General features: G+C 46.8%; 1 long non-coding RNA gene across 1 annotated transcript; it reads right to left on the minus strand.

The window, feature by feature from the left end:
• Positions 1–34,791: 34,791 nt before the first annotated feature.
• On the minus strand, positions 34,792–49,902 carry LOC106039848 (uncharacterized). Its single transcript, XR_001209520.3, has 3 exons — positions 49,859–49,902; positions 39,205–39,305; positions 34,792–38,736 (listed from the first exon to the last, which is right to left on the minus strand). It is a non-coding gene; the product is annotated as an uncharacterized lncRNA (long non-coding RNA).
• Between the last annotated feature and the right edge of the window lie 22,187 nt (positions 49,903–72,089).

The raw sequence follows: 72,089 nt of genomic DNA on the forward strand, positions 1-72,089 counted from the left end.
TTAATAGCGTTTGTGTGCATCGCTGTGTTAACATCACATTACCAGGGCTCAATCTACACAACTTCTGCTAAAAACATCTAATGCCATGCGACAAGCTGCACATGAGAAGCAGATCAAAGAGGTGAAGAGGGCAGGGAGAGCAAGGACAAGGAAGAAAGACTTAAGGGGGAGGGAGGCTGTAACCAAACTGATCTGCATCTTGTTCCCCCTGTCCTCCGAAGCGAGGACCTTTCCCTGACTGCAGGTGCCGCAGCTCCAGCCCACTTGGGCCGCATCCACCAGCACAGTGCCGGTGCACCCCAGTCTAGGTTTACTGAATCTATTTGGAAATTCCACAATATTCAGGTTCCTCTGACCATTTTACTCCTCTTAATTACCATTTGATCACCTAGGAGTAAAGTCCTGCTTGCAGAAATTTGACTTAAGAATAACAACACAGTAACAACCCTGTTTCTGCATCTCCATTGTGTCGTGCTGAAATTGCCCATATGCTGCCTATCTATTGCAATGGCGTTATACAGCACAGGATTCTCTTTGCGATGTATCTGTGCACTATATACCTCTGTTACTATCTTGGAAGTACTTACATGACACATCATTATTTTGCCTTACCCGGTCGCCACAGTGGGAAGGCAATGGTGATGACTGCATTATATATTTTATCATAAAAACAAAAGCAACTACTACAAAAGATTCTTAATAAAAACATATTCCTCTCGCTGGTGCAGAGCGTGAGTTAAACACTGTGTAACATAAAGCAATTTGTAGCACATGCACATGCTATCATGCAAACGTCCCCAAAGTGCCCCATGAAAAAGTCAATAACATCAATAAAATCAACAACAAATAAAAAGCAGCCTGGCTCAGCTGCAAGCTATATTCTAAGGAAAACATTTCAGCTGCCTTTTAACCAGGCTTAGTGAACGAAACAACCTCACCAGTGGGGCGGGGGAGGACAAGCACTCCCTGCCGTGAGAAGCACACTACAGGGGAAATTAATAAATAAGCACGTAGAAAGGAGTATCACCCTGTGCCTACACTCACAACCAATACCAGTCGCAAGCCACTAGCAACGCACCACCTCCCCAGGGCTTGCTGTTGTTTGGTGTGTAGCATCACAGCCACCTCCAGGGTCCCCGCACCAGCCCGGGTGTCTGCAGTAGCACACCTGGAGGCTACGGCGACACCAGCACCAAGAGCTGTCCCTGAGGTGTGCTGCTTTTTGCTGGGTCTAAAAGCCCTACTAAACCTCTTACACCTTGATGCGAGCCCTGGGGGTGGCCTGGCTCCAGCAAGCCCCCGAACCCACACACACACACGAGCACCATGAGCTCTTTTTGGGAGGAAGAGCAGGCACGGGGACAGCCTTCGAGCCACTGGTGGCACCGTGCTAGCAAGGCGCGATCTGGGGAGGCTGAGACCTGCGCTTCATTGCCTGGGACTTGGAGCAGCGTTTGGCTTTGGTGCAGGATACTGAGGAGGACATGGGGCTGCGAGAAGAGCAGGGCCCTTGGCTTGCGGAGAGCAGCAGAGCCTCCCTGCAGAGGCCAGCCAACAGCCCTCCTCTGGCCTCTGCCCAGGGAGGGCCACCCTGACCTACAGTGGTTCAGTGCCAGGGTGAACGTGTCCTGCCCTGCCCTCCCCACCTGTCAGAACCCAAGCACACCGTGTTATTTTTCTTCTTTTATTATGTATCCATTCATCCATCCCTGTGATTCAAATTCGTCCTCCTTTATGAAGAATTAACTTGTTTCAGCTGATTTATGAAGACTGGCAGGCACCTGTGCTGAAGCAACGCTCTAATACGTTCATCATGAAGTCCTGTAGTTATTCCTAAAAGAGCTCATGTTAATGCTTCACATTAAAATTCATATTTTATTTCTACATAACTAAATGTCTCTCTGCAATCTTTAAAATCTGCCCTTCAGAACCTGTATATACATATATATGCATTTTTTTTTTTTGGTCAAAGATTGAAGCTACAAAGGTGACAGTTTCATATAAACAAGCGATGGCATTGGCAGGCGCTAACAGGTCGTGCATCTGCCATGTGTTATATGCTTCTGGTTTGACTGACAGCTAGGACTTGTCTTGTCAAATTACATCTTCAGTCAAATGTGACTAACTTTTGTTAATGCAGGTAACAAAATGATTTTGCTCAAAAATACAACCTTTTCTAATCCAACTTTTACTGACAGTAGCCAGATTTCACTGAAAAAAACGCAGAGGTTTTAGTTTTGCATTCTTCTAAAAGACTTTTCAATTTGCTCCTGGTGAATTGAATGCTAGTCTACAAGTGAGCTGAAGGAGCAGCTTCAAGGGAGCCTTTCATGTGAACCAACTCAGGGAGGAAGTAATCGTCATGAAAGCAAAGCTATAGGGGGTAAAGTCTTGAATGGTTTGGTGGGAATATTTTTCCTCTTTCAATCCAGGCATATTTCATTCCCCTAAGTCCTTGGTAGAAATGAATCCACTGGAACCCATTGAATTTGGCACAAATTCCGTGCAAAACTTAATTGGCCTGAGTTCACACAAATTGGCTCAATAGAGCAGCCCAGCACCACGTCTCCCCGCTCCCCTGCCTGCTCGTGCATTTTCTTGACGCGTTTCCCTTTGAATACCAAATGTACACGTGACTGGTAGCCAGATTGTGCTTTTGCTCTGGTTAGGGCTGCAGTAGGTGTCTGAAGCCCTGCCCGGGAGAAGAAAGCTTCTCCGTGAGCTCAGAGCAAAGCCACTCGGGCATCCTGGCCAGCTGGCTGCCCCGGGACCTCATGTCTGCCAGGGACCTCTGCTGGCCACGAGCAGCCCTTCTCACCATCCTCTTCGTGTTCCCGCACACACATTTTAAGGCCACACTGAACAACAATCCATGCAAATACCAGGAAGGCAGCATACATGCTTTTCTGGCAAGGCATCAGCCCTTGCATTGTGCTCTCTCCATCCTCCTGCACAATCCCATTTTCTGTTTGGCCAGCAGCACGGTATCAGACTCACTTCAAATGCCCTCTTCCCCTTGTTACTCCCTGGGCTCTCTTTCACATTTTGTAGCTGCAAAGTTCACCTGTTGCACCACCCTGACTCCTTCACAGTCTAGCACCTAGCTGCAGAAGGCTCTATCAGCCTCTGCTGGGTGACTGCAATAGCTGAGCTGGTCCTTAACCTCCGGGGCTCGTCTTCTTCCCTGACTTGATTTCTCCTCCCCTTCCCCTCTACCTTCTTTTCTGATTTGATGCCTTCTTTCTTGACCTGAGTCTTTTGACAGCAACAGATAGAAATCTTAACCTCACCTCCTGCTTCACTGCATGGCTCCTTTCACACGGAAGCAAGATAGGGACAGATAAGGGGATGGGAGCGGGCACTAGTGAAGGAGGACAACGTGCCACAGGGACCTGCTGGCTGCTGCCTGCAGACCCTCTCCTCGCGGGGCCGGTGGTGCTGCACCAGGGGTGCTCCCCCAGTAGGGGCTGGAGCCCTCGCGCTGCCCCCTGCCCCTCTGCCAACTGGGGCCAGCGCAAGGTGCGCAGGCAGCACAGGAACCCGGCTGGCATGGGACTTTGTGCAGTGGCACATGCTGGAAGCGGGCAGGCACTGGTCTCGTCTCCACCACACAAACCTATCGTGTTCTGCATCTCACAGACACGGCAACATCCTAGGAGGTGGCAGAGAATAAGGGGATGTCAGAGTAGAAGCACCCAGACATTGACAAGCCAGGACCAGAGGCTTGATGCTGGATTACAGCCGGACCTCTAAACTGAATCTGACACCGCAGAGCAAGAGGAAGGATTATTAGCTGGACCAGTGGCCTCATGCAGCATACGGGTGGTAGGCTGGTGACTTGGTCTGGTGGAAAAGGGGAAGGGGGGCAGGCGAGATGGAGTGATTATTGGATCCAGAGCGACAGCCCTCTTTCTGCCATTAAAACCCAGGCTATTTGGAACCATAACGAAGTCACGCAGGCTGTCACCAAGCCCCGTGAGAGGAATCACTCAGTGCAAATCCTCCACTGGCACGGCGCATGCATGAGGCGCGCTCCCAGCCGAGGAAGCAGAGCTATAGCACAGGGACCTGAGCATGGGCTGCAGGCAGGGGAGGGAGGAGCAGAGTGGCTCCACAGCTCCCTACGAAGCCCCAGGTGAGCAGCAGGGGCCGGCAGCATCGGGGCAGGAGCTGGTGGCATCTCCTCAGGGGCTCCTGCAGCACGCACGGGTTGGCCGGGGCCCCACGGGAAACTGTCAGCGGAAACAAAGCACCGCTAGCTCCTAACCGAATTCCAGAGTGCTGTTGTTGATCATAATTGACCACTTAAAGCCTTAGCTACAGTACTAATTTGAAAGGACTGTAATCAGTTGTGTTTCTCGCTCTCAGATGCAGAGAAAGAAAGAAAAGAAAAGGAGTGGGAAAGTTAATCAGATTTTTTGGCCTACCACTGTGTCCCCGCAGCAGAAAAAAAATTATCCTTTTCTTGTTATTTATGAGGAGCAGATTGCTTCATTGGAAACACTCAAGGCATGAAGGCAGATAGCCTGCACTCTGAAGGTGGCCCATCCTAAGCAAGGCAGACACGAGGCTGTGCTGCACACACAGCCAGGACAAGAAGGGCGCCAGCACCGCTCCCAGCTCACACGGGGGGCGCAGCGCTCGCAGGGGCGGCTCTCACTGGAGTGGTGTCCTTAATGACGGCCACCACACAGGTCGCACAGGGCCGAGCGGATGTCTTCATCACACTCCCGTGCCTGGATTTGGTCCAAAGCAGACTGAAGTCCATGGAAATCTTTCCATCGACTCCACTGGGCTTTGAGCCAAACAGCACTGTACTGAGCGCCTAGGACACAAGGCAGAAAGACAGAGCGGCCCCGTGCCAACGCACAAGAGATTTCTCTCGGCATTCAGGAGGGCACTGACACAGCCGTTGACAGGGTCCCCATGGCAGAGGAAGCTCTCGAGACGTTCCCGTGGAAGTGCCAAGGCCAGCTCAGCCGTGCCGGGACGGCTGCCAGCCCACGCGCCGTACCGGCACCATCCCTCCGCTCACAGGGAGGCGATGCCCAGCTCCGTGCCTCGGGATCGGGGCAGGATGGGATGGGATGGAAAGGGATGGGACACACATCCCAGTGCCAGCCCTGCCACCTTGCAGGGCACTAGGAGCACCCACAACGACGGGCAAGGTGAGTGGCAGGAGAAGGGAAAGCAGCGAGCACCAGCGATGCTGGCAGCTGCAGGACGTCAGTGCTGCGCAGGGCTCATCCCTGCATTTGTTTATTTTCACAGGATAGGACAGAAAATGACAGCTAATAAACTGCCTGCCAGTGACCTCCTTCTCCCCTGTCCTTTGAAGCTAAACTAACTGTTGGCTTTGAATACCTTCTATTTGCTACGTGGAGCAAAGCTTATGTACTTCTCGGCTGCCATAAATTATAGAGCATTAGTAAAAAGAAAAAAAGAAAGATAATGCAACATGCCCTCCCAACTAACTTTGCTAATTAAACCACCTCTGAATCCTTCCCAAATATTCCTATGTTACGACAATGAGAATAGCACGTTCCAGTAAAACTATTAAATTTATATTGTGCAGATAAAATTCAAATGAGATAATTATTACTTTGTAATAGTGGTTGAGCCAGTGTTGCACAAAGCACGAACAATACTTTATTCATAGCCTAGGGATGGACTTCTCAAAAAAAAAAAAAAAAAGAAAATCTCAAACCATCTAACCTCCTCCCCCAGTCCCTGTGAAAGTACTAATAAAAGACAACCAAACTATTTTTTTTTGAGACTTTTAATTGCTTCAGTAAATATCTGAAAGGATCTGCTTTTTAGAGGGCCAGTCTTTCCTACTTGTACAAGTATCTCCTGCTTGTTAGAGACATTTCTCAGACGTGTGCCCAAATCTCCCTGGTTATTCACAGCTTGATCGGTGAGCAGCCTTTGTTCTGAGCCAAATCTGTGCTCTGCAGAAACTCTCTTCCTTAAAGATTCAAAAACTTTTAAAATGCTGCAATGCATTTCCATTGTATCTACTCAACACACCCAGGCTTTCAAGCCTGTTTCCTATACTGCAGGAGAATTTATTTCCTTTGTCATATTTCTTTTTTTAAAGACTGAAGACAACGGTTTCCAGTAAGCAGAGAAGTTGTCCCTGGGTAGAATTCTGCTCTTTATCCCACTTCTGAGGAGGGAATTGATAACATGCTTATCCATCAAGGATTTGAAAGTGACTCCACCTTCCTCTAGAGCGGAATAAAAATGTCACTTGCTGGCACTTAGCTAGTATCCTCCATTTACTTTCTATTACCCTTATGACAAAGAGAGTGATCCTTTAAGGCATCCTAAAGGAAGAGGAATCCCTCTGAGCCTAGGTCATTTCTCCTTCTGCCATGCTCACGCCAAGATACCTACAACACAGATCAAATACATCTCCACTGTATTTTTCCACTAGGTTATAGTGAGCAGCAGCAAATCTTCAGACTGTGACATTACAGAACATAAAACAGGAATTGATTGTCATGACAAGAATAATATTCATTGTGCAGGTTTGTGTGCTCTTGCAATTAAGTTATGAAACACAATGAGTGTCATGAGAATTAGGTGGACTTTGTAGGATCTGCTCTTTTTGCAGAGCATTTTTATTGTCTTTAGCTGAAATAACCTTTTTGGAAACTGGAATAAGCATCCTCTCCTTCAACCCTCCAGTCACGGCTGTCCTATGCTAAACACCGATTTTCCCAATACTCCTCATCCTTCCTGCAACTTGAAATGAATCTGACTGCATATTTCTGCGGGGATAGCAAGAAAAAGAGATACTAAAGTCAGAGAGTTCTGTGTCTGGGAGGTCAAACAGGTCCAGCTTTTAGGAGTCCTTAAAAGAGGCTTAAAGACTGAGCATCCTAGGCAGTTTAAACTCGAGACACCAACAACTGGGAAAAAAAAAAAAAAGGCTTCGTGCTTGTCTTATAAATACTTAAACAGAATAAGAAAGTCCGCGTGTCAAGGAGCAGGCTGCCTGAAGAGACCAGTGGTGGGTTAGACATGAGTAGCTGTCCCCACAGAAAAGGAATTCAGCCGTGGGTGATGCCACCTCCACAAAGTGGCACAGCCAGCCTTGAGCAGCCACACGCTCAGCACCAACACCCTGGTCTCAGCACTGCAACACCATCAGTCCGTGGCTGTCTCTGGCTGCTGCCTTCTCACTTTCTGCTTTGAGACATGGTTACTAGCTCTAAGTAAAAAGGTCTCTGAAGGGAAAGCCTCCTGCATCTCCACAACCCTCTCCATACCCATTAGCCGTGATGAAGGCCAGCACTGGCATCTCAGAGCAAACCTGATTTCTCACTACCATTCTTGGGACAATAACTGATGTCACAGCACTGTAGCTATTTGCATTATACAGAAGCAGAGAGAGCTTTTTTCACTGGTTTCTTGCAGACTCTGGGTGGGGTATTTGGGAAGACTCTCAGGTTTACAGGAAGAATATGCTTTTGTGCCACACACACTAACAAAAACGCATCATGAAACCTGCAATTAATTATAGCGTTAGTTTTGTACAATGGCTCTCACGTTCGAAACGTGAAAGGTAATCATCTTACTTACCAGTACCAAGGCTAAAAATAGAGGAGCCTAGTACACCGGCACCCACCCGCCACTGGTACTGCTCCATCTTCTAGCAGTCATTAAGGGAAACCAAGATCACGGAGCCCTTTGATCCTCACTCCTCCTCTGCTCTGGGGTAATTGCTATGCTCATCACAGAGAAAGGCATGCCAGGAAGGATAACATAAACCTCACAAAGCAACCGCACCAACCTGGTGGTTAGCATCAAAGAGGTATAATCACAGGTTTCATCGGTTATCTGCAAGTGACACCCACCAGTGCCACGGTAATTCTTGTGGGATGCTCATTCAAGGCTCAGATCAGAATCCCCAGCTCCACGACTGCTGTAAATCAGAATTAGGGTCCTCCTCAGTGCTGGTGCGGTCTCGGAGGGAGGGCAGCTTCAGCTGGCAAACAAAGACTCCAGAGCAGTGAGCACTGGTGATTTACTCAGTGCTGGACAGAGGGCAATGCTTTATAGCATCCCTTCGGGAAGACGCCATCCCATGCAGAGAAAGCCTCAGCTAAGCAGAATACAGCCCATCCGCATTGCCCCTTGAGATGACCTATTCCCCTAAAAAACAGATAAGCGCAGTACAGCATATTTATATGATCCTGGGGGAAGTGGTCCCAGAGTGCATTGCTCCCTGCTAAATGGTGCTTTCATATCATCCCCCCGAGATAAATGGTGCCATACAGATTAATTCCTATCTAAGCACAGTACTGCACATTCATCTTATCCCCTGAGATACATCATCTGCAAAGTAGAAAGTCCCAGGTAAGCCAGCTACAGCATTTTCACACTATCCCCCTAGGATGTACAAACCCATAAAGGGACTTTCCTAGTTCCTTTCTTATAAAAATACCCTGCAGAAGCCAGCTGAAATGGTCCAGGAGATTAACACTTGGGCTGGTATAACACCGTGGGCTGCTGTCCCTGCATGCTTAGGAAGATTTGTGAGCAAAGAGAAGAGAAGAAAAAACACCAAACAAAAAACGCAAGATGCCCTTTGCAATGAAACGGAGCCCACTAGAAAGCAGGGACAAGACAGGCTGGCTGCAGAAACCATGCTTTAACTGTGGGCACAGGGTTCAGCTGCATTCCAGACTTCACTCCCATCAGGGCTGCAGTAACAAGTACTGGGCCATAAATATTTTGGTTCACCTTGGGCACTACGAGTCTTTGTTCCCCATGCCAAAACTTGGCGTCGCAAAGCCCGTAGTTAAGTGGTGCTGGAGACAACAGAATTGGCCCCAAACAGATCGTATGCTGGAACATGTTCCGGGCATGCCGTAGGAGATTTATTTCACTGTCTTTCGCTGCTGTTGTTTGTAGGCATGGAGGGGGGTTACTGAGAACAGGAGGGCTGCTTTCAAGGGGCCTTTTTGCTATTTTGATTTGTCAGCTGGCTGAGTTAATCCATTATTTGTGGATTATTTTTTACTGACAGGTGGTCATCATTTGCAACTGTAAGACTAATTAACTGTAAGACCCCTGGAGCTTTTTGTCTGGCTGTACTTTTAATCATTATTCCATCTAAACAAACAACAAACAAACAATTTTCCTTAAATAAGACAGGATGAGAGTTTTCACCCAAAACACAAATGAAAGGCTAAGCTGAAGATACCTTTTTACAAGGACAAGATGTTTAGATAACTTTGTATACATTCCAATGCATGTATGCATTTATATATGCACATATATTTACAGTAGCCTCGCTGCCTCAGATCCCAGGTGATGCCAGAAGCATCTGAAAATTGTAAGCGATGCCATAAAGCAGACATTCCAAAGGAAAAAAAAAAAATCTGTTCTTGCGCAACTTTTGCCTCCAGGTCTAGATCTTGCAAGGCCTGAATGCATGATAAATGCGGCTACAGAAAGACATCTCTTCAGCTTCTGTATTTACAGGTAAAGATGCTTTGGTGAGGAATCAGACGAAACTCTGGATGTTTAATGTTATTTGGCCTTTCTATTTTAATGGTGCCAAGAGGCCCTAGATACAGCTCAAAGCCCAGTGCTACCCAACCAAAGCTGGCATTTTACCATTTCAGAGGGTCATCCCCCCCAAGACTCCTCGGACAGAGCAGCAACCTGGGCCGGGCAGTGGGATGGCGACCCCTGAGCCTCGCCCCCAGCAGCACGGGTTCTCCAGCCGCAAGCCCTGCCTGTAGTTCTTGCGGCAGGCGTCTGGGGACAGTGCGCGACATGTAAATAACTGCACGAGGTGTAGGAGCTGCAGCACGTGCCACCAAGGTCATGGTCTAATATCGGGTAATTTCCTGTTGCAGACAAGCCCAGAGAGGGGATTATTTCACAGGAGGAGACCCTGCCTTGGCTCTTGACTGGAGGCTGCCGGGGTGCCCTTTCTTCTGAAACGTCTTGGCTTCCTCCGTGTCCCAGCTTTGTTTAAAGGCACAGCCTGCCTGGCTTTTACAGGAGTGTCTGCTTCATGTCTTGCATCATCAAATTTCCCCCAAACATAAAAGTTAAAAAAAAAAAAAAAAAAAAAGAGAGAATATAGATACATTACCACAGGATGAGAGCTCACCCTAAAAAAATTATATGTAACTATAAAGGGATTTAACTCTGGGCTTGAATGAATAATTTCATGGCTCCGTTTTTATTCTCCAGCAATCCCTTTCTTGCCTCCCTCTCACCGAGGCTCCTTGTAGGAGGGGGGGGCAACTGGAGGAAAACAAGATCTTTCAGTTTAGATCTTTCTGGGTAATGTTCACACAAATGTAATCGTTAGCGAACAGTGTCGAAGATGCAGAACTACAGAACATAACATTTCTGAATATCAAACAGGAAATGGAGGGGAGTTTCAGAGATCAGACTCCACTCTGATCTGGCTTGGATCTCTCCATTTCAAAATCTTAATTGAAATGCTACTTGAAAGCCTCCTGCTCTTTTCCTAATATAAGGATGGGAGATAAACCTGTGTGCTTGCCCAGAATGCCAGAACAAATGACAACAAAATGAAAGTGCTGTTTCGCTCAAAATAAAATTGTCTTACTAAAGAAACCAGCCTTGATTCCCCTACTCCTACTGCCTGCACTCTGCCCCTCCAGGGGGCAGAAGGGTGTAGGAAAATCCTCTACCAAACCCCACACAGGAGGCTCGCTCACATTTCTGTCAAGTGCCAAAGAGGCGTCAGCTCCAGAAACATCGACTCAGAGCAGAAGTGCTTCTGCTCCTCTAATTGGTGCCTCTCAGGTTTGGAAAGACGGAGGGGGAGATGACATGAAGAGAGACACGTGAGAGTCTAGGGTGCAGACCCCTGCTGTCCTGCACTGCTCGCGACACCTCGGTGCTCGCTGCTTCCCTACGTGGCTCCTGTGCTTTGTCCCCTTCCCTCTTCCTCCCTTCAGTGCTTTTAAAAATAGTTTAAACAAGAGAAACCAAACACAGAGAAAGAGAGGGTTTCCAGGATCTGCGAGTCTCTAGCAAATGTAAACACAGAGCATATATATTTAATAAGGAGTAATCCCATATCACACTGCTCAGCCTCACAGCAAACAGATGTAGCAATTTGCCAAGCCCCTCTGAATGCTGCTTGCTCTGCTCTCCTCTGATCTGTCACTCAGTTCATTTCAAGAGACCAGAAGAGATTGAAGATAAGTATTGATTTTGGAGAGAATAAAGCTTCCAGGCCTCATTTTCAATGGGCATCTGGGACTTGCACCACAGCCAGGGCCTGCGCTGGCCAGGGGTGCCCGTGACAGCAGCAGGGACCCCGCAGCGCCTGCAGGGGCTGCAGCAGGGGCACCCCCAGCACCTACACCCGTGTGCTGGGCATCTCCCTGCACCTGGCCCTGCTTCCCCTGCCACAGCGATCTTCATTGGATGACGGGAGGGAAAAACAACAAAATAATAAAACCAAACCAAAACAACCAACCGAATAATAAAATAAAAAAAATACCAGAAACTGATTAGCTGGTAATTACATTTTGCTACATCTGCTACTTGATACCATTTGTTTTATTATTTCTATTTTGAAAATCAGAATACATTGAATTTTTGCTGTCTGGTGCTGCCGAACTGTCTTGAAAAATCTAACAGTCTCCTGCTCATCAATGGCTGGCAAAGCAAGACACCAGAAGATGCTGAGGCTCATAACCTTAATGAACCCTAAACAGGGTTTCTCTTTCCAAATCTGGATACTTAAAAGGTATTCAGTGATTCTCAAAAATCACTTCACAGCTTTCTTGCCCTCCAAGTTGCCTAATGCTAAAATACTGCAGTCTTTACCATGCTGTAGAGCTGATTTTTTGCTTGCAAGGAAATGGAAAACCTCTGAGAATTTTCCCTTTACAATAAGCAATGACCAAAGATCACGGCCCCTTCCTAGAGTCCCTTGCCATACATGCAGTATGGCTGACCAGAAGGTAACGGGAGGAAAAACACCGATGCCTCTGCCACCATGGAAAAGCTTTCATCATGCCCAGAGCTGGTGTGGCAAGGAGCCTGGAGAGTTTATGGTTGGTGCTACTGTGAGCTGAAAAGTAAGCAAGGTATCAAAGACTGCTCTGGAGCAAAGCGTCCATTCCACTTATTTATTTATTTAGGGTGCAGCAGACAAACTGTTTGTTCATTTAGGTACAACAAAGTTTAAAAACAAATGAGGTGTTAAAAGGAGTGAACTAAAAAGTAGAGCTTTCATCTGAAGGCTGCAGTGTGGCTTTGATAGGACTCAGAGAAAAGCTCTTTTCTCAGGGGGATAATAATTATTTTTTTTGCTTTGACAAGTCCAGTCAGTTGAATCTTCACAGGCTTTCATTCCTCCCCTCCCCTATCTCCTCAGATTTCTACTTCAAAAAAAAAAAAAAAAAAGGAAGGAAAAAAAGGAAAAAAGGGGAAGAAGTTCCAAATAGCATCATTTTGTTGATCAAAACCCTGTACTAAATGATGGCCCAGATGAAGAAAATGGATTTGAGCTTTTCATTATCACTAGATGAAAACAACACCTAACTCAGCCTTCACAAGCAGAGAATGACTACAATGGGCTTCAAAACCCAGGCAGCGCAGTGGCCTACGGAGGAGCACCACACGCCACCAGCCGACCACAGGGGACAGGGAGCCCCCACCTCTGTCAGCGAGCACAGGACAACCAAAATCATTCTGCGGGACGCATCCCTGCAGACTGCTGGACACAACCTCTGGCTCAGGGGCTGGAAGAGGCTAGGATGCTGCTGGCATCCCACAAGCAAATCCCTAGCAAATCCTTCTGGGCTGCTCCCCAGGCTCCCAGTCCTCAAGAAACAAAAATCCATCAGCTGGCTTCCACCAGCAGTGCTGAGGAAGAAGAGCTTCAGTGGCTGATCCGGCACCCTTGTACTTGGCTGGTGCTCACGGAGCCACCCGGGTCAGGCTCCTGATGCACCCAGCTTTGCAAATCCACCAGGACTTCAGGTTGCTTTGCAAGTATTCAGTCGTGATTTGCGGCAGTCCTGCAGGTGCTGTCCTCTGCTTTCCATTTGAGTCAGTCTAAGGGGTCTTTCCCATGAGCATGAGGGATCTCTTTTGCAAACTCTGTGCAGCAGGTGCCTTCCCCCAGCCCACCCTCACGCTCAATCCGTACCTGCCTAGCTGCACATCTCGCAGGCACCTGGCATGGGCTGCTATCCCCCCCGAGCCCACCTCTCTTATTTTTAACCATTCTTCTCCATCACTACTTTTCATAAATCTTATTACTTCAAAAAACCCACAATTTTCCCCCATCCAAGCTAGATTTGCCTTCCCCCATGCCCAAGTAGCTATATTTTATAAGAAAAGGAGCTATATGCACATCTCTGGCCTTCTGCATAGTTAGAGAAAACCGTATTATCTAGCTCTGGGCACAGGCATTTAGAAGAAAATGGTTTTCTTTCATCTGTCCAAGTAAATCTCTTCCCAACACTTGTAAGTCTGATTGCTACCGATTTCCGCTGCAGAAACGTACCCATTTGGAGGGGAAGGCATTAGTAACTAAAAGATGCTCATAACATGTAAAATGAAGCCCTCTTCGTTACTTTTTTCTCCATTCCACCTGGGGCTGTGTATCTTTCAGTGTTTCGCTATCTATTCCTTGAGAAAAGCAGACGGGCCCCCCTGTGAGCTCCGTGCTGCCCAGCCCGTGCCAGGCAGGGAGATGTTCCTGCTGGAAGGGCTGAGCCCCCGGGCTGGCAGCAGGTAACCTCGCCGTGCCGTGCACGTCACTGGGCTGGGACCTGCCTGGAGCCAGCCCGCAAGGACGGTGCTCCAGTGGCCAGGGCCCTGGGCTTTGCAGAACTTCACCCAACACCAGGATTTCACAATCTTATCTCAGACGTCATACCGTGGCATCTCACGATACTTCAAGTTCAGTCGCAGCCCCACTTATTTATTTTAAATCTGGAAAGTATGCAAAAAATAGCTTCTGTCATTCGGTACTCTAGTATTCTTCCTCAGGTGAAAATCTGACTAATACATTAAGGTGTTTGCTTCTCCTCAGATAGGTTCTCTCTTCTACCTAAAACCACCTGGCAGAAGACACCACCCGTCACTGGAAGCAAAGCAGCAGCAGCTAGGGCATTATCTTGGATAGTCTGGTTGTTTAACCAAGCCCTTTTTCTTGGGCTCTTCCCATGCTCCCAGGCAGCATGGGAACACCAATTTTTCCCCGCAGTCTCAGCACTGAGCACCTTTGATCATTCCCCAGCACACCCAGCAGCCCCCCAGCTGCCTCACTGGGGTGGGGGCCGGCCCATGCTCAGCAGCACCGACGGCAACGCTCAAAACCCTGGAGTTCAAGGACAGCCTCACCTACCAGCGGGGTCTCTGGAGGGACTGAGAAGCCTGTCATGGCGATATTGAAAAGAATCCTGCAAAGGTCTGCCGGGAGCAGAGGTGGGTTTTCCAGCAAACAGCCCCTCCGTGCTCATTCACCTCCCTTGGCTGGGGCAGGTTTCTTTACCAACACCTGCCACACAGAAACCATCAGAAAGCGGCACAAGCAACCTGTTAGCAGAGCAGCGCAGCCTTTGTCTCCTCCACCTGCTGCACAGAGCCTACCTGCTCCGTGCGAGGAGCCGTGGCCGTGCCCGGTCTCCTGCCAATGTGCTGCTCTCGTGCCAAGCAGGGATGCGCTGCTCACCGGAGGCACCTCGGGCACCCCTGCCACGGGCAGGGTGGCAGTATCATTAATCCAATGCACGGCACGGGGCTCGAAGCATTTCCCCTGGTGCTATTCAGAGCTGTGGTCTTTCGGGGTGCATATGGGCATTAGGCTACAACAACAGCATTTCCAGCTCATCCCTATGTGCCGGAGTGTTGCCACACGTATGTTATGAAAAATTACCCGCTGTTTGGAGAGCTCGGCAATACAATAAGCTCCACATCAACATTAATGAACCCCTGTCTCTCCTGTGAGAGAAAGTTAATGTAATAACAATGTTATATTCAGCAAACAAATGCTTGAGACAATTTTTTTAAGCACCAGACAGTAAACAGGACCTAAAATATCCTCATGAATTACAAGAGTCTAAAATCCTCTACTGAGAAATTAATTTAATAGCAGTAAATACTGGAGCAATTTCCCCCATGTGAAATGCCACTGCAATGTTCAGTTAAAAGCTTTGTTTAAATGGCACATGGGCACTTGCAGAGGGATGTAAATATATTTCATCACATAATGATACTTTAGCTACACCGGAGAGTAAAACTTTCTTCCCTCCCGTACCAGCACCGGGGTGGGGGATGCCCCTTCCTCCGCAGAGGGGATGCACAACAAAAAGCCCTGCTGTTTGTGGCCGACCCATGGCACATCAGTAGCGATCGGAGATGTGACCTTGTTGTGTTTTCCATCAGCCACGCTGGCTGCAGATCCCTGGCTCGATTGTGGCCTCACACAAGCAATCACTCCGGCTACCAGTGCTATAATGGTCACTGGATGGGAGGCAAAGCATCCCTGTAAAGGAAACAAACCCTGACTCCGGTTGTCTGAACAGAAGCAGGACAATGATGCTGTGTTTTTATTACTTCATGTCCTATTTATGCCACGATTTCTTCCCTTCCGTTATTACAATTGCAGATGTGTCATAAAGCAGAGAGCAACAGAGAAATGAGAGGAAGTAAAAAATGTTTCAAAAACTAAGGAACTAATTGCAGGTTTACAGTTTTTTTAAAACTCGGTCTCTCTGGCTACAAAATGGACGTTGCTGTTCAGAAGCAACTTTCATCTGGCCATAGAAGAAGGGAAAAGCAGCGCTAGGATTGTTAATTTCAATTGATTTTTTGATAAGGTTTCATATCCTGAAGGGGCTTCATATCTGAGAAGTGACATCTGCTGAGATCACCGATCAGTGTCTGAATTCTCCTGAACGTAATTAGATCTGAGAGAGGATAGAGGAGTTGGTGTGGTGGCCTTTAGGGAGGAAATGGTCTTTGAAAAGAATTATGTTAATCAGACTAGCCTTCTCCCCGCATCTGTTCTGCTGTTATTCTGGGTAAAATTAATAGGTCTAAGGAAAGATCTGATCATAATGACAATCTGGTCTTCACAGCAGGAGATTTTATAAAGGAGTTGAACTGTGGCTCATTGAAAACACTTAAAGTAATTAGTTACAGGGCTACTCACTTTCTTTCCTTTTTAATAATAATAATGGTTATTAATGTTTACAAATTACAGCGACTCACTGGAAATGAAAGGATGGCTGGAACAGTTACCCAGGGAAAGCAGGCGCTTCCTCCCAGCTCTCAGTAACTCGGCATCCACGCTCCCTTGGAGACAGATTTTCTCTCACCCAGCTCAAGTAGCCACTGGAAACAACCTCTCCTCGCAAGACTACAGACATGTTGAGACCGAGCACTTGTAGATATAAATCACTTCATAATTATAAATCTAATTATTCAGATTTAAAAGAATAAAGGAGAACATGTTTGCCTGAAGCCTTTGAGTCCTTGAAATACACTGCCACAGAAAGGACTCTCAGTAGCTTGAAAGGAGTCCCCCAGAGGTGATCAGACAGCGAGGCACCTCCAATGCATTCTGTTTCCCCAAGCACCTGCTGCACCCCTGGCACAGGGCTCACAGCATCTGGTCCGCATCAGCCCTGGGGTCTGTGGGTTGCTTCTGAAGGCAACACGGAAGGTAACAATGCTGAGGTTACTGGGAGATCTCTGCCACCCGCACCTCCCCTGGAAACGTTTCAGGGATTTCAGGGTCTAAAGGTGGGGTCTGACCGCTGAGATGGGGCACTGGTGCAGTCAGCGCGCACCAGGGCACAGAGACAGCCGCCACATCTCGCAGAAAAGCAGAGCCTTGCCTGTAAAATGCCTAGGAAAGGCAAAGGGAGAACCACTCAATTTATAAATATGTAGAAGAAGCTCAAATCAACCTGAACTTTAGGAAAGAAGAGAAAAGATAATTAAAATATAAATAGACATGTTTGTTTCAAAGATTTATGGCAAGCGCTTGACTCAGTCTGAAGATTAATCAGGGAAGTATAATTATGTCTTTGCACAAAAAAAATTATTAAAACTCCTCCCCACCCCAAGCATTCACACAGAAGTGGAGATGGGAGGCAGGCGATGTTCCTGCAGTCACCAAATGGCACGTGAGGCTCGTTTCTGAGCTCTGGCTCCAATCCGGGCACCCCACGTGCCCACTTCTCCTGTACACAAAGACAACGACACCACACTGGCTGTGCCAGGAAGGGGGGGGATGGGTATGCTACTGAAGGAGGACCAGGGGTCCCCCATGAGGATCCTCCAATTGTCATATTAGCTTGGCGCTACGGCAAAAACACAAATAACTGACTTGTGCCTGAAAGCATTTCATCTGACCTTCCCCTCCTCTTGGGGTTCCTTGGTCTGCCTCTCTCGAATGAAGGAACCAGCTCCTCTTAGAGGGTTGCACAGTGCCAAGCACCTGCCTGGGGATCTGCAGTAGCTGTCGGGGGCAGCACACAGTAAATATTCATATCTTTTAAGGCTGCTAATATTCCCACCAAAGTGTGTAGCGGCAACAGAGTGCATGAAGGATGCTTGACTAAACGTTTAATTTAATTTTAATGAGACCTTTAAGGTATGTTAATTCATTTCCAAATAGTTGGGCAATACAAAAGTGACAATAGCTGCAGTTTGGAGCTGTTTTGCCCTAACCCGGAGAGAGGTGCTGGAGGAGGGCAGTCCTGCAGCTGCGGTGCACAGCGCAGGGGGCCCAGGCCGTCCTCCAGCCTCCCCCCAGTGCTGCACCAACCCCTCCATGCCGTCCTCTGCTTGCACATCTGGCTCCTCTCCCTGCTTTCTCCTCTGATCAGGGATATTTCCGAGCACCTGGCGGATGCTTCTGCTTCCCAGTGCTCTCAGTGGCTCATGGAGAAGCGGGGAGCAGCCGGGGTGTCACAGCACGTTTCCTCGCTCACAAGCCCCACGTCCCCAGCGACACCACTGTCACGTCAGGCAGAAGGCACCGAGAGCCCGGCGTGGCAACAGCAGCTGCACCGGCAGCGGTAACTGTCTCTCCAATGACAAGGGGGAAAAACTCATCTCGACTTGTTTTCACTGGGGACTCGGTGGAGAAAATCAGTAGAGAAGGGCTCGGGGGGCATTTGGAAGGCTGCACTGTGCTCGAGGGGCTGCGACTAACAGCTCACCGCTAAGTAATAAAATAACAGCAGCTTTTCCCAAAAGGAAGAAGGTAAAGCCCAGCAATGAAAACAGCAACCTCCTTGCACAAACACAGAAATCTTGGTTTGCTTTTAGATACTCCTCGCCAGCCCCGTGTTCCTGTACTTCACGCTGTGTCTAACAGGGATTCTCCTCTCCAGCACACAACCCCAGGGGCGCAGCGGAGCCTCCTGCTCTTCGTGCCACGGGGTGGAGCTGGGAGCAGGGACAGGACTGGGTGCAGGGACCACCACCCCTCGCCCTGCTGTGGCACAGGTACGTGGCACGGGCATTCGCTGATGTGCTGAGGAGGAATGCTTGGTCCTGCAGAGCTTTCAGTGCTGTGTATATAGTGTGTTTTGCCAGCACTTAAATCATCCCAGGAATGGGCAAAGACTTTCTGTTTCTTTTTAATTAACCTCTTTCTATTCCCAAGAGATAAAAATCCTTTTATCCTTGTATGTTTGACACCGTCCTAGTTTCACCGTTTGCTTAAAATTGTTTGGATGCATCCCAATAAAGGGAATATTATAGCTGAAGCTGGTAGCACTGCCTAATGTCAAAGCAGCTCATCCCTTCCCATTACAAAACCATTTTCAATCACTTACAATATTGCCAAACTAACTGTCTGAGCTGAAATGTTACACAGGAGGGCTAAGTTCAGCTTAAGAAAAGCACTCAAATTTGCAGAGTGCTAGATTTTGCAACATTTCTGTTGCACAGGGATATGGCAATATATGTTTATAGTACAGTGCATATATTTAAAATCATTTTTTTCCTCCTGTGTGTGCAGTCTGAAGCTTGAGACAGCAGCGCAGGGAGGATTTTAACCCAAACGCAGATCATTGCAGTTCAGTAGCACGGCTGTCTCTCTCGCTGTTTGTTTATACACCATTCTGCACTTGTAATGCCTCTGAACGCTGCTGCACCGTAAATAATGCCTGACGAGAAGTGCCTTGCCACAGTCAAACCACATGAAACGAAGGGAGATGAGCCAGCTCTTCACTATGCTTGCTTGCTATGAGCCCATCCTTTGCCCTTAGGTGGGGTTCTGAGGGCAAAGCCAGGGAGCAGTGACTGCTCTCAGCCCCCTCAGCCAGAAACTCAAGTGTCCTGCTCTTCCCCACTGCCAGATGCCACTCAAGCTATTTCGAGGAGGTTTGGTCCAGCCCTACAAGGGACAGGCCGTGTGATACTGCACGAGGCGATTTTTCCCCCACACCTCTGCACCATATCACCTATGGTAGCTGCAAAGCCCCGAGGATGACGTTTTCTCTTACCAAACCCGAGCCCAGTGTAGCAGCACAGAGATCTCACTTGGGACACTAGCTACCATAATACAAAATAATAAATAATCAACGGCGGCTAGGCACCTTTGCCATTAATTAAAAAAATACAATACCCTGAAATCGATACAACATCCAAACAACATTACTCCTGCCCTCCCACATACAGAGCAGCTGTCAGCAGACATCCTAAATCTGCTCTCCTCCCCAGACACCCCCGTGCTGCTGGGCCCCCTCAGCCCGGCCGGGAGGGCTGGAGCCTCCACATTTCATCTTCTCATGGCGTAATTCAGCCAGCAGAGCCTCGCGGCACTGTGGACTCGCATTAGAGTAACTTCGTAGGCAAGATGTTAACAGCGGGGGCAGGTGGGGTCAGGGAAGCGGAGTGGTTCACGCGTTGCCATGGCATTTGTTGGATTAGACACCGAACACGGAGCTGCAGGTAAATGAGCTGACCCTGGCGAGCCCCGCAGCACCCGCCCCGGCACAGGGATGCGCTGGGAAGCTCTTGTGGGCAGCCTCTGCGTGTCTGTCTGTCTGTCTGTCCTTCCCCTGCCTTAAACCTCCGCTCCTTGTGGTGCTGGGAGGTGAGGCATCAGCCTGCAGCAGTGCCCAGGCAGTGGCCCTGATTGCTCGCTTTGCTTCCTGCCCACACAGAACGGAGCCCCTGCCTTGGCCTCACCACCCCATTTCTACTGAATTCCCCGTGGGGTGGACGGTAGCACCCTCGCTACCCAGCCCCCCAGCCTGCTCTGTTCGAAGCTCACCGTGTGAAGCTTCTCCTCGCTCCTCCGCACACATCCACTGGGCCAGTCCCTTCCCTGTCCACACTGCTACGGCTAAAGGACGACCCTCACCATGCAACGCACCTGGTGTGGGTTCAGCTTGGGGCTCCTCTTTGGCCCTTGTCACCCAAAGCCCCATCATCTCCTCCGCATGCCCCCCCACACACACGGGGCAGCCAGCATACTGCCCGTGCTGACCCCCAGCCCCGACCCCACTCTCCGGACGCCGCTCGGGCGGACAGTCCGGCCCCGTTTGGAAAGCAGCCCTTTTGTCTGCTCTCCTCCCTTTTCTTGTAGCCTCTGCAGATTCTCCAAGGACATTTCAAGGCATAATTATAGTGCTAAATATTATTGCCAGAGCTTGCCTGACCGTCTCATAATCCTGTGGGTGCTGCTCAGTGAAGCTTCTCCGTAACCCCATTACAGCTCAAGGCTCTCAGGATGGCTGGGGCGGAGGGGGAGGAGGTGGGACAGAAATGTAGCACCACCGGCCTCACATCCCTCCCCAGGAAAGGATCAAGTGGCTGGCCCAAGGAAAGAGATTGATTTGTGTGGAACTTTGTGTGTCAAATCATGTGTGACGAGCACAAAGATTTGTTTGACATCTCTTTCCCAGCAAGGTCAAGTTGTGCTTTGTGGCTGCTGACTCAGGCAGCCGGGGTGCTGCCAGCCTCCCCCCTGCCTCCCGGGAGGGCAGACGCCAGCCTGACACGCTCACCACCACACCGAGGGGGATGTTGCTGACCACGGGGATGAAATCTCACTCCCTGACATCTCTGGCTGCCCAGTTCCATGCCAGCTGCATCCCACCATCTGCAGCAACAGCACGCAATGTGCCTGCTTCAGCCAATGCACTTCTATTTGCCAGACCAGTAAGTGTTTCCCCCACCTCCTCCTCCATCATTTATTCATGCAGCAGCATTTGCTCAGAGTTGGGAAAGTTTTCTGCATGGACCCCTCCAGAATAAAACACCAGAGAGCCATTTGCCAACTGGAGACATAAAAGGAGGAAATATGCAAGTAGCAAACGTTTTTACAGCCTCAGAGTTGCTCCCTCTGAGTGCTTCCCTTCACTGAGACATCTCCCAGCCATGGACTGAGCAGCACGCTTGCCCAAATGGGTTTCTTATTTACCTTTGGGTTCAAGGTCCCCATGGGAGTGCTCCATCACAAGGCAGTGTGGAATCATCTCACATGCCGGCTGGAAGAAGGGGCCCTGCTCTTAGTATTATTTACTTTTTATAGACAAAGCTGTGACCCTGGATTATTATTATTATTTTTTTTAAAGTTTATCCATCATGTACTTCTCACCTATCCTGCTAGTAATCAAGCCAAGAGGAGAACAGCCTGTTGGGACGGAGGCAGAATTTGTTCTGCAGCCTCAGTGCTGAAGATGAAGTGACAGGCTGGTGGTGGGAGATCCCAGCCTGTTCCTGCCCACAGAGGCCAGGAGGGGCTGCAGCCTGCAGAGCTTCTCTCCACAGCTGGGTGCCCGCTTGGCCTCGTGCCTGCAGCTGCTGGGTGCACACTGGCCCCAAAGGGTGCACGGCATGGGACTCAGCTGGGACTTCTCAGTGGCACCAAATGCCCCATCCTCTGGTGACTGCAAAGAGGACCTGGGGAGAAGCAAGCACTGAAGCCATCTCCCCTGTGCCCAGCAAGCCCTGGGGCATTTTCATAATTTTTCATAGCCTTTATGCTTTCTGCATTTCCCTATGCAGCGTTCACAGAGCAAGATCAATATGAGAAGATGCACGCACCCCCTCTGCAAAATTCAAGAGATGAGCAAACAGAAAGCAAGAAACACTGGATTCCTCCCCGTCCCTGGAATCAAAAAGAACATGCCATCATCGTGTACCAAGCTAAGCCAGAGAGTCTTAAGTACATCAAGTGTTTTATTTAGTGTATCTGGAGAGAGAACAACTAAAATAACTGAGTTCAGGGATAAGGCCAAGATTCCTGCGGATTCAGAGAGCTGAAACTATCAATACAAGAGCTCAGAGTGATTTTCATGAATCAGACTAGCAATGTCAGATCCTCTCCTCTCAGTTGGAAAGAGAGGACTGAGAAAGCTTTTTTCCTTTTTTTTTTTTTTTTTTTTTTTTTCCCCCCAAATGACTCTCCATCTCCGAAAGAGCCTGCATTGCCCCCAGGCTCGCAGCTGTCATGCTGAGCCCACTCCGCCTGGTGCAGGCAGGATGGCGGGGGGCACCGGCTGCCCTCCCCACTGCAGCCCCCATTGCTGTGGGGCCAAGGAATGCCTGTGGTCAAACATCTGTGCACAATGACCAGCCTGCATGCTGAACCCAGGTGCATACCTAGAAGAATGGCAATTTCCACCCAGTCTCAGATCCATGCATGGCCATGGACACAGGATGGCGAGCAGAGGTGCACGCACACCCCCACGTCTTGCCAGCAGTCAACCGTGTGCTTGTGGTTACACTGCTTGTGGCTGAGAAAAGGCATAACCTCGTTTTAGCACAGCATTAAGTTTCAGACGTACTAATCTGTCATTGTCTTTTCTTCTTTGATCTCTGAGCAAACCTCAGAGCCATTATGTCTTTGCAAGGAAAGGAACAGAAACACTCTAGGCTACCGAGGTAGATTTTTGCTATGTTGAGCTTTTCCTTCTCCGTAAGGATGTTGGAAAACAAAGTTAGATATAAAATACCCTAAATTATTTGAAGAATAAAAAGGCCTCCATGCATGCCAGGCAGGCATTAAGGGTGTGGGGGGAAGAGCCAGCTAAAAAGCTACTGCTGAGCATATTAAAGAATGGCATTATCAAGTGGAACAGACAAGACTTGTATATAATTCGTAAGTAGTGTTTGCTGCTTCTCCAAACAACTCATAGATCACTAGGACAAGAGCTCCTAGGAGGAGCAAAGAGAAAAGAGAGAGGAACGCGTGATAGCATCAGAAGGGACGTGCCTGGTGCTGAGAAACAGAAAAAGACTTATCAAAGCCTGGGATCTAGATGCAGCTCGGTGATGCTTGCTGACTTCTGGAATAAGTGTGCAGACCCCGAGGACCAGTGTGGCAGGAGGAAGCACCAGTCCTGCAGGGCAGTGGCAGCTCAGCAGGGACCACCAGATCTTTCCCCCGGCTCCGCAGGACACAGCTGGTGGTGGAGAGCTGGGACGAGGCTTTTGCATGCTTGTCTTGGACATAAACAAACAAATCTCAGTTGAAGCATTGTTTCAGCAGTTTCTATCCCCCTAAACACGGTTGTAGGTTCCAGTTCAGGAATGGGGTTGCAACAGCCAGCAAGCCAGACTGATGAAGATGCACTTATGTGAAGCATAAAAGGGATTAAAATTCATTAATACCCTACAAATTAAGCACTAACGATAGCAACGGAGTTTAAATGAGAACCTGAGATATGAATTGCCACATTCGCCCAGGACTTTTAGCTTTCTCCCACCTAGCAGCATTGTTGTCACTGTTCCAAGCCAGCACTTTTTAATATGCGATGACAGCAGCAGCGCTGACCCCAGACAATGAATAGGGCCTAATAGTTAAGCATTAATCTGCCAAAAGAATGACCTTCAACCACTAAAGAAGAGATGTTTTTAAAAACTCATAAGTGTGAGGAAGGTTCATTTGCTTTCTCATTTAGCATATTAAAAGGGTATTATTGCTACAAACAAGAAATCTAAATGAGCCCCCAGTTGAAGCTTTGGATAACACTTCAGATTAAAGGTGCAGGGCAATGATTAACATGCAGTGTATAAACCATTTATCGTTCATAAACAAGGCAAGACACATTTTCTCTTATCACAAGTGATGGAAGGTCCATAGCGAAGCTGCACATAGACAAAGGAGTAATACGAAGAGGTGGACAGCACGGGGGAAAACGCACGGATCTGGCGGGCTTTGGTGGCCACCAGCCCAGCAGAACGCAGATCTCAGCAGGAGGTGGTGGATCTCCGCACGGCCTCTCCCATGCAGAAACCCCAGGGAGAGCAGAGCGCTCCGAGAGCAGCTCCAAGGTCAGCTGCCTCCCTGCAGGGCTGCAGTACGGCAGACCACTGCTCCACCACCGTCAGGTTGGCTGTTTTTTGCTGAACAGCTTTATTTATATAGTTGGTTCTCAGTGACTGAGTGCACCAACAGCTCATTTTAATTAATTAGACTGCAGGAGGCAGGTTGTAGTGTGAGAGTTCGAGCCCAGATACTGCACACTGTCTGCAAGAATGGAGGGACACAGTCCAGCTTCCTTGAGAACTTCCAGGTACAGGAGGAGCACCCTGCCAGCGTGGCTGGGACCAGCCCCGGACACCGGGACAAGCCGGAGTCCTCAGCTGCCGCTTCCCCAAAACCCTGGCCGAGGCACAAGACCTGAAAGCTCTTACCAGACAGGCAGGGGTGCTATGGGCTGCCCCAAGGGAACCTCCTGTCCCACCTGAACAGGGTCCAACCCCTCAGCTGCTAGTCACCGGCCCTGGAGCCGGCAGAGAGCAGGGACGACCAGCCACACCGTTTGCTCCGACGTGGCAGGAGCTGCCCTGGTCCCACTGCCCCAGCCCCACGGCAGGGATCCGCAGTGAGCGGCTCCCGAGGGAGCTGCTCGCAGCCACTGCAGCTCAGAGCACACTGGAGGCCTGATCCGCATATGCCAGCAGCCCTGAAAGGCTGCCTTGCTCCTTCTACCTTTATCGGGGTTTTCTCTTCTCCTTGTGAATTTGCAAAACCCTCTTAGCCAGAAAGCCCGAGTTGTGTGACTTTCATATCTCACCTTCTAAATAGATTTGTCAGCCATGCTGTAGCTATGACAGCTCCCGACTCCTGCTCCCTGGATTTTGGAAAACATAAAAACAGCTAAGGGCAAAAACTCACAAGTCAACTTAGAGCTGTGAATCCCTCCCCCACGCTATTTTTGTGACAGAGAAGGGAGAAAAGGAGATGGAAAAGGTCTTGCTAATACAACCTAGGAGAGAAACGAGATCGTTATTATTTGTGGGTTTTAGATTAATGTTTTCAGACTTCTTGTGCTTCCTTAAGTACATCTGATTAAAGGTTACCACACAGAGAGAGGCAAGGTCCTCTCAGAGATGGCTGTCCCCATCCTGAACGATGCAGACCTGCGCTGCCCTGAAACGCACTGGCTCCATTCCTTCCTTCCCCATTTGAATGCAAGGATGCTATGGGAAGTGGAGCTTTGGAAAGCTCCTACGACTGAGAAATCAGTCACTTTAATTACCGTCTTACACTGTATTTATCTCAATGAAAGGTCCCTTGCTCCTTTGTCACTGACTGGCAGGGTTAGCAAAAAGAACTGGGGATGATCTATATGTTTATTTATTTCCACAGCCCCACCACAGGAAACAGAGCCTCCCCCGAGCTTTTGCTATGGCTCACAAGGTTACAAATTCTGCTCATCCCTGACAGATGGAGGATGCAAGGAGTGAAAGCAAAGCAAAAGGGCTCTCTGGTTCCCACTCTCCAAGATGGTACAGGTTTCCTGCCTGGCCTTTAGCTCAGTATTCCTGGGTCACAGGCAAGATGCAAAGAGATGGCTGGAGGGAAATCCCCTTTCTTGTATTAAAACTGGACTTAACTGAACAGAAAAGATGCAAAACAATCCCCTTGTTCCTAATCCAGCCCACTAAATCTCTCTGAAGTTATTTTCTTCCGTTCTGTATTTTCCAGCTGGAAAGAGAGGTATCATTTAGCTCCAGTCCATGTGAATTTGCCATGTCACTGCCCTATTTTTGTCACCACTTAGGTGGCGTCTGGTGTGGGGCTCATGAAAGAGGGCGGAAGATGATGCACAGCCCTTCACCTGGGGGCTTGACTGTACTCGCTGCACCCAGCCACCTCTGCTACGGCCACCTCATTTGGAGCCAGCTCTACTGGTTGTCACTGGGGTTGACCCCCACGGTCCCAGGCTCTGCTCTGCTGGGGCAGGCATCCTCTTCCTCCCAGGGTGCTCACACCATCGATTCAGACACTACCTGGCAATGCCACAGCTGGTCTGGTTTCAGACCAGTTGCACAAGAAGAGCAAGAGCCCCTGAAATGGCCCTGGGCTGGTCTAGGAGCCCAGCCAGGACAGACTGGGAGGCAGTGGATCAGACACTGGGATGAGTGCTGGTCTCCCATTGCAGGGGAGTGAGCAAGGAAGAGCTGCGTGCACAGAAAGCAGCAAGGAGCAGCAGAGGGCAGGGAGGGCAGCGTGGCTCTTTCTCAGTCCCCGGAGTGCTGCTGTCTGTGGCAGCCCCAGCAGCCGAGAAGCACTTTCTGCTGTGACAGGGTTTTTTCTGTGATTGACCCCAATTACAGAAGTCAGGCCGCATGGACTGAGCGTGTCACTCACGTCAGCCCGGCAGCTGCTCAGGGCCTGAAAACTCAGCTACCCAAATACATATGAAATGAAGGGCACTGCCAGCAGCGGGAGCTGGGCAAGCGCTGGCAGGGAGCGGGCTCTGCCTGGCCCTGGGCACCAGCTGTGGTGCAGCAACTCCAACAGAGCCCAGTGCCCAGACCTGCCTGCACCCCGCTGCCACACGGACCTGCAGCCCTGCCCACCCATGTCCACCAGGCTCCGGGACCCATCAAGCAGGGCAGGTGGGGACACGTATTTGTTTGAACCTTTTCCATTAACTTAACACAGTTCAATTATTTTCACCGTGACATTGCAAAAGCAGAACATCAGAAGCGTAGAAAGGCAATGTTCATGGCAATTAAGGACCCCATGGCCCGTCAGACCTGGCTGCCTGCCTCCGAGCACAGCCCAGCTTGCTCCATGCAGTGCAAGGGAGCTCAGAAACCATCACATGAGCCCCGTGGGCTGGATCCAGGGAGCACCGTGCCTGCAGCCCACTTGTGGCTGCTTTGGTGCAACGCACAGCTGGCAGCACGTCTGTGCTCTTTGCAAATGCAGAGTGGTGGAAAATGTAGAAGTTTTTGTTTTGTTTTCAAATCTTCAGCGCAGCTGAGTCATTTAGGAGCATGGGTTATGCAAGACATTAGTAGGTGCATTCCCCAGAGGCCTTGCTTATAAACACAGAAGGGTTGTTTGTATGCAAAGAGTCTCTAGACCACCACAAAAAGTCATCCAGAACATGCATCTCCAAACAAATGCATTAAATAACTGCCTGCCCAGACAATATTTATCAACAGTTCTAAACCAACTGTTCTACATTGTACCATAATATCGTACCATGCCAAATGCAGTGTACTCACAAGCAAATTAATCTGTTTCTCCTAACATTTAAGTGCAACAACAAATCAGTCTGTGTAGCAAATTGCTTTATAAACATGTGGGGATAAATACACTTTCTCAGCTTCAATTCTAGTGTATTTCAGAGCAGCAACCTACCCTTTGATGGGCAAAGAGCAAATGATAAATCCTGGAGACTTAAATAAAACCTGCATGACCAACTCTTGAAACGCTGTAGGAGCTATCTGCATGCTCAGCTGGAGCACAAGCTCCTGGACATTAGGAGATGGACAAAAAAAAAAATCCAACCAACCAACCAAAAAAACAACAACTCTATATTGAACACCTTTTTTGTTTTAATTCTGCAGGCCTCAAGCTTCTGAACAAGGTCAACAACAAATGGTATCAGGGACTGCATGCACATGGACTGAAGGCACACTTTAAAGAACCATGAAAATAGTATTTCTGCTGTATAAATGGAAAATCAAGACAAAGAGACTCACCCAAATTCACAGCAGAAGTCTCTGAAGAGCACCACATTGCACCAAGCTCTAAAAGCAAGCTCTGGTGAGTTGGGTTAGTCCACGACGAGAGGACTTAAGTAACCTCACCTGCCCCCAAGAAAGGCAGTCTCATTGCTCATCTGTCAACTGTTACCTTCAAGCAACTGGGGTCCTGCTGTCTTTCTTGTGGTGCTCATGGAATAACACAACCTAGACACCCTCATCTCTCTTCTTCTTTGTCCCTCTCACTTCTTCCCACTTTGTACTACTTTTTTTGTGTGTCACTTTACTTTATCTGCATTTTCTGTAAAGCAGAAATTATACTCTGCTAAAAGACACTTTTTTATTATAATTTCATTCCACTGTTATTAATACCTGATTTGATTTCATTTGTTCCATTTTACAGCTTGTCTCCTGCAATTGCCTGACTTTAGAAACAGTTTTATCTGAGCAGGTGAGGCAGATTATAAATAAATTTGGTATTGCACCTTGTATTTTAAGCAAATTTGAGACTTTCCTGATTAGGTGCCTTGCACAGGAGAACCTTGTTCAGTCAGATAATTGCAACCTCGATTCTTTATCCTCTTCTTTTGTTCTCGTCCCCCCTTGGCAAAGCTGCAATCTTGCACGAGAACATTAGCAGACAAAACCCGTTGAAAATAACTCTCCAGAAAAAATCTAATTTACTTTTTAATCTGGTTCGGAAATTTGCCAGCAAAACTTCCACAGACAAGCACAGCCTTTTATTACTACTTATCATACTGGCTGGATTTTCACTCCTGATTTGGATAATGTGGCAGGGATTGTGGAGAGTGTGTGCGTGAAGAGATGAAGGGAGAAAGCTTTTGATATATTATTTATTTGATACAATCTTTCCTCGATAAGATCAGTAAGCAGAGGACAAAACTGTGACCTTATCCACTTCAACTGCTTATATTATGAAACAACAAGCAAATATATTTTCATTTCACTTATTTTGTAGGTCCTTTTTTATTTATTTTCATGTATATATATACACACTTATGTGTGTATATAATATTCCTGTTGGGAAAGAACTTATTGCACTTGTTTCCTCATGAAGACTGTCTGGACAAAGAGGATTTGATTGTGTTTGTGATTCAAGGGTTGTCTTGTTAGCAGAAGAAACACGTGGCTGTGGCACTATGTAAGTAGCCGATACTGAAAACATTGCTTGCTGAGGCCATTACAGGGTTCGTTTAACGATGCGGTAATAAGCACCCACCACAAAGGCTGGGAACGTGTTCCATGCATCATCTTTCTGGACAAACCAGAGAGAAGGCAAGCATATGCTTGGATGCATGGTGGCCATAGTTTGCAGTTAAATCATTAGGCTGAAGTTCATAAGATCTGCAGCAATCCTGGCTCTGCCATAACATTTATTTTATAGAAGTAGACAAGTAGCATTAATGCCCTGTGCTCCTACTCCTGGTCTGTATGCCAAAGGCATCCTATTTTTCACCCTTTTTCCTTACAGCCTGATTTAATCAGTCAGCACCGAGGGGCAGGGTCTGTTTCTCCTTGCCCACCCAAGGCTTTGCATGAGGGGCTGTGGCTTCTCGCCTGGCCTCAGGGCCTGGCTGTCACACCACACACCCTGTGCAACTCAGTCTGGCTTCTTTAATTAGGTGGATTCTCTGGTTGAACCTAGCTCAGATGCTGAAGTTTATGCATAAAAGTTTTTTTTTTCTCTCTTGCTTTTCAGAACTATGCCTCCTGTGGGAAGTGTAAATATAGAAAGACGACAACATGTGCATTAATGCTCGTTAGAATGTCATCATTATATTCTGCAAAGTGTCTGCTGAAGGGATCCCTAAAGGACACTTAGAAATGAAGCAGCTGCTCCAGATTTGTTCCAGCTCACATCTCGAAGAAAATGACATTGAGATAAATACAGCATTGTGAGCGTCTTCTGAGCAGAAGGGGAGAAACGAGAGGGAAAGATTTCCTTTAGTTACAAGCCCAAAGCGGGACTGCAGAGTACTCCAGACTTCCTTGCTCTCTGCCTTTTTGACGTTAATTGGGTGCTGCAGTGTTTGTGGTGGTACTGACGGGCCCACCCGTCCGGATGGTGCAAGGGGGATGCAGATTCCCGAGGCAGCTCTCGTCCAGACACCAGTGTGTGGAGGTTGGTGGGAGCTCAGGCACCACGACCGGGCAGTCGCTGCTCTACAGCCAGGAAAGCTGAAGGGAGAGATTCTCGAGCCCAGCATTGGCACATATGGCTGTCTTTATTTCAGCTTGAACCCATGTGAGAGAGGCTTCTCCTACAGTCCCTTCTTGTCTGTCACAAGGGAATCATGGTGTGCTCCTTGTCTTAAGAACATGGATAAGGAGAAACTCAGAAAAATTAAAATGGTTTCTGTGAAATACGTCTTTGACTTCGTTATCTGTGGTCATAAGCTTTTCTTCTGCTGTCAAAACTAAGGAGACAATGGCATGAAGCAGAATATTAGTTGCAACAAAACATTGTGCTCTATTTCTTTCCAACCTTTTCAAGGTTTTGAAACTCTGGCCACAAAAGGCTCAAGCTTCACATATATGGAAACGCTGTAAGACAACAGAGCCTTTGGGGATTTCACATTCTTTGGAAAAAAATAAATTTAAAAGATAGCATACACGTGACCAAACTCTCATACGTATTTTAAGCCAGATTGTCATCTGGTGTGAAGCAGAACAATCTCACTGACTTCACTGGAGTAAGCAGATTTTTGCAACAAAACCTTTGAAACTACAATACTTATGAGCCCCAGATCCCCCAGATCATAGGATGGTACCATTTTGTACCCTGCCCTTGTCTGTATGATGCCATGAGAAGGGAATTCAGAGAGAGCTCTGTTTGCACAATAATCTCCCCCTCACACCTGTTTGCATTCACAGAGAAAGCCTTGAAATAAAAATGTACAGTCCCAAGGGCACTTACTGCAGAAAAGAGAAAGGTTAAGAACTGTGACTGACCATGAGAAGATCCAGAGTCTTACATTACCTAGAGACCTTGCTCGCTTTCTCTGTATTAATGCCCAGCAAATAAAGAAAAAAAAACACACATTGTCTTCAATTTCCCCATCTCCTAAGAACCCGTATCGTGTCAAGTATCATATTCACAAAGCAGAGTTTTTCTATTCAAAAATAACGAATAGATCATTTTCTTGGAGCAGATTTATTGAAGCTCACATAGGGAGAGGCACCCCCTTTCACAGATAACAGAATAGTCTTTTTCACTGGTAGACACCCAAGAAAAGAGGGAAGACAGGAAAGATCAAGTAACACGAGAAGCATTATCAGTTAACCATTAGGAACCATTTCTCATTCTGTGTTAGTACTGAAATGATGCTTCAGCATGCCATTAAAAGGGGATGAATACATTCTGCAGAAATGGGAAATAAAAGAGACAGGGTCCCCAAGACAACAGATGATCCTCCTGTCCTTTTTTCCTAAAATGAAAAACTAATGCTGATCCTGAATTTGTGGTCCTATTCCAATTGGTTGAATCACCTCCTGCGCCTCCAGATTTGTTTTCTCATCCATACAAAGAGAATACAGAATTCTTTGCTGCTTCTTCAAAATTGCTATGTGGAGTTTTTGGACATAGATTAAGCAGCCAATGTGTTTCCTGCCACAGGTGGCTGCATTTCAGTAATAGGTTCATTGTATTTCTATAGGAGTTGCATTTTATTTTCAATTTTTAATTGCTGAACATCAGTGTGAGATTGCCACGATAGATATATTAAAATTGCAAAGTGCCCAGCAAAGTCCTTCAGCTGAATGACAAACACGAGTTCATTTCCATTATTATTTACCACTGAAGCCTGGAAACGACATTCTAAATCCTATAAAACTGTGTTCAGATTTACCTCTTTCTCATCTGCAAGCTCTTTTGCTGGCAGATCCTATTAGCAACTTCGGAACATTTTTTTCCTCAAAATAAAATTATCCACAAGTCTCTGTCTTGCTAGCACCACCTACTTCAAGATGTAAGTAAATACATCACATACCCTATCTGCATTTGGTTTTATGGGTTCTAGCCCAATTATTTTTTTTTCTCTTCTCTGCCAAAAAAAAATTGCTTTGAAAATAACCTTCCATATTCTTATGCCATTGGCTGTCAATCAGCTTAGTAACTTGTACATTACTAAGTTGAATATAGTTTGTTTAAAAAGCGTCTCTCACTCAAGAAATTGCCCCTTGGCAGTCTTCAGACTTGACAGCTCTGTTCCAGCACCGAGGAACTGTAGGGTTTGCAGCCCTGCGCTGGAACAAGCTCTCCCACCAAATGAAACCAGAGGAGCCAGCTCTCAGAGGGAGATGCAGATGCTGTGCTCCAGCCCCGCGCCTGCTGCTGAAGGGCCCCAGAAGCCACGGATGCAGTCACATCCATGGCGTTTGCAGAGGCAGAGGGGGAACAGCAAAGGCTGCCAGGAGCAGGAGCAGCAACGGTGCCCAGCAGATGCTGAAAGGGTGCTTGTGCTGTGACATCGTGTTGCTCTGGGGGGAGGCTAGAGGGCAGAGCAGGCCAAAACGTTTTCAGGAAACTTTATCCCTGACCAAAAAAATTTACATTTGATCAAAACACACACTTAAAAACACATGAATTTACATTCTGCTTTGAAGAAGTGTGGACCAGCATACATCACCGATTTTGGCACTCTGGGGTCACGCTCTTGGGTGAGGACGTCAAGCACTACCACAAGGCAGGTAACTGCAATATCTGCAAGCCCCCAGCAGCAAGCAGGCACGGTACTGGGGCAGTACTGGGCATCGGGAGGAAGATCTGGGGCTTGCTGGCACAGGCAAAAAGAAAGGCTTCGCAAGCAGCTTGATACAGAGCAGAGGAGAGAGCAGAGAGCATTGATTAGTGGCTGTAAGCATAAGGGTGGAAAGGGCCAGAAGAAGAAAGAAATGAAGTATAAAGGAAGAAGGGGTCTTTGAAGGAAAAGGAGTGGATGCAGATTAGGGAGGAATAAAAAAAAAAAAAAAAAAATCAAAGAGCACCATCATTAATGTGTCTTACCCAGGAAGAAACATCCAGCCAAAGGGACTATCTTTTCCTCCCTCTACATCAAGTAAACAATTCCCTTTAATTAGAAAACGTATTTTGGACACATCCCCAGTAGCCTGCCCTTGAAAAGGACTGAGCTCCAGAGGAAATGGAAATGAACAGTGGTGATGCTACAGCAGCAGAGCGGTTACGGGAAATACTGCCACCAAAACACAGCAAGCGAAGAGACGAAGCCCCTGCCAGGCTCTGGGCGTGCTCTCCTGTAGCATCAGTCATCGAGACAGGCTGGAAGCGCTACAGCTCAGTCTTTCTAGATTACAGACTGCTGTATTCCAATCTGGATTGCAAGTAACCCTGTTCATTTAGAAATGAGTTGCAATCACAGGAAAAACATTTCATATACATGTTAAACATTATTATTATTTACATGTATGCATATACAGACAGACACAGGAACAGATCATCCAGCAAAGACTGATCTATCATAACTAGCACTGGTGGTGATGTTTCCTTACATATGAATGGAATCTCATTAGGTTGTTAAGGGACCAGAACTATTCAACCTGATTTCACATCCCTCAAGGTGTGAGGGGGTAAAAAGGCCTCCTGCCCTCAGCATGCACAGTGTTAGTATTTGTGAGCATGGGACAGACACTAAGAGCAATTCTCCCACGCTGAAATTTGTCTTTGTTACAAGTTGGAAATGAGGTATTTCAAAATTCTTTGTGGAAAAAAGTTACCCTTCCAACAGATGCTTTCCAGTGATCAAAACATTGGAGTTTCCTAGTTGACATACACCATTTAACAAATTTCAAGTGAAAAATCTATTTCCAAATGAAACATTGCCATGCTGTAATCCAGCACTGTTGAAACTTTTCAATACTGCTGGAACATTTGTTCCTCTTTTATTTCTTGCTTAAAATGAAATGATCAAAAATGTTGTTTTTTTTTTTTTTTTTTTTCCCTTCTTCTATTTCTTAAACAACATTGTGTTCCTGGAGATCGGGCACCAGAGGAGCCTCTGCCTGCCTCTCCTCCCTCCCTTTTGTCAGCATCCTCCCGGGAGTCTTACTCGGTCACGTTTCTTGTCACACAGACGGTAAGTACATGAGTGACAGATGTCACCGTGTGAGTGACAGGCAGCTCAGCAGTTAACAGCTCAAAGAAATACAGGAACGCAGCGAGTGCCAGACTGGATCAGACCTGAGGTCCAGCTAATCCAAAACACCGATCCAACAGCAGTCAGTACCCCCTGCTCCGGAGGCGGACAGGGAAGCCAAGCAAGAGGCACAGAGCTAGCTGCAGTCAGGGCAGGAACGGCAGCGGGAGGTGACGAGGAACCAGGCAGTCAAAATACCTTAAAATGAAGGATGTGACTCAAGGCAAAACTGTATGACAGTCAGAACACTGCACATGTGAGCTGGCTGGCAGAGCCCTGGTGATCGGGCTGGGGAACGAAGCATTTGGAAACATTTGGCTAGGGCAGGTGCAACTGAAAACTCCATGGCTGATTTTGTGTCCCACGGTTGTTTGTGCACATACACAGAGGGCCAGGTGGCTTTGCGTAGGGAGCAACACAGGGACAGGGGTGGAAACAACATGAATGTCAAGCTCCATAATTATTAGCAACAAGAACCACATTTCTAATCCCTCAAGCAATAGGCTATGCCTATACCGGAGACATACCTGATGTGTTGCTATTGCTGTCACTTCTGTCGTACTGGGGCTCCTTTGTGCTAGAGGCCGTACAGAAGCAAAAGACAAATCCTTGCATCAAAGACAGCTTGGGTGAAGGCCAGCAGAGCTTTGGGGATTCAGTTGGCTGCTTCTGCCCATTCTGCATCACAGCTCAAACCCTTTTATACTCTGGTACCTGCTCTTGGCTGTCTCATCCACCTTGTACTCCATCCAGAAAGGATCCACACATTCCTGACGGGCCACTCTGACTAAAGGTTTAAAGGCAGAGAGGATCTAGTCCTCATCTCTTCCATATGCAGTTATAGCCCAGGTACATTCATCTTACTCCTTTAACATTTAAAGCAATATAACTCTTGGTTAAGTGGACTTTTGGCCTGTTGGGTTTATGTGAGGAGAGGGAAAGCATGCATCTGAAAGAAACAGCAATCCAGCAGACATTGCAAGAAATCCAGATAACATTGCAAGTGCCAATCCAGTCTGGTGTCCTTGGGAACTTCCATCCCGAACCAACACTGCCCCCAAGCCCCTGGGTACGTGTCCTAGTGTCTTTAGTCCCCTTCCCTTCCAAATCTGAGAGCTTCCCATTCAGTGGGCTTCCCGTCTGTTCCTGGGTGAAAACTCCTAACTGTTAGAGCAGTCCTCACACTGTCACCGCGATGACAGGAGGCGCTGAGCTTGGCACCCCTCTGTCACTGCACTTAGCCATTCCTCCCCTTTGCCCTCAGCAACACGGGGCAGCTTGGCTGCACAGCAAGGGGTGCAGCTCTGAAAAATTGGGTAATATCGCTACAAAAGGCTCCAGCTAGTAGCACCCCGCTACCACTGGCGTGTCTCTTGTGAGCGCAGAAGCGCCTGTTTGTCAGCCCGAGAGCTCTGCCAGGCAAAGGTTTTCACGCCACAGCAGGCAGGCGGGGAGGAGTGAGCCTAATTAGATGTCTCCAGATTGATGATTATACCTCTGCTCAGAACATGTAGCCAGAGACAGGAGACTTCTGACAGCTGCAAGGAGAAAATCAAAGGTCCTAACCTCTCGCAAGCCATTGCTTCCTCCCTCCCAGATTCTGATGATACTTAGATAAAAACAAAACAGAGCAATTTATATTAAACACAACAGTAATAATAAATTAAAAAGTAGGGTATTAAAAAAGATAAGACATTTGCCACTGGCAGTCAAAGGAATCCAGAAGGCTAAAAAACACAGACTGCTTCTCAATTCTCTCTCACACACACAACCTCCCTAAAAGCTTGTTAAAACGTCTTGCTAGCAAGGGCAGGACCCTCTGATTTACTGGTCATAGGCATCAAAACCCCCAAATGATAGATCTTCCTCTGAATGGACGGCATGTACACGATACAGGAATCAAAACTGTATGTTTTTGATTGGGGGTGAGGGGACAACAATGAAAATTAACTGGCTGTTTATATTGCATCTGGGCAGGCCTCAGTCAGACAAGAGAAGGTTTAGTATCCAAACATCCTTTGAGTAAAATCTTCCCCCTGTTGGAAGGGATCATGGGTAAGATGGGCAGCTGGGGGAGAACAAAAGGCTGAGCTGAAAATATATAGTCACTGCGGTACAGAAACCCATCACAAAGAACATGCAACATTTAGGTCCTGCATAAATCTACACCACCTTGTATTCAACAGGACTGCAAAGGAAGGCAGCGCAGACTTGCTCTCAGGGGGCACCAACACGGAACAGCCGTGCTTATGGCCAGAGCCAGGCGTGTGCCATTCGGCTGCTCATGTGCAGGCAGCTTGTGCCACTTCAAGTACCTTGAGGCACCCGAAACGCTCCTGTGGAGGCTGCGGGGTGACACAAGCCATTGGCAGGGCCAACAGTGCTCTGAGAGGGTGACCAGGGTCTGGCGGTATGCCCGAGGTGCCTAGGGCAGCACCCTGGATGGCTCCTGCTGCCTTTGCTTGGCATCCCCTCCCAGTCGCTTTCTCCCTTCCACCTCTGCAGTTCCATGTTTCACCGAAGCAGTCAGACAGGACTGCAGGAGAAGATTTTTCTGCTGATGTGCAATATCTGAGCCCAAGGAATCGCCTACACATGTTTACCCAGTTTGACTTAAAATACAGCTTGGTTAAGATACAAGAAGAGTCTGTCCAGACAGCTATTTTGATGGAAACTAGCTCTGTTTGGGTTTCGTTTAAGGACTAGGAACTAGTTTAAGCTAAACAGACTGAATAAAAACCAGATGAAAGATGTAATCTGACATGGTTTATGTCATATCTACGCTGGGTTAAGGGTGCATAAACAGTTACTTAACAGCACAGCTGACAAACAGCGACTTGTTAAGCTGCAGTAACTGGATGATACATCTAAGACTTAAAAGCATAAACAGAGATTCACACCAGCGTTCCTTAAATGAATGTCATTCTCTGTATAGATAAGGCCTCATATTCCATAATCTTTGCCCTTATATATTGCTGACAAATCAGATCTCCCTCCATTGGCAGGGCAGTACAGCATCTGACTCCTACTTGGTCCTACCATAAACGACCATGCCAGCAAAATCTACCTAATTTTTTCTACCTAAAAGAGAGAATCTACCTAAGAGAGAATCTACCTAAATTTTTTCCATCAAAAACAATTGTTATTTTTAAGTGCATGTTTGGCTCAGCACCTACAATCTCGCATCTACACAGCAGAGTTGCTACCTCTCTGAATAGCTGTAATTTCTTTTTAGTTCAATTATTTCTGCACCATACTGTTTGCAACAGCTGAAGCCAACAGTGCTGTTCAGCATATTATGTACTCTATGTCAATGCACCATGAAATATTAGGACTACAATAGGTCTGAAGTCACAGAATCATAATCCTTTAATAGCTTATTTCATTTCTGCTGCTGGAAGATGGCATAATATTTCTATTTTTAAACAAATGGCATTTGTTCTAACAAAGCTTGGGCTCATCTTGATACCATTGCAGCTGCAAGACTTTTTTTTGCACCATGGTTTTGAAACTCACAGTTCATCAAGGAGGGAGTTGCTGAGAACTTTCAACAGCATTTAACTACGTTGTTAAACCTGGATTTATGTGTTTGTTTACAAATGGGTGTGTGGAGGTTTATTTACAGGAATAAGACTCTTCTGTCTTTTTCAAGCCACTAAATTGACCAGACTGAAGAATCCAGAAAACAATTAAACACATCTCTGCGACTGCCATCTTAGCATTCCCCTGAAGTTGCTGGGACCACGGGGCCTGTTAGAGCAACCACAGACCTCCAGCACATCATTGCTACAGGGCTCCACAATGCAGTTTTATCCAGGCTATAAACATATGCTGGTGCTTACTTTTCACCTTTTTTTTTTTTTAATATTATCCAAATTAACACGGTTGAGTCTCTACCATTCGAGCACTTCTTGCTCAGCCTCAGCTGGCACTCAGGCTGCAGGGGAACGTACTCAACACTTCCAGAGCAGGCAGCACACAGCAGGGCTCGGATGCGGTGGACACAGAGCACTGAGTGGCAGAAGTGGCCCGGCTCTTGTTCCAGCAGCTCACCCCTGGAAGCGCTGCCCCGTCCCCAGGAGGGCACGGCAGCCGAGCGGGTGCCATCGGGCTCGCTCCTCAGGCGCAGCACGGCTGGCAGGCTCACACATCGCTTGGCAACAGGTGCGGAGCAATACATCAGGCAGAGAAAATGTCACTCGGCAGGGACCCTTCATCTCCAGAGACACAGTATTTCTCTCAGCTCCTGCATCTGGATGTCAGGGAAGGCAGAAGCCAGCTTTGCCGCCTGTGTCACCGATCAGTAGGGTCTGCCACCTTCCAGGACAAGCATGCCATCAACGCATAGCCTTGACTGAAAATAGCATAACTTGAAGACATGAACGTAAAATGGATGAAAACAAAGCATTTATGAGGAGGGAGAACATGGTAGTTTCCCCAGAGAGAATCTCACCACCAACATCCCTGGTAAATCCCTTTTTAGGGACACTTATTCAATGTCTTGAGGGATGCACGCTTGCACATTTTTCTTGATAAAAGTGACTTTAAAAATCTTTCTTGCACATTTGCGTATTACTCCTCTTGTTCTTCCATGGATAACCTCCTGAAATATAATAAATATTTCACTTTCAAATCTAGATTCATTAAAGGATGCCCAGAAGGGAGAAATACTAAGGTATCACTTTACAGCCCAAATAAAACACAGAGATATGGACTATAATGTATATTTCAAGCTTTAGGTTGAGATAATTCATACATCACTCCCAGTTAAGAAACAGAGATGGTGCTGTGTCAGCACATTGCCTGAAAAATATCTTCTTACAATATTTTACGCCTTCTGCTGGTGTATCCCAGTTATCATAGGTCACTGTGTGCTTAAGCACGCCTCCCAGCTGCCCTGCAAGTCAGCCCCCTCCCCAGTGGCTGGGCAGAGCACCAGCAGGGTAAAGGGTTTCAGACTGCACCAGGGCTGGAGGACATGCAGACCTTCTCTCTATTCACAGGCAAACCCAAGTCAGAATAATCAAAAATCAACAGAAGTACCCAAATGATATAGTAGCTTTTTCCCCACCTTTAAGAGACTTTGACATCCGAGAGGCTTGCAGCTCTGTGCAACTCATGCCAACCAAGTTTTTGAAAGGTATTTTGGAGTCGATGCTCACACATACACACCTAAGACAGAAAAGGGGGAATGAGGAAAGAGTAGAGCAAGACTGTGCCCAGGAAGCAGACCCTGCCACTGCGTGGAGGGCACAACTTGGGGCAGGGCCACCTGATGCAAGCTTGGGTCTCCTGGGCTGCCCGCCAGCATCGCCCACAAGCCAGCCCATGGCTGGAGCTGTGGTGCAGAGCACGCAGGAACCCAGACAGCCTGGAGAAGCAGCCGCCTCTGCGGAGTGAAGAGCAGGGATATTTCACCTCCTCCCTCAACCCAGCACTGCACTGATGAAAAGAGAAAGCAGCCACCCACCAGCACTTTTTTCTGCTGTGTTTTCTTACTGAAGGTGTATTTTTTGCTCAGACTGCTGAGCTGAGCAGCAGCAGGGCTGAGCAAGTTGCTGAGCGGGACAGGAGAGCGCCTGTGACAGGCTGCAGAGTGCTCATTTATCATAAGAGTGATTTCCCTACTAATAAAGTGACCTTGTGTAAATAGCTCAACTTTTCAAAGCTATCACATCATTAGTATAGGACACACGTTGACAGAGAGAGACCACATGGACTGCTGATCCAGGATGAACTACCACAGCCAGATAGTTATTTTTGACTCGGCTGAATCACTCTATCATTTAAAGACAGAAGGTGTCAGTGAGTAATATGCCTGGCTAAAGGACCATTTTCACCCATTGTTGATAGTGCAGAGGGAGGCAGCACTGGTCAGGGCTCACTTTGGTTGTCCTCTGCAACAGAGGGGCACAGCCCCCAACAGTTCTGCCCAGAGGAACTGCCATCTCCAAAGTGCTGTCTCCTTGGCAAACCAAGACCTGCAGCAAGAATTCCATCTGCTGGAGAGCCCCTGTGTTTTCCAGGATGATACATGATAAAGCCCTGCAGCGTCCAGTGGAAGCACATGGGATCTCTGCCTTCAGACTCCAGCACCCATGAGCCACAGGTGGTCTCCCTGGACGCCAGCAACAGAGGCCTTTCACAAGGCTTGCTTGGACACCACCATGACTGAACGTTGCATAAACTCATGCACATCAGAGGAGTGCAAAACTGTTCTTCATTACAGAAGACTGCCTGGTGTGTGTACCAGTAAATGTATCAGAAGGGTAGAGGGGGAAAAAAAAAGTATTTTTCTGAAGACAGAAAGGCATGTCTATAAGGATAAAGTCAGTGCTTAGCTCAGCATCACTGGCAAAAAACAGTGCTGTCCTCAGAAATGTCTGTCCTTTGACAGGTATCCTAGTCATGACATGGAAATCACTCACAAGTACAGCTCAAAAAGCTTCAGACTTGCTGGGGAGGGATTGGGTTGATTTTCAAGCACTGAGGGGAGAATTTAGCTGCCAGCTACATGCACCTATGCACCGGTACCATACCTGTTCCTTTTCCCCATCCACCCAGCCCTGGCATTACACGCACCATTCCTCATAGTAGTCAGTGATGTCTTCTCCAAACAATCCACCTTTCTGCCACTCTGAGCACTCAGATTGTTTCCTCAGATTTGCAGTGAGCAAATAAGATCCACTGGGTGGGAAGGGACAGGGGAAAGGGATGAGCTGTGTGGTTACACGGCAAGTAAAATACTGGTAGCTTTTTTGTTGCTGTTATTCTTACTCTTACGTCTCCTCTATATTCCTGGCTAATCCAGTAATCTATTATTTATGTGTAGCCTAGTTAAGGTTGTGAGTAGCTTGATCTTTGTTTACTTAAGTATATAGCGGAAGATTGCCAAGATTAAATAAAATTATCTCCAGGCAGGCAGAGCTAGCTGCGAGCAGCACTCAGAAGGATGGCTGCAGGGCTGGTGAGCTGCCCCTTGCCAATTCAGATGGAGATCACGTAGGATATTGCATCATACACCAGTGTTGCCAATTCAAGCTTATCTAATAAAGATTCAGATAAACCAGACCAAACAAAACCCAGTGAAGTCTGAAACTAGCTAATCGAATTTGATTAGCTCTCTTCAGTTTCTGCTTTTACCTTTTACCTGTTAAACCTGAGCATCCATTCTTGTTTAGATACTGGGGCTGTGCATTTAATGAAATACACAAGGGGCAGGGAAGAGATTTTTAAAAATTATTACATTAAAGACAATTCAGAAATAAGACATTGTGCAGCAAGACGTATTCTCTTCTAGGCCAGCTCTGGTGTGTCACAGCACTTGAACAAGTCTGGATGTTTGTTAGAAGGCAGCAGAATACAGTGCCCCCAGAAAGACACCAAGCTATGACTGCATCAGGCAGGTGAACACCACCACAACCTGGACAGTGAGGAGCATTCCAGCTGTTCTGCCAGGACATGCTTGTCATGGCTTCCCCAAATGCCCCGAGCTGTATAACCCACAGCTGGATCCACAGCCACCCCGAAATCACAGCACGTATGTCCTCGAACCCCCTCCTTCCCTGCTGCCCTCGGGGAGCAGAGACACCGTCACCCCACAGGGCTGCACGGCTTGGACGAGCCCACGAGTCATTACTGCCCTGAATTATTGCAATGAAGTCGATGGCACTGTTCATGTGAGTAACTACTCGCAGACAGGAATAAAAGGTTTGCTAGCTGCCCCTCGTGATTTACACCAACACAAAGGAAACAGATGAAGTATCTGCTGATGTCGATTCCCATTTACTCAACCACTTTGTCTTAAAGGAAACTATGGATAATGTTGCCTTTTCTGAGCTTCACAGATGAAATGTGCTCATAAAATTGCATATATTATGATTTTTATACTTAACAAGCTGGATAGCTTTTTTCCTCCCATCAAACCTATGGCAGGAACAGATCCCACAAATGGAAAGAGATAACAAGACTATTACATTCTCAATGTGCACTGCCACCCTACGTGTTTCCAACACTCGCCAAATTGATCTGTTTGGACCCATTTTAAATATAAATATTGTTAGGCTCTGTGTTAAATGTGTATGCAATGCATTTTATGAAACCTTTAACAAATTCTGTGCAAAAGAATATGTTTTCCCATATGGGCCGCTTAAAGAAAGGCAGATGTGAGGTAATCCAAATCCTTCATATGCTGCTTCTTCCTTTCCCTTCCTTTTGGCAAACTATTTCAGGCAAAGACAAATATTGTATCAAAGAGTTATGGAAATAAACATGAATATAGCTCAAGGGCATAAGTAAATTTCTGGAATATTTTCTGAGTGCAATTAATAGGTAACATTGGAGGGGGGGAGAAGCACCAAAAATATGCCCGAGGAAGCTAATTTTATTGTGCAGACTGTGCTCTGGGAACCAGGGAGCGGGAGCTACGCTAAGCAACATTAGTCAGGATGCAGTCTTAATAGGCTGCAGAAAAAGACAAAGAAACCCAAGTCAGGAGTTCAGGGGAGATTGTTTAACACTCCTGCGGGGAGCTGAAGCCAGCCAGGGGCTCCCTCCTTCTGCTGCTTGAGGCGGGTGGGATGGCTCTGCCCCCAGCTGGCACAGACCAGGCTCTTTATGCTCAGTTCTACGCTTGCCCCTGTGTCGCTCATAGCCAGGCTCTCAGAATCATTCAGGAACAGAGGGTCTGGCCTCAGCAGCTGCTGCCAGTGCACACATAAGGGCCCAGGACTCTGGGACACAACTTGCTCAAAGTCAGACAGAAAGACCCCGTGCAAGGGGAGGAGGTGAGGACCACATCTCACCAGCAGCACGTACAGGCAGTGGATGGCCACCTCTTGAGCGTAAAGAAACATCTGGAGGCTGCAACGTTTGTTCTGGACCCTGCTCACATGAATGATGCACTAAGACAATTTTCTGCCTTATCATAAATTCTGCAGACTCATGAACTTTACAGTCTATGAAGCACGCACTATATGGGAACTACTTATCTTGTGCTGAAAGCAATATAAAAACAGATGGCAAAGATTGTATCCAGAGATAAATCAACAGTGCTTCTGCCACTTTGTCCATGGACATCTCTGATACAGCAGGACTCCCTGACACCCAGTGCACTCAGCTGGTGAGCACACTGCCAGGGCAACTGAACAAGAACAAGGGCGGGCTCTGCAGCAGGCACGGGGCACTGCTATGAAAGCAGCCAGGTCCCTTCCCTTCTAGTGGGGACACGCAGAGGGGACCAACAACAGGCCCACCGCCCACCCACCGGACAGCATGCTTCCACCCTCCAGAAAACCACAGCGTAAACAGAGGAAAAGCCCTGCTGCCCACAGGGGACCTTGAACAGCCCTACCTCTAACTCCCAGAGCAGGGAGGGAAAGCTGATCCACCACAGTGAGCCTGAGCCTGAACTCGTAACTGGAAAAAAGCAAGTGCCAGAAGCAGAAGAGAAAACACCAGTACCTAGCAGCAGTTCTGTCAAAAATGCATGTTCTTACAAGCAGAAAAATAAATATATTGTTCACCTGCCTGGTTACGCAGTTCATTAATAGCCTGCAAACATTAAACCAGATGTTGTGTTTTATCACTTGACTCAGATCATTATGACTTTATTTCTGATGGGCCCTGAATAAATGAAATGCAGTTATAAAGGTTATTTAACTATTAAAACAACTATTAATTAAAGTTTGCCAAATCTTGGGGACTCTGAGGACAAGAAGCAGCTAGGTAAATGTCAGTTATTATTTAGTAAGTCATTGTTATTGAAATATGCAGCACACGAGCTGCATTTCCAGAAGGAGCTGGGTTCTAGCTGGTCCCCACTATAAATATTTTGCACAGGCTTCGTGGGATGGGTGAAAGGTGGGAGGGTGACTTTGCATCAGACCCGATACCACCAGAGACCAAAGCCTCACTCAGCAGAGAACCAGAAGCAGCCCAGGCTGCTGCAGGGTGGGAATCCCATGGGATCTCTGCTGGAGGAGGCCACACCAGGGCTTGCAGAGCCCTTGGCATCGTCCCGAGATGCCCACTTGTGTGGATGTGACAGGCAGCTGCTGCAGGGATCTCTGCTGCCTCTGCCTCGTGCCCTGGTACAAGCGTTATTCAGCATTTAAGCCTGACTTTGCCCAGCCGCTTGCTCTGACCTTGTCCTCAGCAGGAGGCACCGTGCATCAGCACCGCCGCGTGCTTTCTGTCTACGTAGCAGCTACTACGTAGGCTTGGCTTCAGCTGGGCCTCTTAGGGGATGAGAGAAGGCAATAAATCATCATAGTAACAGCTCCAGCCTCATCCAGGATTTCTAGAAACTGTTCTAATGCCAACAATTAACAGAAATAATGCTGAATAAGCCTCCGATGTGTAGGAGCTTTAAGAGTAAAGCAGTTCAGTGAGCTGAAACCCCAGAGAAAGAAATATGGAGCTGCTCTTGCATATTATTCTGTACTTAGGGACTGCTGCAACTTCATCTCCATCCCCCTGCGTGACAGAGCACATCCGTGTGTGTGTTTTTCCCTCCAGTGATAGGAATCAAGGGGAACAGACACCTCAGAAGTCTCATCCCTGTTTTATACACTAAATAACAATAAAACAATAATTGGATTCCTTTAAGCGTGAGGGGGGAAAAGAGAGGGAGAGAGAAATGAATATGGAGCAGAGAACCCAGGCATTAAATCAGGGGATGAAATGCCTGCCAATGTTTTTTTAAAAACAAACCAAGGAAATGAAAGGGCTGCAAGCAACTGCCATACAGAGACAATAATCACTAATCAAGTCAAAGTTTCATTCTAATCAGTTCAGTTGTTAAGGGGAAAAAAGTAGAGCAATGGCTGGGCTTGAAGAATTACCGTTCATTACTGTCTCACGCCTGAAGATTTCATCATCAGGGCTGAGTCCCAGGCTCATTAGGGTCCTGCTGGCCAGCCTCAGCCTCCTCTACCATGCTCTGGCTAGGATCAGGCCCAGGGAAGAGGAGGAGGATGCGGGGACCAGGGTCACACCGCCACCTGGGCCAGCCTCCTGCCTGGCTGCAGAGCCCTGTGCTCCAAGGAGGAAGGCGTGCGATGCTCAGCACCTCTCCACCAGGGCAGAGTGGGGGAAAGCAAAGCATGCTGCGGGCTGATGGACACCTTCTGTCCCACAGGGAGTGCTGCCAGAAACGTGCCACGGGACCATGGAAGCTGTGACCACTGAGGGAGGTGGCCAAGCAGCAGCAGACCCCCGGACGTTGTTGCTAACAGCTGAGGGGCTTTTCCTGACTTTCAGAAGGACTCAGGCACCAGCCAGACCTTGGCCATTGAAGGCTAGGCTATGCAGAAGAACGGGAGAGAATTAGGAACTAATTCTCTCTGCCACTGCCTTCCCATCGGCTGCTTCAGTTTCTTGAAAAATCCCACTTAGTGTTTTCTCTAGTAAATACACATTCATTTAACAAGAGATGCAGATGCTTCCAGTGCTGAATCCCACAATCTTGGAAACTCAACTGTAAACTTGCAGGAGTAACTTCAATTATGCATTTCTTTTCAAAAAAGGCCATTCATAGTACAGACCATCACAGGAAAGGGGTCTAGCTAATGTAAAGACTTTTTCTTCCTACAAAATAATAGAGGCATAAGCTGAGGGAGAAGACATTAACACCAGTGGTAAAGCTACAGCCTGTTCCTGTGCTCCTGGATTGCTCCAAGCACCCGCAGAGTGCTGTGCAAACAGTAAGGGTATGGTTTTCAAAACCACTTGGCAGTGTGAGCACTTCAGTTGAAGGCCATGCAAGCTTTGTCATCAATTTGAAGGGAAGAAAAGCTAATCCAAGAGAGAGTGCTTTTTAACATATTAATCCTGTCCTGTCCCATGAGCAATGTCCCAACAATTATCTCTGCTGCACAGACAGTGACAGGGGCAGGGAGACTTGCCCACACAAGGAAGGGAACAATTTTCAGAATGGTAATTTTAATATATGTAGTTCCAACCCCCAGCTCTGTGCTTAGAACAGCATCTGTGCCGTGCTTGATTGCAAACAATAATATTGACAATGAGAGTGTTCTCTTGAAACAAAGGTTTGTATGGATATAATAGCACAGATCCTGATCTCATTCTCACTCCTACAAATGTGGCATAAATTCCATCAGAGCCACGCAGGTCCAGCTAAGACTGGAAACTCTTCCAGGACCAGAGAATATCACTGGAGCTAAGGGCCCTTTGATTCTCCAGTGGCTGGACAGGAGAAGCAGCAGAACATGCTTCCCAGCCCTGGGCCAAGGGGGAGAAATTAAAACCCAGGCTGAGGGGGCGATGTTGGAAGAGTAGGAATCAGAATGAGAGGAGGGCAAAGAAACAATGAGAAGATTATGAGAGCAAAAGCAAAAGGGGAGGGTAAGGGTGAGAGGAATGAAGAGAAAACGGTGTTATATATGCTGACAGCTATCAATGCACAGTAAATTGAGTTGTTTCAGCTCAATATCTGGTACATACCTTCCCTGATTATGACACCACATTTCCAAACCAAAGAAACTAACTCAGATGATTGCCTGTGCAGATGGAGAAGGCTCTGTCCGCACGGAGCTGGCGAGCAGCCCTGGACCGAAGCGCAGACTGTTCCAAAAGGAATTTTGCTGGTTGATTTATAATTTTATCAAATCCAAGAGGATGCGGGAAGCCCTGCAGGACTTGGCATACTAATGACTCTGTAGACTGTAAGAGTTTGCCTTGGTTGCTTTTAAACACTGTCCCTTCCCCAAGCCACTAAGGCTGAGCTGTAAGTACACAATTTTCCACATTCAGCTCTGCCTTTGGGGCATGCTTTACTCCCTTTGATATTGCATGGAAAGAAGCTTCAGTTCCATAATGATGTGGTTAAGTCAGAACCAACTACTGAAATTGCTTTTCATCTTTTCTCTACCTGCTATGAAGATGTGTGGACCCATGCTAACAGCGAGGCTCTCCTCCAAGCATCACCCTTGGCTCTCCTGCAACTCCCTAGAGAAGTCACTTAACTTCCCAGTGTCTCCATCTGCAAACTGGGCTATAATTATTACCTACAAGGATACAGCTTATAATAGCTTAGGTTAGCTCTGAAGTCCTTAGCAGAAGGGGATAAAGATCCCTCAGTACCCTGGTTGTGTACTAAAGAGTGAAGAGGACGTTTGGATCACGGATAACCTACCAGATAGCTCCTCACGGGGAGGTGCCCATTCTGCAGAGCAGGCTTCCTGAACTGTTGTGCACCAGCAAAGGTGGGCCACTGCAATGGGGTGCAATGTTGGGACACAAAGCAAAGATGGCATAGGGGCCTGAAACTGCAAAAAGGGGTTGCTGCAAGGCAAGGAAAAGGTATGTCATAAAGACCACGCTGGAAAATAGAGTTTTGAGCTCTTCAAGAGTGACTGATGGGCTGGGGAAGCATGCTAAAAATTCATGGGTGAATGCTCAGATAGCCACCAAGTAGACTTGCCTTGCCTTTAAATGTTACAGGTTCCTCAAATGTGCACACATGAAAGCTTACCCCTCTTCTTTCCCACTGGCCACCATATCAGCCTGTTTGAGAATGCAGAGGACAAGTTTTTAGATGTGGCTTGATTTGTAAGAAAGAAATGATTATACTCTGTGATTTACCTTCTTTGTGTTTTACAATTAGAATAAATTGCAATTCTGAATGTTGCTCTGGAATTATTAGTTACTGGGGGAAAAGCAACACCATGAATCTTGTGAGCTGGTAACTTATCCCCATGGCACATTTTAGACACACTGGACCAGAGGTTTAATTGGGGGCACTGCAGTTTTGGGAGGGAGGAAAGCAGCAATGTCACAGGTTATGAGCAGTAAGGGAATTGGAGATCAAGTCAGGCAAACTGATAGTTCGTCCACCTGCTGTAATTCTCTAGTTTGCCAGTCTCCAGGAGGGCATTTTGTCCTTCTCCTTCCTTCCATCTTTCTCTTCTTGTTTGTCTATACCAGAATGGAGACACCAGGGTGGAAGATTTGTAGTCAAGCAAATCACTCTGGCCTAGGGCCAGACTTAGTTCTTTTCTGAGTTCAGTAAGTTACAGAAAAAATAAACTGGACAAATAGGAGGCTTGTACCAGGAGATGCCCTGGAATTACTGCATTATCTGGCAGCCCCCTACGTATTTCTTTCAACCATCCTATCAAGTACACCAGCTAAAGGCAAGTGCACACCAAGGAAGTCCAAACCATCGGTAGCTGGTTCAGTGCAGCCCACGTGCAGCTCAGCACTTACCACACTATGGACACCTTGCACACAGCACCAAAAGGCATCCATGCATCTCAGTACCCCACCTGCACAACTGCCGCTTCCAGCTGCTCTAGGAGCATAATGCAAAAGTCCTTGGAATAGATATTTATGAAATCAGAGAAATTTATTCTGGAGCTCCGTGAGCATGAGGTTTGCATTTTATCCTGATGAACAAAGGTTCATTTCCTTTATGCAATTTATCTTAAGCAGAGATACTTGAAACTGGGCAGAAAAAAAATGAAAGACTTTATGACAAAGGTGCTGTGGAGTGCAGCATGCTGAACTTTGAGACCAATAAGGTATCTTCTAATCTATTTTTCTATGAATTCTGCCAAGCACTTTGAAATCAGTAATAACTTGTTGCAGGGAATTTCACAGAGCAATTATATTTTATTCAGAAAAGTATTACTATCATTTTTTATTTCTTCTGAATCTTGGAGGTAACTCAGTCAGAACTCAACACACATTTCTGGGTGAGAACAAGCCATTGCATTAAAGTATCGTATTTCCAGGGCTGTTTTTTTGTTGCTGTTGTTGTTTTTCCACCTGCCTTATGCTTCAAAGAATACTATATTTCTTGTCTTTTTAGATTATAGGTGCAGAGTTTTTCTCCAACGTAAACATATGCATGCTTCCTGAAATTACAGTGTTAGCTTAGAATAAAGAAATACATGCAAATAGCTCAGATAATTGCAACCAGTGTTCATCAATTTACATTGGTCAAACTGAACATCATTTACAAGCCAGTGCTTCTTTGCCAGGCTTTGGTAGACATCCTCACAATTTCTCTCCGTTCTTCAAACTTGCCTTTTTTAAGCAACTGTGTGTCATCTACAAATTTTCTTACTTCACTGCTTATTGTTTTTCTAGATCATTAATGACTATACAGCATAGTCCTGGATCTGGTACAAATCCCAGAGGCACACTACCCTTAATTGTCTGCAGCCACGATTTATCTGCTATTCTCTTTGCTGACATGGCCAACAAAGACACAATGAAAGTGGGGTCCCAACAGAGGGCCCTTCCTCCAGGCTCAAAGTAACTGCAAAAACAATGCAGAGGCAAATAGCTGCATTCCCTACAAAATCCTTCAGCAAGACAGATGATCAGCTGCTTTCAGAAAACTCAGCAGAAAAACACAGGGCTTTGAAATACAAGAGACAATATGAAGCACTGTGGGCTTTCACAAACTCATCACTGATGGTAGAAGCATTAGTACCCCAACTTACAGAGTACAGAGCAGGCTCAGCAGACACAGCAGCTGCCAACCAGCATGCAATGCTGGAAGTAGGTGGGCAGCTGGAGCTGCAGCTCAAACCCCACCAGTCAGGGCAGAAAAAGGGAGTGAGCAGGTGGAAGGACTGGCAAGAGGGCATTGGGACCACCAGCACAACAAAACAGGGGATGCACCCAGCACATGAAACCCAAAACAGCAAGATAATGCTGCTCCCCGGCCAGGAGGCCAGCCTGTCTGTGCTTACCCAGACCAGCATGAGCACCTCCAGCCACACCACGACACCATCCTACAGCCTACACCAGGGCTCAGGGCCTTAAATAAGGTCTGAGTGGGCCGAGGGCTTGCAGCTGGTGCCCCACACCTGGCCACAGTCATGGCTGAGTGAGGGCAATCCCTGGCAAGTTCTGCCCCAGGGCCACTAGCCCCATCCCCAGGAGGGGAGGGAGACCAGGAATGGTCTGTGGATGGACAGGGTGAGGGAGGGCTAAGGGGCAAGGGAGGACGTCAGATAGCTAACTGAAGAGCCCGTAAAAATCAGGAGTGTGCGCAAATATTCCCAGCGTGCTTTTAAGTTCCAAATGTTTTGCTGTTTGGCTTGTGTTCTCCAGAGCAGTGTAAAAGTTCTCTGATAAAAACATGATAATTTCCAGCCAGTAATTGTTTTTACCAAGTCTCTGTTTCAGTAGTCACGCACCAACCATGGTTTCCTCAGACAATTAGCTCCTTGCCATTGCTGCTGACTTTGCGGATCGTTTTGGAGCCATCCTGAGCTCAGAGCGGGGTGTTTAATTGTGCTGACCGGTCACACGGTATTGCTCTTATTTCTTGGCTGGTTCAGCAAAACCAAGATTCAGTTTGCAACGTGGTTAATATAGGCTACATCTTTATATGGATTTTTAATAGCTTTTCCCCAGCACAGCCTTCAGCACAGGTGGTGTGTGCTAAAGCCAGTGCTGGGAGCTCTCTGCTTGCAAGGACGATGGGAGATGCTTTGTAGCTCTCTGAAGTCCTTGTGCTGCAGTGACAGAAATACAGATCGTAGCCACTGCCCAGCTGTCCTTTCACCTCTATTTTTGACTTTGGCAAAACCAGCAGTGAACAATATTGTACAATGATTTGAACATTGGGACGAAGACTACCTGACAGCTGCTGAAACACCACCAGCCAGGCTTCCTCTGTCCCGATGTGCAACACCCGCAGAGATTGTCAGTGCAGGAGGTTCACCAAACCCTGGTTGTATGCCAATGACTCACTCACATGCTGATTGGGAAAAAAAAATATTTTTCCCCTTTTGAGTGATGATTACAGTCAAGAAAGTGACTTAGAAGTGACAGGTGAACTTGTATGCTGAGTTTCTTTCGATACCTTCCAGGCTGAAAGCAACCAGTTCACGCATCAAGGAACAGAGGCATTCTCCAAAAACCAGCGCAGAAGTTACTGGAGGTCTGGAAAATCAAGTAGCCTTCCATACTGCTTTCCATATCAACACCAGCAGTAAAAATTATGCTGACAGTAACTGGCCTGTCTTGATGTGCTAACATCTAACAACCTCGGTAAGACCAGGAGGCCTCTCAGGAGGAGACCACACAGCTGCCGCCAGCCTCATCATAACCCCTTGCCTTATGAGTGTTCGGAGCTGATTGAGGGTGGAAAACTCAGCAGAAATGGAGCTCTTCCCTCCCACTCCCACCAAGGAGAGGGGACCCGAGTGCCACCCCATCGCAGCCCGCAGGAGCCAGCGCTTGCAGCAAGCCCTGCCAAAGCAGCGGCAGGCAGTTGGAGCGTGTCCCTGGGGATGCCTGGACACAGGCTGAGTGCTGGCCTTGCAGCCTCTGCTGTGCTCTCACATCTGCCCCATCATCTCCTGCAATTCACAGAGACATTTAAGCTTCCTCCCTGGGAAAGCCTATCAGGTTCCTCCTCTGTCAAAGTCAAGTGGATTTAATTAAGTCAATCCAATCCAGGCTAGGACTGGTCAAGTTCTCCCCAAAGGTACACAATGGAGTTACCAATGTTTTCACAGGAATTAAACTTATAATACAATAGACAAAAATAAAGCAGGCTTTGTGCGTGCCGTTACAGCTACCTTTTTTGCATACAATTGAATAAATTACCTTTTGTTATGAAACATTAATCCTCTTTGCTAAATGGCATAATTCCCCCCTCGGATGCGTTGCGAGCACTGGAGTGCCCTCGGAGCAGGCTCGGAGACACCCTCACACGTGCAGCGCAATTACCGAAAGAGCACGAAAGTGTGCGTGCCCTGTGAGGAGACCATGCACCTCGTGAGGAGGTCATGAAGTTACGTGTTACGTCCTCATCAAGGGCAGCCAGAGCTATTAGAGGGGCACAGATCAACCTGCAAAGGAAAGAGAGGTGGGGGAGACCTCAAGAGCGAGAGGGGAAGTCTACACGAAAAGGAGCTGATCACTGATAATCATTATTTGTATTACAGGAGTGTTACGGCCTAAGGTCCCACTGAAGCAGTGCAGCACAGAAGGTCTCTGCCCTGCCAAGCTTCTGGTTCAGATGGGTGAGATGTGCAAAGGAAGAGCTGCATGGAGGCAGGGGCTGGAGCACGCTGGTGAGTCTGGGCACTCAGCAGAATCCACGGCACGGTTCAGCCACAACACTTCTGGTCCTGGCTGAAGCTTGTCCTCAGCTATCTGCCTCTAGGATCAGAGCTGTCCTTCCTGTGCAATTACACATTGGAGTTAATAATTACCAGTTTAGAGGAGAGGTTTTCCTATGTCTCTGTTTCTCTGCTATTTGCACTCCCCTAACAAACACACACACCAGTGTCCAGAACTGAATCCATTAGAAGGAAAACTCCACAAATCTCTGTATGAAACAACAGCTCCTGACAAAATGAAAGCAAGTATGTGGTTCAGATCTGTACTTAAAACAATCCAGAGACCCATTAGTATTCATCCCGCATGATCCAGATGGAGTAATAGTGGCTCTATGAATAAAATTAAAATCAGAGAGCTGATGCTGCCTCGCACTTAGGAAGATGCTGCCGAGTGAAGACCACATTACAAGTGTAATGACTAATGCTTCAGTGAAAGGCTTGGCCCTCCATCCCTTTGGGTAGCCACTTGTTTTAGGAATGCCTCTTTGCTCACCACCTCTCAAGGCGAGCAGTGAGCATGCCACTGGCTTGAGCCTGGGTCTGATGGGGTACCACACTGCTCAAAGACTCAAAGGAAATGGAGAATTTATGGCTGTGCCGTGCCTGGCAGCCGCAGGGCTCCAGGGAGCGGGTTGAAGGACTGCAGCAGCAACACAACCTTCTCGGCTTCACCTCTCCCTGAAGGATGCAGGTTGAAGCTTAATCCTGGCAGTCCCAGCAGCCTGCAGAGAGCATGTGGGGGACAACAGAAATCCTCTTTGAGCGGCAGGCGGGTGAAATCTATAATGTTTTTAACCAGGTTGCAAGTTTCAGACTGTAGTTCATTAATTCAGAAAGATAAAATTGATATTCCCTCTCACCCTGTCAATGGAATCGAAGGGTCTCTCTATGTCTCCTAATGTGGTCATTGTATTCCAATACTTCCAACTGCGTCTGCAGCACTGGATCATTGTTTCCCTGAGAGATCTGCTGGAGAAGCCCATAACCAAACCACCTATACCACTCCGCACAAACCTCAGCCACCTGGATGTTATTTCTGTAGCCTTTCCATCTCCCTGCTTGACAGCCCACAGTGTTTCTAGCCTGTCCTCTGAGGAAACAAATCAGAGAGGAAACTGCTGTGCAAGGAGTCTCTACTTTGATTTTAACGACATGGTGGCTATGTTATTCAAAACACCTTTTTTGCCAAGAGTCCCTAAGCACTATTATTCATGGTTGCTTATGAAACCCCTCATTAGCTCAAGAGGCTAATTGTTGTTGTTGAAAAAATGAGCAGTGAATCTTCAGGTCTGGCGCTCTGCCATTGCAGGAACCTGTGCTTATTTGTTGCAAGGCTTGACATCTTTTTATTTTACAGTCAGAAAAATAATCCCCAACAAACACACATTTTCCCCCTATACTACCAATTGTCTTTTTGCCTTTCCTTCCCCCCCCCCCCTTTTTTTTTTTTCCCTTCATGATTTCAATGCACAAGTACATTTAGAATTGCCAGTGGATCCAAACTGGTGCTTTGTGACTCATTTCAGATAAACTCTTCTGGACAATAGCAAGATTACCTCTAAAGTGCCAATACTGGGGAAAGAAAATTTCTGTATCAAAGGATTCTTCAAACCAACAGAGGTGCAAGAAGCTCCAGTAACTGGAATACGAATTTAGACAAAATAACAAAATGACAGACGTAAGAAACATGTAATGGTGTATTCCAGACTGAATGCCCATCACTGCAGCTGCTGGCCCTAAGACAAAAGCCAGGCACTGGCCTTTCAGCTCAGGCAGTCAAAACTCACTGGTATTCTACTGAAAGAGCATCCTTGGGTGAAATTTCTATTCTATCAGCAGTGCATAGCTGGCTCTTATCTGTGCTCTACGTGTCTTTGCATGAAGACATTTTTGATTCTTCAGAACTGACATGAGAAATCATGACAACACTAATGTAAGGCAAAATCCCCAAACTCCCAAACACCTCAAATGCTATCTCTATTCTACAGATAGGTGAATGGGAAAATCTGCAGTCATGTGGTCTACTAAAATAGAAGGTAAGAGGAAAACAACAATGTAATGCCTTAGCCCTGCGATCCTCACAAACTCATCCCACACAGTTGCAAAAGGCAGGAAAAACTCTCAGGTTTCAGTGGGATGGACAAAGTTCTTGTTTCTGGCACATTTCTTAGAGTATTTCTAGAGGAACATGCCTTTTGTTGAGTCTTCTCTTTTACTTTCTTTGATTGTTACTTGGGATAAAACCATTGAAAAAATTTGAGTAGCAAAGAAAATCGTGGCCATAACTTGGCTGTTATTCCTTCCCCGTTTTGATATCTCAGTTGTTTTCCTCATTTGAAAAATGCCATCCACCTCCATCCATGCAATATGTGATGGGGCGGATCCCTTACATCCCACAGTCAGCTAAGCCTTGCGTCTCAAGAAGGCATCACTTTGGGGTCAGAAGGGGCAGTCAGCCCTGTACTAGTTAATAAATCATCCCTCCTTTCTGGCTGCTAGGAGAAATGAGGCTTCAGTTGGGAGGAAATTATTTTGCGGGTATTGTTTTGCTAACAATAGCAATTCCTGCTTCTGAGAATGCTATTTTGCTTAATACCTTTTTTTGTAGAGTGGTAACGTGTGACAGAGTAATAGCCCTGGGAGCAGTACGAAGGGTTCTGGTTTGTGACAAGAAAAACAGACAACTGCTTCCACCAGAAAAGAAAAAGAAAATAAATGCAAAGAAAACAAGTGTTCCACATAAGAATCCCCTGATAACATAAGGTTTTAATCTTCAGGATTAAATGCTGTTTTGATTCCTTACCGCACAATAAATGTATTTACAGGGGAAAAGGTGCCTATTTTGTTCTCTGGAAAGAGAAAAGGTAGCCAGGCCTAACCAATGCACTGCTTGTTTGAAATAAAATGCAAGTGTGTTTTGAAAGGGAGAAGTTTTCTGTTAGAGGAGGAATTAGAAGCAAACCCCACAGTTTGGGACAGGACTGGAGCGGATGGACCCAGCGGAGCATCTGGCTCACTGCAGCTGACCTGCCAGCCTGGCGTGTGGGAAGGGGACCAGACCAGCTCCCACCGCCCCGCTGGTTACCTGTGCCTTGTGTCAGCTTCCTGCTCGTATGGGTGCCGGTGAGACAGCTGAGTGCACAAGCACTGAAAATAACTGACAGTAAAGCGGGAGGCAGGACGCTGGCAGCTGGTGCTGCAGCAGGCAAGGGAGAGGCTGTTCTCACTAAAGGATGGATGCTCCCCAGGCAGTCACAGTCTTCACTTCCTGAAGAAACTCTTGATGAGTTCATGGGCAGGCCTAAGCTTGCTAAAAGGCTACGGGAAGCTTGTCCTTCCTCATACAGGCATGGGAGCAGAGGCAGATGGAGCAATAGGCACAGGGCTTCTGTGGGAAATCCCTGCCTATCGCAATGAAGACACTGCCTGAGGCCCTTAAAAATGACTTCCAAAAATTGTCCAGTGACCCAAGAAATCTAATTATTCATTAACATTTTTCTTGGGTTTGGTTTCGTTTTACAGAAAGCATGGCTGTATTCTCGGCGCAAAGTGTTTATGCGGATGAATTATTCAAATTCTGTAAAACTAGACATCATTATTCTCATGTGAGATAAAGGAGCAGTTGCACATATACATGGATGTAGATATAATACAGGCTTTAAAAAGAAGTACAATTCCTGGTATTCTCCACCCAAGGAAAAAAAAAAAAGACACAATGCTCCTTTTTTCTTTTATTTATAAGAAAAGAAACAAATACCAAGCCCTGCCACACGTGCTTACGATAAGACGCTGGTGTGCCCTGCATAGTCATCTGGTGGTAACTAACCCCTTGCCCACCTGCATCAGCAACTATAAATAACAAACCCATGTCAGCAGTCACAGACAGGAGACACAACCCTATGGAAGCTGTGGAGGGAGAAGAGACAGAGCTGCCCCAGGCTTTCCTGCTTCTCTTGGCTCTTCCACCAGGCTCTGAACTGAGGCTTTTTCTCCCTCTTCCTTCACGAGCAACCTTACAACAGCAAGCCCACATGCACATCTGCTGCTCCCTGAACAACCTGACAGCTACAGGCACGTGCAGCACCACAAGCAAACCACCTACGACAATAAACCAGCACAGAATACCTGCAGCTTGTGGAACCCTACAGAGACAAGCCAGTGCTTGTTGTTGCAGTGCCACCAGCACCATTAATTGAGCAAGCCACAGCTGACAGACACAGTTCCCAGAGCATTCCTGTGAAAGCAAACCTGCACCTCCCCAAAAGAAAACACTTACAGCCTCCCATTTAAACCTCTCAATTATCCAGGCTGCTCATCAGAGGGCAAAGCTTCATAATAAAAAGAAAATAACAAGAGACTTCTAACAGTGCATGATAAAAAGAGTGTAAAGCAAAGAGCTTATTTAAAAAAAATATAAGAAATCTTAGCTGATGTCTTTTTCCCCTCTCCTGAGGAGTGATGGAGGGGGCTTGTGTTCTTATTGATCTGACCTGCAACACCCCTAGCACAGCTTGTTAAAAAAAAAGAAAAACAATGTTTAGCAACACAACATCTTGTTCACTTGGTAAGCCAGGGTAGCCTTCCTCCTTCTCAGCAATCATTCAGGCATTGCCTGCTTAAAAAGAGCTGAACAGTATTGCCCTTAATAGGGTTATTAATAACTGTCACATTCCAAGAAGGTGAAATAATGTGTTTTCTTTCTTTCATAGATTAAAACAAACCTGTAGGGAATTGTCTGAGTCCTCCTGCCCCCACCCTTTGTATACTTAAGCCAGTGTGGAAGAACAGTGAAGCGAGTACACCAGCAAAAAAGACTCATTACGTGACATATTTAAAGGGAAATGTTAGTCGAGGACCGAAATCTAACCCTAAACCCAACGCTAACACTAAAGCTTACCCTTAACCTAACCCTAAACCAAACCCTGACCCTAACCTTAACCCTAACCCTAACACTAACCCTAACACTAAACCTAACACTAACCCTAAATTTAACCCTAAATCTAACCTTAAACCTAACCCTAAACCTAAATGTAACAATAACACGAAACCCTAAACCTAACCCTAACGTTACACCTAACCCTAACCCTAACCCTAACACTACACCTAACACACACCCTAACCTAACCCCAACACAATCCCAAACCTATCCCTATCCCTATCCCTATTCCTAACCCACTAATCTAAAACCCTAACCCTAAACCTAATGCTAAACCTAATGCTAACCCTAACCCTAAACCTAACCCTGACCCTAACCCTAACCCTAACACTAACCCTAAAAATAACCCTAACCCTAATGCTAAACCTAACCCTAAACTTAAACCTACCAATAACACATAACCCTAACCTTAAACCTAAACCTATGTTTAAACCTAAACCTAAACCAAAACCCTAACCAAAACAATAACCCTAACCCTAACCCTAACTCTAACCCTAATTTGGACCCTAGAAAACACTTACTGCGCCACTTTCTCCCATCAAAAAGTGCTCCCAAAGGAAGCCTTTGGGTGCAGTTGAACTCCCTTGGGGAGCCTTTATGCAGCCCCACACACAATAGGACTCTGCGCCTTCTCTCTTTCCAAACAACACTAAACGTATCACTAACTGGAATACTGAGCCGAACCTAAGTAGGACCCTAGAAAAAAAGTACAGCGCCATTTTCACCCAACAAAAAGTGATCCCAACGGAAGCCAATGGGTAGACCTGAACTGCCTTGGGGAGCATTTACGCAGCCCAACACAACAGGACTCTGCACCTTCTCTCTTTCCAAACAAACTTAATAGTATCCATAACTGTAACTCAAACCCTAACACTAAACCTAACCCTAACCCGAAAACGAACCCTAAACCTAGCCTTATCCTAACCATAAAACTAACCCTAAACCGAACCCTAACCTTAACATTAACCCTAACCCCTAACCCTAACCCTAACCCTAACCCTAGCCCTAAACCTAACCATAACACCTAACCCTAACCCAACTCCTAACCCTAACCCTAACCCTAAACCTAAACCTAACCCTAACCCTAACCATAAACCTAACCCTAACCCTAGCCCTAAACCTAACCATAACACCTAACCCTAACCCAAATCCTAACCCTAACCCTAAATCTAAACCTAAACCTAACCCTAACCCTAACCCTAACCGTAAGCCAGTGGAAGTCTAAGGGTAGACCTGAACTCCCTTGGGGAGGATTGAAGAAGACCAACACAACAGGACACGGTGCCTTCTCTCTTTCCAAACAAACTTAATAGTATCAATTACTGTAACCCTAACCCTAAACCGAACCCAAACCCAAACCCTAACCCTAACCCTAATCCCTAATGCTAATCCTAAAACAAAACCTAACCCTAACAATAAAACCTAACCCTAACCCTAACCCTAACCCTAACCCTAACCACTGTCAATGCAATTAATTTGTGTTAGCAAGCTAAGCGGGGAAGGAGCCATCTTCTCAGGCAAATCTGTACTCAGGAGGGACTCTTTCCAAATAACACAACATATTAGCTTTCCCAGTGATTAAACATTGCAGTGAGGACTCCTTACAGGCTTGGGGAGATGTGGGGAAGAAGTCACCACCAGTCAGGTCCTGAGCTCAGCTGACACCAGCCAGGGCAGGGCAGGAATTTCTGCTCACAGCTGCAGATACAATTATTTTGGCCCCACTACACTGCATGACGCTCTCCGGAGGTTTTTTTCATGACTGCACATTCAGTGTCCACTGCTATTATTCTGAGGTCAAAGTGCTCAATGCCCACTCCCTGCTCGCACAGCCTGGTTGCCCATGGATCCAGAACAACACTGGCAAAGTTGACAGCACCTCCTCATTTTCTGACGTACCCTCTGCCACAAGCATGCAGGCTTCTCCAGAAGGTCAACAGACCTTGAGGCAGACACAAGCTCAGAGCACCCTGCCTCTCTTGGTGGAGCTGTAGGAGCATGCTTCCCTGCCTAGCTACCACAAACGGCAAGCTGACAGATTGCCATCCTTCTGGCCTTATCATTAGATTTTAAAACCACTGGCAGGTCCTCAGGGTTTAGATCACAGGCATCAGCAGGGAAATCACAGTCTGTAATTGCGTTAGCCATTTGGGATGGCCACAGTGAATTGCCTCAGACAGAACCCACAGTTTCAGAAGAGATTCGAGACTTGCTCTGTGGCAACAAATGCTGTTCAATGATGCCTCAACTTCTGCTCTGAAAAATGTACTTGCTGCTTTATTGTAGTTACAGCTTTAGACCTAAATATAACTGAAAGCCAGGGGGAGGAGAGTTGTTTAAGATTGTTTGACTGCAGGCAAAAATCTCAATCCCTACATGTTAATTTAAAGTTTGAGGTTTTTCTTTGGATGATGCTGAGACAGACATAGCTATGAGTAAATATGTCAAAATAATCTATCAAGGGGAAATCTGGTCCCTGAGCTGTTCAATGAAAGAGGTAAATTACACAAAGATTACTACTTGATTTCCAAAATATATTCCAAAAAAAGAGATAAAGAGAAGAATGGGACAAGCTTTGGGGCTCTTTAATAACTTTTAGACAGATTCCATCCCTTTTTTTTTTTTTTGCTTTGAAATCAGCAAGATTTGGACACATTCATTACTAACTGCAGTTCCCAACCATTTTCAGCCTAGTCCAAACTAATGTGGAGCTAGAAGGCTGATTTGGAGCTCTGAATTACACCAGAGCCTGACTGTCTTTCATCTCTATCACTGCCACTGTTGCCAGATGACTGTGTGCTGTGAAGTGCTTACATCTTCCTTCAAGACTCCAGCTCCTAGGTGGAAGCAAGCATGGAAGAAAGTTGTTGTCACTGCTGCGCAGAAAAGCTTGAGAAATAAGACCCAGACATACCCAATAAACTCGGACAAGAAGGTTGGGGAAAAAACAAACACAAACAAACAAAAAAAAAAGACAAAACCTTCAGCATTTAATTGAAAAGCAAACAAAGGTATTTCTTCAGTGGTGGAAAATTCCTTCACAGTTTTCATTGCTTATTACTGGCATACTGTTTCTTTGAACCTGGGTCACCAAGCCGAGTGAATGGCTGCAGCCCTTGCCTGCCCCTGCAGACCCAGGAGGGCAGAACCTGGCCGCGGTGCCCTCGCACAAAGTGGGGGGTGCCTGAAGGTCTGTTCCGAACCAGGAGAGAAATGTTACTGTCCTTGGGCAAGGAGAAGATGATAGATGGAGGTGGCAAAGTGCATACGGCTGAAGGGGTGAACACTTTTGTGGAAGCGTCCCCGTTGCCCTGCCGGGGCTGTGCAAGGCTGGGGGGCAACGGAGGGCTCCCCATCCCTGCCGCGCTGCCTCTTCTCTGCCTCGAGCCCGAGCGAGGCCGAGTGTGGGCACGGTGCCGCACATGTTGTGGGTAACCTCATCCTGTCCCTGATCAGCAGAGAAAGCGGTCATGACTCTTCCTGCCTGAGCACTGGGATTCCTCCCCGAGCAGAAAACAAGAAAGCAGCATGAAGCGCTCGTTAGCCACCATTTCCTGGTGTTAATCACTATTACTGTCAGTTAGTCCTGCAGTACGGCTTGGGGGCTACAAGGCAGGTAGGTAGGAGCCCCGTTGCGTGAGATGCTCACATAAACACCGGGGGAAGGAGGCTGCTGAGATGACTTTGCAGACGAGGTTGCCACAAAAAAGGGAAAGGAATTGTCACAACATGCAGAAACCAGGTGCAGATCTGGCGCACGCACCCACACGTACACACACATATGCAGAGCACAGGATCCAAGGCTCTCAGCAGTACCTGTCCCAGACTGTGTCAGTCAAAAGGCTGGGGATCTGCGAGCTCAGCCTGGGACCTGGACTGGCCCCGTTCCCCAGGGCACGCTGCATGCACCCGCCTGCTGCTCCAGCCCCTGCAGCTTCCTGGCCCTGGGCTTCATCCTTCTAAGTACTCTGAATCTAAATCACCTTGTGCTAGAAAGCCTAGGTAAAAGTTAACCTCCATGCTAGAGGGCTATTGCTCACTAGTAGAAGTGCTGCATTAATCCATGCAAAAAAGAAAAAACTTATTTAAAAAAAAAAAAAAACAACCAAAAAAATATTAAAAAGCCTAACTGAATAGTATTCCCCTTGAGGCTTATCAATGCTTCATTTTCCATCACAAAAATAACGTACTGTAAAAGACTGATTAGTCAACTGATAATTGAGTTCTTAAATGTCAAAAACAATATAGTATGAATATTCAACAGATCATGACACTGAAACTTACCTGTTCAATCAACAGTGACTAACATTTTTTTTATCCCCATTGTTCTTTTCCAGATATTATGTTAATTTGACTTTTCTGAGGTACTGAACAAGGTTCTCTTAAAACATGTCGTCTTGCAGGTTAATGTATAACAGGCTGCTTAAAAGAAAACTGTTTGGAAGTCGTGCCTGATTTATATCCCTTTGCATTAGCTTCATCTCACAGTTCAGGTAAAGGGGCAATTGAAACAAAATTGTGTTGAAACAGATATAGTTAATATTTCAGCTTCCAAGAAGGAGAAAATTCAGCATGTAGTTTGAAAAAAAAAAATGATATTTTCCTGCTGTTTGAGGTTAAATGCAGCCCAAGGTTCAAAGTCACAACACATTTCAGACATCATTTAATTTAACAGGGGAAAACACAGGCCAAATTTAATTAAAGGATGTATCTGTGGTTTTTAAACAAATGCAGTGTTATCAGAGCAGCCCAAACAGCTGGGTGCTCCTCTCCGGGCAGGAGAGCTGGGTGGGAAGCTGCAGGAGCCAACGCTCTGCCCATGTCCTCTTGAAACCCCTGTCTGCCACACTCTGCAAGCAGCACTGCAAGCCTGGCGGTCCCAAACTGTGGCTGCAGGACACACAGAACTGCTGCAGGTCCCTCTGCATGCTGGGGAACAGCAGCGGGAGACCCTGACCGTCAGCCCGGTGCCTCTGTGATGCCCCACTGGAGTCAAAGCAGTCTGCCAGCTGATGCCCAGCTCAGGAAATGCAGAAAAGGGCTTTAAGAGGGTTTGTTTTTCCAACGAGAGCTGTCCCCTAGCTGCCTGAGATATGGTCTCCTCTGTGTGCCAAATACCCAAAAGGAGCACATGCTTCCCAGCACAAGTGTTTGAGGCAGGACCCAGCATACCAACTGCATTTTGCTGGATGCTGAGCGACGTGCAGAGGGCAGCTGGATGTGCCTGCAGGCAAGTAAGACACAGGGAGCAGCCAAGTGCCTGTTCCTCCACTAGGTGAGAGTTCACAAGGAGTTGGGCATTCATTCAGCAGGCCCAGAGGGGCTAGAAGCATGTGCCACTGTGGCAGCTATAAACCACCTGTATCTGCTCCTGTGGTGCATCTCTGCGCTCAGCAATGCAGGTGCAGAGGACTTTTAGCCATTACGAAATGATGATTTGTTAACACTGAATTTGTTCCTCTAGGAAAGTGTGTGTGTGTATGGAGTGGTGGTGGTGATGATTTTAACTAATTCTCCCTTCTGAAATTAAAACAAAGGTGGTTTTGTTTGTTTGTTTCAAATGGGATGCAAAAGTTCCCTGGTCATAAAGGGCATGGAGAAGAGGCAGCAATGCTTGGAGTGACACCATGGGAAGGAACTGAGGAAGGGAAAGAGGATTAAACAAGGATAGCGCATTTCATGCTGACCTCCAAGTAGTACCTCCTAATATTCTATCAGGCAGCAGATTAACCAAAGAAGTTTCAGGAGGACTGTTTGGAAACCTTCAATCAATGTTGTTTTTAATAGAAAATTGTGTTTTCATCTACAGGACGTTTTTCAAGTAAGATGCAATTTTCTGTGGCAAATTTGTCAGAGACATGGCATCAAAATGCTCTTATGCTGAAATTCCACCATGCACCTCTTCTCCTTTACAGCTAGATCCCTGATCAGACCTGAATCTCACGTGATGTGCCACAGCCACGACACACTGCTACCAGCCCACAAGGAACGGGAACCACAGGAACTGTGGAACCACAGAGAAAGCCACCATAACAGGCGACAGCCAAGCAGCTCCCAGGAAGAAGTCCAGCAGTATTTCCGCATCGGAATACTTCTGATATTCTACAGAAATCATAATTTGTCTGGGAAAAGCATCCACATTTTTCCAGCCTGCTCTCATTACAAAACATATTTAAGTATTTAAATAATTTGTAATTAATGTGGACGAAGTCCTCAGTGGTAGATTGCATAGAAACACCTTTCCATTATCTGGAGATAGTCAGGTGGCAGGCTCAATCTCTCCTCTCATTGTTTTCCTCTATTGTTTCATTTTATATTATTCTGCTGTTCAAAATCTAAATATATTTATCTATTCCCTTCATCTTTCTCTCTTCAGATTTTCTTTGCAGTTTAGCTTCAAAGAACATACCTTCCAGGAAATAATATTTCTGGAAATAGCAGAGGAGCTCGAGGATCGTTGCAGTCATGCCACAGGGCACCATTAAATAAAGCAACCTTCTCTGTCGTCATAATCATGATGGAATGACTTGGAAGGAAAACAAACCATGGCTGTACACGCAGTAGCTGCAAGCACCAAATCTCCAAAGACGTCTTCAAAATAAGGGCAGATATATCACATCAAGGAACAAAACGCCTCAGTACTTGTTTGGGACCATTTGTTTTGCCGACCCCTGCAGGTGGTCATTGTTCTGCTCAGGATAATTTGCATCGCTCTCAGCTGCTGAGGACAGAAACCCAACACCCAGACCCTGCTCCAGCACAGCAAACAGCCACACGTTTAAAGACTGAAGGATTACATCTTCCTAAGCATGTTTTTAATTAACACACAAATGTGTCATCCTAAAAGGGAGCTCAGAAGCCTGGCTCTCAGTTACCCCAAACCAGATTTATGGGCTCTATGTGAAGTGGTTAGCAAAGACATTTAAAAACAATTAGGCTCTTGGAGAGGCAGATTCAAGCAGCCCAGACTGCTCTCCTTATGCTGGAGAACGGGAAAATAAAGCCATTAGGCTCACCAGACAACTAGGTTATTTGTACTATTTTTTTTAATGATTAGTTTCCTTAATAATGCCTTCTGCCTGCAGTGGGAGAAACTCTCTTGAGCGCTCTTGCACACCAAGTCATTGATGGATGACACTCCCATGTGACCAACCAAATCTGATTTTAATGTTTCATGATGCTATTGAAATGAATAAAAAGGCAATTATCACTTTCCTTCAGCAAAGCATCAGATGCTGTTGAACGCTGAGGTGCTGCCAGGAGCAGGGGCCCGGAGGGAAGGCAGAGGCAGCCAGTGGGAGCAGGGGTGCAGCAGCCCTTGCTGCTCTCCCAGGAGTGCCTGCAGCCTGAATGACAACTCACTTTGCTTTTAAGGAGGGTCCAGCCACCTAGCACCATTTCTGATGTGTTTTCTACACTTTTGCTTCACATTTTGCCTTCAAACTTCCTCTGCAGATCACTGCCTGGATTTTCAACTAGCTTTCCAGAGACCCCAGCATACCAAGGCTAGGTGGCCTGAAGGTTGGGACACATGGCTCCAAAGCCGACTGCATTACCCTTGAAAGCCAGCCCTGTTTGGATTTCTTTGTTGCAGACCATCACGCTTGACTTGTCCCCAGTAGCTCAGCCAAGTTCAAGCTCGTTTGTACCCTGTGCTGCACAAGCAGGACATGAGAAAGTCCTTGACCCAGAACAGCACGGAGGGGAGCTTGCAAGCACTTTCTCCTTTCAAAGTGATTTTCTGTCGCTAGCATTTCACTTTAGAAAATCAGAAAATAACTTGCAGCATGCAATTCAGGACAAAATGATTTTTCCTTTGTAAGGAAAACTTTTCTTCAAACAGGGAGAATTTCATGTATATGAGCTATCTTCCGAAATTTCAATGTTCTAGGAAAAGAAGAACACAAGAAGCTTGGAACAGTTTTTCCCCTCAGCTCTCCCTAGGCCTTACCTAATCACAAAGGTACATCTAAGTCTGAACCTTAGCGTTAGGAGAGGCAGGAACATCCTGCAGCTGATGTGCAAGTCACTGCACCTGGGTCTCCCAGAAAAGGAGGAGAAAACCATGCCAAGTGTGCTACCTGTTCCTCCTCACAGCAAGGGAAGGCGACGATCTGTTTTCCCAAGAGGACCTCGCTGTTCCTGTGGGCAGCTGGGGAAGGATGGACAACGGCCATCCCCTGGCACCGTCCCGACATGCTGCACAATGTGGGGTCAGGTCCATGCTCCAGCCACCCTCAACATCCTGCAAACGTATTCATAAGCTCTCCAATAAGCTGAAAGCAATGGGCAGGGAGTCCCACTTCCCAGAGCCACAGCCACAGCCCTCTCCCACCCAAATTGTTCTCCTCCGCTGCCTGCTCTGCCGTACATTCATGGAGCTGGGCTCCACAGCCCACGGGCACGGCGCTGGGCCCACGGGCACGCATGTCTGGATGGTGACTTCACTACGGCAGGGACTGATTTCAGGAGCCATTATAGTGTCTTGTATGTCAAAGACCTCCTGAGCAGCTTCCTCTGATGTGAGCCAGAAACTGCTGGGGGCGGGGGCAGTCTTCTTTTTTTAATGCCATCATTTTAGAAAATCCATCTATAGAAATAGAATTTAAAATACTGTTAAAACAGCATTAATATTCCAACTGAGAGAAGTCAGAAATTCAGGGGAATTTCTTTCCGCTCTTTTCAGGTCTGCCATCTCTTACAGAATTCTGCACATTGTTATGGATATTGCTCTGCCACTCATTTAGTTCCAGATTTTAGGGAAAAGAGAGATGGACTTCTTTCTTCCATGCCAGAGTGAGGAAAGGTGACCTCACACATACTTACATTAAACACCATCATGCCTTTCATTTGCTGCCTGGACCAGTATCCATAATTATACTAACATATTTTTCATGAGTACAATGAGAAAGTGTTTCAGAGCAACAGAGCTCCAACAGGGAAAAATTAACCACCTTCCTTGTGCTGAGACATAATGGTTGTTTATTCCTCCTGGTGGCACAGTAATTCTCAGCAGAACTGCCCTGAGAACAGAAGTAATATATAGTGTGAGTAAGGGGTGGCAGAATCAGTCCCACAAATACGAGCTATTAAGTTAATTCCTTTCCCTTCCTTATTCAAGCTCTGCAATGACAGCCGGATATTTTACCAGGCTTCCTTCCAGACCGCAGTAGCTTCAGGAAAAGCAAGACTTTGGCTGGTTTGTGCTCCAAATATTCCTGTTTCTTCGCTCTTTCACTCTAAGGACTGCTGCCAGTGACAGACAAGTCTCACTACAGAAACATTGAGTATTTTGCTCTTCTCCAGGATGCTTCTGTCACCCAATAGAATCCCCAAGCTCCAGGCACACACACAACCTAAACAAATAAAAGACAACTGCATCTATATGCAACTCCATGGCTGTTTCCATGGGTCACCCTTGGAATTGGGAGCTGGCCTCTTTGCAAATACCTGTGAACTTCATCGGTGTGCTGTCTGGTCCTTGCATTACTCTTGAGTGAAAATCTCTAAAAACCACTGGGTAACAATCATGTGCGAGTAAGAAGTTCTATATACTCATCCATGAAGCATATTTCAATTACAAAGGCAATTGAAATTTTAATTAGAAACATCACAAAAGTGTTTCTAACTCAGTCAGCTATGTAAAAAACATACAAATAAGAAAATGAAACCCTTCATCACTCCAACAGATACCACCTTAAAAGCCAGAAGAGGACAGAAATTTTTATAAAAGCCTTTTCAAGACACACTGGTTTCTAAACTCAGTAGCAGAGAGTAACCCAATCAGTCTTGATTTTGATTGTCACTTATGCAAAGCTGCTCAGCTCTCCAAGGCTCGCAGTCTCGGGGCCGGGGCTGCCCAGCGGGCACCTGCAGGACCAGGGCTCGAGCAGCCTGCGCACCCCGAGAGCTGCACCAAAGCCCCTTCCTGCCCTTCAAGCAACACTCCGCTCCCTCCCTTTAGTTCCCTACAAAAGTTGGCAAATCACACGGGGGAGCATCCAGGTTCGTGAGTGCTCTTGTTTGCAAGCACATCTCTTTTTTTTTTTTTTTTTTGGTCTGCTTTGATTTTGCTGGATTTATTTATTTTGCCCGGATATTTCATTGATCGACTCACCCCAGGTTCTTTTCAACATTCTCTATTGACATAATGGGAGCTCTGCATTTGTTTTTGCCTTCCACAGGTCTGCACACTGCCACATTTGTACCACAGGAAGCAGAAAACTAGTTTAACATCTCATTTATTTCATAGATGAGAAAGTAATTCCCTGCTGAATGATTGTCCTGAACCAACAATTCAGAAAGCAGGAATTTACAGTGCCTGCCAGAGACAGGAGTGCATTACTGTAGTGCTGTTATATAATGGAGCTGAAATATGTTTTTTTCCCCTCCTGTTAGCCTGAAGAGAAAAGCCATTAAATATGATTAAGGTTAAGAGATTGCTAAAATTACAAACAGCCGCCATTCAATTATTTTGCTCTATAAAATGCAACACAGATTGGAGTTATTTCTCTGAAATGTGTTTTTAGAAAATAACATAACACAACTAATGTGGTTTGATGTAGCAAATCAGGTTTCAGATACTTCTTGTAACGTAAAACTAAAAGGTTCATAATTTAACTCAAAGTTCGTAACTTAAAGTCATCAGGTGCTTGCTGCATAAAAAAGTGTGTGTGGGGGGATCAATCCCACCCCAACTAATATTCTGTGGAGTCATCTAAAGCTGGAGAGTCAATCACTTTTAGCACCCATTAAAGAAAAAGACAGAAAAATGCAACAACTTGGCATAACCGTCACACATTTTTTATGGAGAGTAAATCTCTTGAATAGTTTCTGTAATTTTTAATGTGACCTAAGGTGGGTGCTACGGATTTATCTGGGCTAAGAGAGCTCTGGAGAAACACAAGTAGCTAATCAAAACACGTGCCAAGCCTATGGAGTTTCACTGCAGGTTATGGTCATTGGGAGCGTGGGCTGCGTGTTCGTCACTGTGCCTGCACCAGTATTTAATGCGCTGGGAGGCTCGTTGCGCACCGAGCAAGCTAACTATGCTAAAATGTATTTTCTGTCAGCTGTACAAGAAGCTGAAATAATTGGAAAGTCAGGAAAAAATCCGTATGTGGCTATATTAATTGTTAGAGAGTTGTGGTTATTATGGTTAATAAAACATGCGGAATTGCATCATTCTGCTGAAAGCAACACAAACCTTTTGGGGTCCCTGGAAGCAGGGCCTGAAGCTTTTCCATAAGCAAACTCAGAGCGAGCTCAGCACACAGCCACCTCTGTGTGCAGGTCAGCGGCTGCAGCGAGCAAGGCACCAGCTCGGGGCGCAGGACGGGCCATGCACAGCCCCCTCAGTTCTGACCTGAGAGCCTCTGCAGTTTAGGGCCAGCAATTTCAATGTCAATCACACGTCAGGAAGATTTGTTACCATACAGATGCTAATTATTCACCTGTTGGCGTTTGCATCCCTACAGAAGTCACACATGTTCACTATAGCTAACATGAGCTCCAAAGGGGAGCACATGACTTCAGTAAAAACATTTACCTCGACTTGTCACAACTTACCCAGAAAATCCCTTTGCAAGCAGGTGGCAAGGGGTTAACAAAGGAGCAATAGATCGTTTGATGACTAATTGCATGATTAGAACCCAACAGATCAATAATTTCTTATAACCGTATACATAATTCATTCCACTAATGTGCTTATAATTATCTAACACGTACCCACTTATATCCTGCAACAGCTATTCATTCATTTATCAACGTTACATAAACTAAAGTATGACAGAGGAAATAAACATGAAGGACATTTTTGAACCTACGCTAAGGCTTAGATGAGCAAGCAACTTTATCACAAGACACCAGAAAACCTGAACACACGGTGCCCTGACCCACCACCTTCACGAAGGCAGAAGACGGGCTAGCGCTGGCCTCTTGGGGGTTCCTCAGGCTGGGCTGGCTGCAGCTCAGCATCCCATGCCCCGTGGGGGGTACTTTGTAAGTGCAACCTTCTCAGTCACCAAGTCAGAGGGAGAGGCTCTCCTTCCCACATCACCCGTCCCCCACTATTCCCATAGTTATTTCTCCCCAAGCCCCCACACTTGAAGATGCCAGCTCCTGTCTAAACAGCGGGGAATGGAAATGTAGACAGCACCTCTGTGTGGCCCCCAAAAAATGTTAAATCCTCTCTGCCTGCTGTGCACAGAGGGTTTGGAGCTGATGGAGTACTAAATGAAGGTGCTCTGTGAATACCATTCATCAAAGATGAGCATGAGATATAGGTCCAGCGTTACTGGAACTGGTTCTGCTACATCTATCCTCTGCCTACAGTTCCCTTTGTCCTGCCTCCTGCAATGTTCCCCACATTAACGTGTCTAGGAGATTAATAATTTTGTCCTGAATCAACGAATTACTGATGGCTAGTGAGATACCTCCCCTGGTAGTAAAGATAATACCATTCCTTGTATAGCACACAAATCACACCACCATAATCAGAGCAGTTGAACTTTCTATAGCTGCTGCTACTTAAATCGTGGCCGTCCATCTAATCATTCAGTGTACCAGAGCACTGAGAGCATTTCCGTGGTGCAAGGGTTTGGTGCAGTGCCTGGGTTCTGGGTTTTGCTAGAGATATTCATGTTTGCATGGATCATCTGGGACACCACAGCTACAGAACACGAATTTGCTCACTGCATGTGCACTGCAAGCCTGCACCTTTGGCAGAGTTGTTCCAAGCTGAGGACACCAGGCAGCCACTAGGACTGCTGTCTGCTGTGCAGCTCATCCAGCGGTTCTCAGAATGTTAATATCCAGTTTTCAAGCCCAAACAAAAATTTCCCTTACTTGCCTCCACCACCCTTGTTCCCATCTCCATTCAGAATGGTGCAGGGAAGAAAACTAGAACAATAGTACCAGCTAGAACGGGAGTTTTGTCTTGGATCGAAAAACAGCGACAGCTCTCACAGGTATGTGAGGGTGACTTGGATGCCCAGAGAGGTTTGCCCAGGCCAAGCGAGCACTGTACAAATAATGCCATGCTCAGTAATGTCCATCCCTGAGAGAGCAAGGAGACCAGTCTGAAAGCAAGCTGCATCTCCGCTCCCTCTTGCTAACTACCTAAGCAGCTATTCAGTGCACATGAAACAGTAGATAACTCTTTATCTGACAGGTAATTAGCTGTAGAAAAAAAAATCAAATTAAAAACAGAGCCCGTATTAATAACAATGCACAAGCACAAATTTGTCTGGAGATGCACAATGAATTACTTCAATTTACAAAAAAAACTTTTCTCTGGGAATGGGAAAGAATACATCTTCATTTCAGCTCTCATTTCTGTGTCAGGCTTTTAGCAGCAGCCAGGCAGGAAGGCGAGGTCACAGCCAGCCCCTGCCCCTCCTACCTCATTCACTTTTGCCAGAAATCCCCATACGTGCAGTTAGAGCCCAACTGCTGGGCTATGTGTGCCTCAACAATGCACATAGCTAGTGCTATCTGGTGAGCCTGGAACACAGGCTGAATTAATTAATGGTCTAATACAGGGTCTAGGAGTCAGAGATGTGCCCAAAAACACCTCTAAGAAAAAAGACTCAATTTCACTCAGTTTTTGTTGCAGGTCAATGAGGAATGGGTATAAGCGTCTCTGAAAATCCCAGAAGTAATTTAAGTAATTTAGATCCCAAATGACAAAATCTAGAACAAGGACTCCACTTGAAGAAGCGAGACACGACAGTTTCAGGCACTTTGACCCAGCGCATGCAGGGATGAGGAGATCCCGCCAGTTAGGGGACAGGGAGGGAGCTGGGGGCAGGGGGTGCTCAGCTCCTTCCACACCACCCACCGGCGGCTGAGCCTCGCGGCAAGTTCCAAACACAGGCAGGTGCCCACGCAACTGAAGCTAGCACGCTGCTGCTCTGTTTTCCCAGAGCTGGATTATAGAAAAGGGCACAGTGCATCAACAAACAAGCAAACAAAGAGCTGTGGAACAGAGGAATTAAAGCTAAAGGTGCGGGGTAGGATTTTGCTGGGGCAAGCAACTCCTCCTCGCCGGGGTGACAGAAACAAGGCAGGAGCTTAGGTGATCACTGCAATTTCCTTCAAGGCTCATTGCTTTTCAGCTTAATATTTAATGTTGAATTTCAATTACATGACCAGTAATATTCACTTAATTAAAAGTACCATCTTAGCCTGGTGGGCTACAGCTGGAAGGAAGGAGGCTAAAAGGAAGGATTGGGCATCACTCCCATGAGACAAGGCCTGCCTGCGTCCTGAGGCACAGCATCCCTCCTCCGCCACTCTTTTGGACTCCCTTCCAGGCGGCAGGGACAGCGCTGTGTCACTTGTGAGCCTTGGTGGGGGTGATGCAATCTGAGGAGGTGGGCATGGGTTTGGGTTTGTTCACATAGGCCAAAGCAGCACTTCTGATGACTTGAGCGCTCCTCCAGCAGCCAGGGGAGCAGACTAAGCTGTCCTGGGGCAGACAAACCACAGCCTGAAAGCAATTTCTGACTTGGCTTGTGCGGTTTGCAAAGCCTTTTTTTTTCCTCTGCCCACATCAAACAAGTGCAAAAAAAGAAAACAGGAGATGCCAAAAAAAGAAACCACCCACAAAACCAAAGGAGAACTAGAAAGCCCAAAGGGAGCTACCCCATGGCAACAGCAGGGCCCCAGGGAAGGTTGCAGGAGGCCAGGCGCCGGGGCAGGAGTTGGTGGCACAAGACAGCCTTTAATGTCTTCTCACCCCAGGGCATGTGGTTAGCAGGCAGCACCCCGCCCCTTCCAGCTTTTGATTGCTTAAGCATCTCTTTGCAAAGTGTTTATATCTTTTGCATGAATGTTTAATCAGATACCATAGCACTCTTCACAGCAGCTTTCCCCTGGGAAGCAGCCAGAGTCAGAGCGACAGCT

Source organism: Anser cygnoides, chromosome 21 (genome assembly GCF_040182565.1).
Source record: "Anser cygnoides isolate HZ-2024a breed goose chromosome 21, Taihu_goose_T2T_genome, whole genome shotgun sequence".
In the NCBI taxonomy this organism is placed as follows: Eukaryota; Metazoa; Chordata; class Aves; order Anseriformes; family Anatidae; genus Anser; species Anser cygnoides.